The 72,089-nt window shown below is 28.2% G+C and overlaps 2 protein-coding genes and 1 long non-coding RNA gene across 3 annotated transcripts; 2 read left to right on the forward strand and 1 right to left on the reverse strand.

Moving 5' to 3' along the window:
• The first annotated feature begins 4,034 nt into the window (after positions 1–4,034).
• LOC136082829 (uncharacterized) lies at positions 4,035–5,723 on the forward strand. Its single transcript, XR_010639750.1, has 2 exons — positions 4,035–4,713; positions 5,517–5,723. It is a non-coding gene; the product is annotated as an uncharacterized LOC136082829 (long non-coding RNA).
• A 7,992-nt stretch (positions 5,724–13,715) lies between these two features.
• Positions 13,716–40,748, forward strand: LOC136082271 (uncharacterized). Its single transcript, XM_065800945.1, has 4 exons — positions 13,716–13,875; positions 32,157–32,448; positions 38,869–39,206; positions 40,553–40,748. The coding sequence occupies exons 1-4, from the start codon at positions 13,815–13,817 to the stop codon at positions 40,558–40,560; spliced, it is 699 nt and encodes a 232-aa protein (XP_065657017.1). The 5' UTR covers positions 13,716–13,814; the 3' UTR covers positions 40,561–40,748.
• A 17,275-nt stretch (positions 40,749–58,023) lies between these two features.
• On the reverse strand, positions 58,024–59,361 carry LOC136082540 (uncharacterized). The gene has a single exon (XM_065801950.1). It carries the CDS (start codon positions 59,359–59,361, stop codon positions 58,024–58,026), a length of 1,338 nt encoding a protein of 445 aa, XP_065658022.1.
• Positions 59,362–72,089: the final 12,728 nt, after the last annotated feature.

The raw sequence follows: 72,089 nt of genomic DNA on the forward strand, positions 1-72,089 counted from the left end.
TAAAAACTTTTAAAAAAGGTGATTAATTTGCTCACAATATGTTGTGGCTCTATTTGGTATTTAAGTTTGGTTCGATCTTTAACCATGCTTTTAATTTATTTAAAAAATTTAGTTTTTTTATGTATAACTTTCCAAAACGAAAAACAAGTATTTAATATAAATTTTTATTGTCGATGTTTTTTAGTTTGTTGACTTTTTGGAAATCAAATTCAAAAGCAAAGTTTATTTACTTTGCTTTTGAATTTAATTGATCATTTTTGGTTTTCTAAAACATGCTCTATGATTGACAGACAATTTTGTGATAAATATTATTTCTTTAGATGCTATTGTTGGTAACAAAATTGGCTATGATGCAAGTAGCATCGAGGGTACCATTGGCAACATATTAAAACGAGCCAAAAAATAATTTTTTTGCTAGATTGTGTTTATATTGTCAAAAATATTTCTCTTTTTATTTTTTTGTAATGATTTGTTTCATTACTGGGATTTAATTATTTATGAAGTAACCTAATTACTATCCTAATGAGGATTGCCACTCGAGTTGAATCCCAAAAACATGTGCATATTAAATTTAGGTTTTGTGGGAAAAAAACCTTATTTCTTATGCAAAGACTCCAGTTTTTATAGTTGCTAGGAATAGAGTATGAAAATGTGCTGAATAAAATTAAACCCTGAATGAACGGACAAAATTTAGATGTTCAAAAGCGTCTATTGTAGACCTTCGAACGGGCTGTTTTAGACGTCTTTGAACGTACTTTATAGGTCCAAAATTGACGGACGAAAGTCGTTGCATTTGGTACGTCCGACGGACGCCCACGGACGTCTGTTTTGGACGTATTATGGACGTCCGTGTGTCTATTGGGATGCTAGTTAAATTGTTTTTTTTTAAGTCAAGAACCAATCAAGTTTGATTTAACCTAATTTTCTCACTAAGTAATTAAAATTAACCATTCTAACCAACCATTTGAAATATTCTGTAGTGTATTAAAACTTACCTGCGCTCAGTTGACTTTATTTGAATTCAGAATATTATCAACAGAACAAGGTGACTCAAGAGCATGAAATCCCAATCCATGTTTTACCGGCCGACTAGCTGAAGTCCAGTTAGGGTCACTAACTATTTACTTATTATTTAACTAATTACTTTCTTACAAACAATGTTGAGAGCAAAGAGTTTCTAGTTATTAAGGTAGTTATTACTTTAAGGATTACATTTGAGTTACTTAAAGTTACAACGTTTAGAACCAGCAAAGCAAGCAATACCAGAATAAGGTAACATTGAAATAAATTTTCGTTGTTGGTTTGTGTAAGTACTCACCTAATTGAACAGAATCTTTTTTTAAAATCGTTTAAATTTTTTGCCTTGTTATTTAAAGTTAAAGTTTTCAAATTTAACCGCTTTAAATTAAAAATTAAAATAAATTACATTATAAAATTTTTAAATATAAATTTATATAATAATTAAAAATATTAAAGTTATTTACATTTAGGAGATTTTACAAAAATTATAATAAAAGCTACTTTTTTGAACTCATTCACATTTCCTTGTACATACGATATTACATTACGTACATACAATAAAGTATAAACAGTTCGGTATCCTAATGGACGTTATCGGTTTTGAAAGGCTTTCAGTTTTGCAGGAGTTTGCTTTTCTACTAAATTTTTGTTAATATTTCAGTCCCACGTTTACCAATAATTCTTTATTGGTATTTATATTTATATTTATATTTGTATTTATAAGACAATAATTCTTTTATATATTCTTTTATTTCCTCCACAAAAAAAAACAACAACTGAGATTTGACCTTAAAGTTTCATTGCTTTGTTTGCTTTATGCAATTCCTCCTGAGCAAAGTTTTTTTTATATACAAGTAACTTTTTTATAATCTCAATATGATTCAATTATTATATTGTGGTTTGCGGTGAGTTTGTACTTTTCACTTTCAATTTTTTATATAAATTTTGGTTATATACATACATACATAGATTTCAAAAGTCATTCCATTTTCATTTCTTTAAGAATATTTCAAATTAAAAACCATGCAACTTTGTATTTTTTTCTTTATCTTTTTTTCTCTTTTCTTTATCCATTTATTTTCCTTTTTTATTATGGCTTTTAAAATATATATAAATACATTGCAATAGTAACTCACTTTTAAGTCGAGCCAGTAGTAACTCACTTTTGTCTTGTCTTAACTCTTGCACATCTCATAGTCAATAATAATTTTAAGGAAAGAAAATGTTTATAAAAAAATTGTTATATCCCAGTCGGCATATCTAGTATTGTAATTACTCGGAGTATTGATCACGTATAACATACCGCCGTTGATACCAGAAAAATACGCATTGAGCTTTAAGTTTTGAATTCGAGTTCAATACCACTTATTTATCAAAAATACGTATTATTTAATATTTGATCAAAATCGGATAAGATATCGTACGTACGATATCGTATCCGATTTTGATAAAATATCAACATATAACGGAATAACGAAAATCTTTGCCTTAAAGCGCATGCTTAAACTGAAATTGTGAAAGCAAATTTTAAATTAAAAAGTTTTCTCTTAAGAAATTTAGAAAAAGTTTGTCTGGAATCAAAAGGAATAGTCAGGAATACATGAAAAGTTGTATGAAGAGATATCGTTCTGCTAAAGCAGTATCGCATATCTCCAATACAGTTACAGTACTTTTTTGTACTAAAAAAGTTACTAAAACTTTATCATAAAAATATTTATTACTACTTTAAAAGTAGTAATAATAAAATAATAATATAAAATAATAAAATAAGCAAGGTATGAAATGATAGGATTTGTAATATATTTGAATTATATTAATTTAGGACTTCATAAAACTAAATAAATTTAAAAGTAACTTTTAAATTTATTTATAAATTTAAAAGTTACTTTTTATAAATTATGTTCAAAGTTAAAAAGTTTTTGATAAATATATGTGTGTGGTAATATGTGTTATATAATTGTTTTATAAATGTGTCATTAAAATAGTATAAAATGTATCTATTGTGTATATAAATATTATACGAGGTGTTTATATATGTTATATAAAGTTAAATAAATGTATTGTGTTTTATAGTTATTATATATGTTAATATTATGTTGTTTCCATGTTTTCAAACTTGGCAAACGTGTTGAGCAAGATTTTGCATAAAGTTTTTATTTACGTTACTAATGTTGTTACATTTGGCTTACCTTTATGTTGGTGTCTATTGTTAAAAGTTATAAGTGGTTTTATTATTGAAACTTGCTGCTTTTAATCATTCACTAAAAGCCACTCAAGAAAAATTATTTTGCCGTATATACATTTTGTTTATATCTCAATTTGAATTTTTAGAACCATGAAGTACCAACATGATTTGTTTTCTAAAAGCTAACATGAAATAACAATATTTAACAACTACTACTCTCTTATTATGACATCTTATCTCTATCAGATATATTGATTTTCGATTCATATTTGATGTTTTTCTTTGTATTTACTTATCCATTACATTTTTTCATTTCAGATTTATCATATAATGGATTTATGCGATATAAAAGAACAAATGTATGTAAATTTTTAGTGAAGTGTTTTTTAGTTACTTCACACGGTGTAACTGATACTGGTTTGAGTAAGTTTACTATTTTGTTTTATTTTATATTGGATTTATTTTATATTTGATATATATTATATTAGATATATATTTTGTGTATTTAAAACTGACTGTAGTTTGTTGACACGAAAGTTTATAAACTTAAATCTGCCTATATTTCAGTATATTTATATGTATATATATATATATATATATATATATATATATATATATATATATATATATATATATATATATATATATATATATATATATATATAATTACTTTAGAGTAAAATATACTGACTGACATAGCTTCAATTTTTTATACAAGATTGTGCATTTATTATTTTTGTTCATTAAGGTAAAAATAATATTGTGCATTTTAGATTCTTTGTTAAATTAAAAATAATTAATGTAAATAAATATTGTTTAATATTTTTGATAAACAACTTATGTATATAAACATATAAAAAGATATGGATTTCAATAAATCTTAAGTTTAAATAAAGTCTTTGATTAGAAAAGATCACAATTTGTAAGATTCTTTTCCGTTCATTTATTCAATTGTAACAATAGTAAGATTACTGGTAATACGTTAAATGATAACAGTGAAATTGAAATAGATAGTATTAGGCTCAACGAAGTTATTAATGTAAAATACTAATAGGCAACTTGAAAATAGTTGTCAAATGAAAAAAATAGATCTAGGCAGGATGAAATTAATCATTGTTGATATGTAAGAAATGCAACTCGGCGTGCAGAAAACTTACTTGACTGAATTCCGTGTCAAGCAGTGTTAATGTCTGTTAATTTGATTTTACTTTAGACACTTCAGAACAAAGCAAAGTATGAGTTTAGCTATTTATAGTAACAATTAACACTTTTAAATCTAAATATTTTTTTTATTTTTTATAATTTCTATCATAATTATGTTCTTTTTTTTCATTTTTTTTAGTTTGTCTTCCCTTTGTCATCTTTTGATTAGTTAGCTAACTGTTGAAACATGGTTTTAATTTTGTAAATTTAGTATGATGTGAAATTTACTCTATTAATCATTAGTCAACAGTTATAGAGAAGCTGGAGCTTAATTAAGAAATGCTGGAAATTAGCTTTTAATCAAGGTAAAAATAATTTTGTTTACTGGTAACATAATAAAACCAGTTACTACTATTTATTCCGTGCTTTTTTACATTTGTTAACATGCTGCTTTGGAAACACTTTCTTTCTCTCTCTTTCTCTCTTAGATGAAAGGGAGATAAAACTTATGTTTTTAATGAGCTCTTATGTATTTCTTAATACCACAAATGATAATGACCATTTATAAGAAATATTTTACGAGTTGCTTGCTATTTTATGATATAGTTGTTCAAATTGTTTAACTATAATTGTCCCTTGATTGTTCAAATATTGTAATAAATAAAATCATTTTAGTCCAAGTATTTAAGTTAATAAAATATCTTGATAAGTTGTGGTGTTATTTGCCAGCGTTCCTATAGTAACAATGTATACATTGTGTTGTCTAGCCTTTTTATAATCTTTTTTAATTATTCTGTAGCCAGAATATATGAACCTGTCATTTCGAAAAGGACATAAGTCCAAAACTTTTAGCAGTTAGTTTATAAGTTTGAATTAAAAATTTCTGTATGATTTTTGTGTTTTTTATAAAAAATAAAAAATACATAAGTTATATACGTTCTTTATTTATCTACTTCTATGTTTAATTTCTTTAGCAACCTAGACATTATTTTAATAAAAATCATATTTTTGTTGATTTTGAAAAGTTTTAGTAAATGGACTTGTGCCCTTTTCGAAATGACAGGTTCATAAATTTTCTGTTATTATTATCCTAATTCTACTAACAATAAAATGCAAATAGTACTTTTGTAATTAAAAATTGTAATTTTTTTTTCATGTCTTTTTTTAGGTATTTGCAGGCTTTACTTGACTTTCCTTTTCTGGTACTTGTGTTGTGACAGATTTTAAAAAGAACTCAACTGATGTTAATGCGGTCTTTATGTCGTTACCTATAAGCAATGACGTTGCTGATACGGAGTCAAAGTTAAAATATTTATAGATAAATTTGTATTTAAAATTTTTTATATCAATTATTGATAATATATCAAGTTATTAATGTGTTTTTATTGTTATTAATGATTTAATAACTCATAACCCGTATTACGGGTTGCTTACTGCTAGTCATTATCATTATGTTATGAATTTATATTAGTTAATAAAATTGTATTGAATATTCTCTGGTTATCGTGTTTTATACGTGTTTAAATCCGAGTTTGATACTCAGTAAGCGTCGTGTTGTATACCTGTCTTTATACGCGTCTGATGTCTATTTTAATGCGCGTTTAATACGATAAAATGGCTAACATATATTCGAAAATAATGCGTATTCTGGAAAGTTTTAGATGCACATGTGATACCAGGAAAATATCGTATTGGATGTTCTCGGGTTATCGTGTTTTATACATGTTTACAAGAGTTTCAAATGCGAGTCTGATACTCAGGAGGCGTTGTATTGTATACCTGTCTTTATACACATCTAATGCGTGTTTCTAATGCGTATTCGACACGATAAAATGGCTAACATACATACCACATCGATACCTATTTAAACGAGTTTCTAATGCGCATTTACAACTAAATTTGCCGACTGGGATATCTGTATTGATGAACTATTTTTTTACAACAATAAAAAGAAATTGATAATGCTATGAAGATTAATTGAGTAATTTGTTATTATATACTAACTCAACTTCAGCATTAGCAAAATCCTTATCATTCTTATCACTGTTCGTTTCCAAGCAATAGGAGAATCTATTTAGCATTCCTTTTCGCAGATTTATAAACTTCATTCTCCCTTTAGAGTGGGTTTAAAATAAGAAGATGCGAGAGCATCTTTGTTTTATTATCTGTATAAATTCTGTGCTTATTTCTGAATTAACTTAACGGGGATTCTATGGTGCCTTGAATTCTCTTGCAGCCATACGATTTCGTATAAGTTTACTTTTAGCTATCTGTTTAAAAGAGATTTCATCTACAGCTGTTATTCTACATATTATTTTCTTCAGAGTTGTTTTACGAATGCTAAATTTGTTTAATCATTAATACCACTCAATCAACATTTTTCTAGTTGACGAGGTTTGAATGGGGATGATGTGAAACAGGTACTTTTAACGTGGGATTCTCACCTTTGAAATTCATGGACACCTTTTAGATGCTAGAAAACACGGTAAAATTTTAGTAAGAGAAAGTACAATTTAAACTTTATGTTGGTATGTCCATAAATTATCGAAAAGATTAGTCCAGATTTGGGACAAAAATTCTCAATAATAAATTCTAATTACCAATATAAATTGCTAAGCAATATAATTTTCTTTGTTATTTTAATTTGCAATTCACCCTTATTAAATATGTTTACAAATAAAAAATACAAAACAACAACAAAAAATTAAAATCAAGCTAGAATAAAATTTAGTTATTAAAATTTTTATTGTCAGGTCAGGCGTATGACCATCATGAACACCCTGCTACGGGTAACATATAATTTAGTGCAACCAGCTCCATGTACTGCTGCTCTGTAGGATTTGATTTCTAAGCAAAGACAAGAAGAAGTGTACTTCCTGTTATCAATACTATCCAATATAGGTCGTGTTTATAGTGGTATCTACTTTTGTTTTGTAAACTCGTAATTTACTATCTACGATTGTGTTCTCTACCTTTAGCGCGGTATTTTTTTACCCGTATGTTACTATATGTATGTTTGTATTCGTTTTGAATTTACGGTGTATCGTTAGCTCAGTTACCATCTATTGACTATAACTATATAACATACGTTCCCCCTAATTTTTAGTATTCTTCTAATTGTAATGTTTGTCCTGACCAAAGTTTGGCTCAGTTCCTAGTGGGTTTATTAAAACTTTCCATTGATGAGCTTCATTAAGCTTTTAACACGCTTCAATCTTGATGATGTTAGTGCAAATGTTGTGAAAGCAGTCTTTAGTATTATAGAATTACTACTTTTCATTATCTTTCCTGATCGATAAATGACTTCAAATAAACTAACTTTATCAATAGTTTCCTGCTTTTCAAAGCACTTGAGCCTTTATTGTACAGTAGAATATACAATTAACTTGAAAATAATATTATTTTAAGTCATAAACAAACAGTCTTATAAAAAATTATTGCACTGAGCATGCAATAGTTGATTTGACTCACAGCATTTTGAAAGAATTTGTTGACAACAACTATGAACTGTCCGTTTTTGTACATTTATCGAAGGCATTCAACACTGCCGATCATAAAATCATTTTCTATATTTTGCAAAACTACGGAGTTTTGAACTTGAATTTAAAATGGCTTCAGAATCGTAAACAAAGTGTTACGTACGACGTAACTAGTACGCAGTAAAAATTTTTTAGTTGTGATGTCCCGCAATGCTAAATAATTGGCCTTTTGCTATTTCTAATATATATAAATAATATCCATTTATTATCCAAATTCCCAAATTTTATTCTTTTTGCAGTTGATAATAACGTTTTCTTTTCTGCAAACTACTAAAAATTTATTTTTTTCTACCGTTATCACTGAGCTAATAAATCTCAACGACTGGTTTAAAGCTAATAATCTTTTCTTAAATAATGAAAAAAAAAAGATTTTGTTCACAAAATCTTTAAAATCTGATATTTTACCCCTTAAACTTCCTAATTTAATTACAAATAACATTAAAAAAAAAGTTCATTGAATGAAAAATTTTAGTTATATGATTTGACAACACTTTAGGGGAAAAATCGTATCAAACTAATGGAATAAAAATCTCCTCAACTCTGAGAATCATATTCAAAAACAGGGATCTTTTAAAAAACAAAAAATATTTTTCATTTATCCATGACTATATTAGTTATTCAATAAAATCATTCATCTTCATTAAAAAAGTTTATAGCACCAAAAAAAAAAAGCGAGTGAGACAGATATAAATACACCAAGCCTATACTAAAAGAAACTAATGCTTCAAATGAATACAAACTAAAAGTTTATCAAAAGTTATTGTTTATGTTTTAACTCCATAATAGTAAGATTCCATCCTATTTTAGGCTACATTTCTTTTTAATTAATCACAGGTACTTTGCTCAACATTCCATTGACGATTAAATACAATATAAACTTAAAACTTTTTAAACTTAAAAATTTGTTTATTTGTGCTTATTATCTTGACTTTTAGTTAACATATAATTTTATAGTAGTTTCTTTTAATTATTACTTTTAACTTTTTGCTTAAATTTGTAAAATGAGTAATCTCCACAAATGATGTCTTCTTTTTACCCTTTTTTTTTTGTTGTTGTATGTTAAACTCTTAAATATGTAAGAACTAATTTTATACAGATATATTTTATAAATTTAAACGTGTAAATAAAGTAAAGTATTTCTTTATCAAAGAAGCAAGATGATAAGATGAATCGTCTTCTACTTGCTCCAGTCAAAATTTACAAAATATACCATTTTTACAAGAACATTGTAAAATTATTTTTTCATTGATAAAATATATGTATTGAATTAAACTAAATTGAAAACAGAACCAATGGCAGGATTTTTTTTAAATCGGCTCTTGAATCTAATGGTTATACTCTTCTAGCCATTGCAGTTAAACTGATTTACCTCTTGTAAGACATATGAATCACTTCAGTTTCTGTTGCTAAAGGAGTTTCTCAATTATAATCTTCCTCAAATTGTGGTATAAACATTCTTGTCATTGTCTTAAGAAAGTGTTCTCCAAAACTTAATGGCTTTCTATAAAGCTTGATAAACTGATCTTTTCCATAAACTTTCTGCATAAGTTGTGTCTGGGAAATAGTTTGAGGTTATTAAATCATTTCTTCCTTTGGAAGTTTATTAAAATCATCCTTGAAGACCAACACTCTTTTTAATTTCCAGTAACCTCTGAGGTACCTCAAGGTTCTATGCTTGGTTATGCATTGCTTTTTTAGCTCAATTAATTATCTTTTTATTTCTATTAATGATCTTTTTATCTCTATTAATAATCTTCTTGACAATCTTAATTTATAGTAACCTATTTGCTGATGACTCAACTTTATACTTTATACTAAACAAAAGGTTTTCACGTTTAGATTACTTATAACAGAAAGCCAATCTTGAACATGATCTCTCTTTTGTAACAGCTTGGTTTAAAAACGCATTGTAAACGTATTTGGACCTGCTTTACCGGACAAGTCTCCTAACCTTTTTTTTTTATATTCAATACAATTATGGTTGCTCTTATATTTTTCTTATAACTTATACTATTACGGTCGCTTCTCAAACGAACTACTATATCTTGTTCCATCAACCAAAGTTATTGTAGCTTGACTTGTCGTTCGGTAAATTCGAACCTTTTTCTATTTCTGTGTTTTCCTAACTCATATAACCTTCAACTTTTCAAGCATTGTGTCAACCGTTTTGTTTTTTGCTAATTAACACTATTCTTTGTTTTTTAGTAACTCCTAACTTTAAAGTGGTTGCTTGCACAACAAAAAAGTGGTTGCTTGCTGTCGGAAGCAAATTAGTTTATAAAATAATAAATAAATAAAAAAAGAAGTATTCAGAATAAAAATAAAATTCATAAACATCAAAAGAAAGAAAGGAAAAAAATGTTAAATTTTATTCAATAGTTACGTTTTACTCATTAGCGCATCTCCTCCCAAACATCAGGGTTAAAAAGCACATGATGTTGCACCCACATTAAAATAAAAAATTGGATCTAAGATTGTGGTTTAAAGGAGATTGGATCTGAACAAAGTTATTATAGGGTTCCGTGTTTTCAAGGTGATCTTGATTATGTAAATCATTTTTTTTGTTCAATCGGGAAACGCACTGTGAAAATTCTTTTTATGCTGGCAACAAAATCGCTAATAATTCAATGGTATACTCATCAAATATAGCCTTAAGTTGCTCACATATTCTGTCGGTTGTGTGAGCTCTTTTAAAGAGGTTACAGGCAAAGAGATTGGAACTGAGCTGTGACTTATCTTTATTCTTCTCCAAAGTGTGTACATTGATACCAATGAATCCTTTCATCTTTTGGTCTGACCAATGAATATTGTGAATTAAGTATGATCTGTACCACTTAATTAAGTTTTCATGATCTAGAGTATACTAAAGATATGTTAACAATATTAGCTAATATTAAAATTTAAAATAGAGTATACTAAAGGTACTCTATTTTAAATGTTAATATTCTGCGACACACAGGGTTGTACTTACATTCAACAACTTACATAGTAGTTGATAAAGTAATTGTTGATAAAGTAAGTTGATAAAGAAATAGTAACTAAAAGTTAAATAAGTGAAAAAAGTTCTGATTTTTCACAATAGAGAGAGCAATTTATATCAAGGTCTTATTGTGTTACTTTGTCGATAGCTTTCTGCTTTACATGGTACTTGTTGTAATAGCCAACACAGTTTTACATAAAATGAGTGGTTTCAGGCCGTTGAGGTTTATTTTAGATGCTTTTGTTTCCATGGAAATTGCAAAAAATAGAGGATGTATACAAATTAAGCTTTACATAATGGCAGGTGTTTACCAACTTACTTTTTTCTAAATGTTTATAAAGTTCATATCTATAATGTGCTAGCATTTTAGACAAATTTCAAAAAGTTCTCCCTGGCACTCAACCATTATCATACATTAACTAAAGTTAAATTACAAACATTTTGTGCAAGTTTTAAGTGTCAATTAAATTTGGTAGTCGTTTAGATTCGTCCTTAATTATAGTTTCTCATGTTTTACATGTTGCAATCTTTTATTTGCTGTACTCATTGTAGTATTTATCCTTAAAAACAATTATTTTTAGTATCACCTTAATCTTACTTAAGTCACAACTTAATCAATTTTTAAGTACAAATAATATCTTAGTTAAACACAACGCAAATCAGTCTATTGTCGTTAAAGCGAAAAGCATTAGAGCAAAAACAATATTTGTTTAATAAAACGCTAATTAATAATAAAAAGTTAAATAAAGACAATATTATTTAGATTGATAATGACAGTTTCATTTAATGCAATTTTTTTTAAAACAATTGCCGCTTTGTAAATCTCAGTATGTACTTGGTGTAAGTTATCCTTAACTTTGCTTTGCTACATTAACAATAGCGGTACCTTAAAGCGAAAAGTTTAAACGCAAAAGTGACGCAAAAAGAATTTTTTTCTAAATTCTTATTTATCGTTGCGCTAACTTACTTTTGTCTTTGCTTTTTTAAAGTTTGCATTTTCGTCATATCGCTTTTGAAAATTTCACAAAAATGTACCGCTGTTGATATTGCAAAGCAACGCTAACGATAACAGAGGCTGGGGATATTATCTTATTTACATAGCGGAAGATATTTAAAAACTTTCCTTTAATAAAATGGTTTAAGAGTTTAAATACGAGACTTGTGACCTAATTAGAGCTTCAACTCATTTGCATTTAAGTTGAATTCTAACTTTTCTTATATATTGTTAAGTCAAAAAAGTTTTTTAAATTTCAGCAGATAAAATGACACAACGCCCACTGAAAAATGGGCTGGTGACAGCTACCAAAGTTTATTACTATAAGGATAGGGATTTGTTCACGATGATTGCTGGCTAAAGAGGCTAGCAACTTGCAATAACTCGTACAGATAAAGATTTTCATACACTATTACATATAATTTATAATTTGTTAAAATTTCAGTGTATATACTATGTTATCAATAATTATATATACATCCTTTCTTACTTACTATAGTCTCAAACGCTTTTATATAACTACATTACTCAACACGCGTCATTATATAAAAACGCCAGATTTCTATATATAGCGCCTAAAATTTTTTCATATTTTGCTCATTGGTTGCTTATGCTCGCTAGGATGTATATGCATATATCGCTATAGCGATAGGTAGCTATTGCAAGCTAGTAGTTATCGCAAGTAGTATCAAGGTGTATTGCAAGTAGTGTCGCAATTAGTATCGCAAGTATCGCTAGTAGCTACCGCAAGCTAGTAGTTATATAATTGTTGTCATGTAGTACTTAACAACATCAATACGATATGTAGCCATCAACTAGCTGTAGATTTGTTGTTATGTTGTCGTTAGCTACATACCATATGTGGCTACCCAGTCAACATTCTATAGCGGAATTATAGAGGACCTATATAAGTATTTTGAGCAAATCGCTGTAGTTTTGCTCATCAGTTACTAAGCAGACCATTATTGGCAGCCGCTAAAAGTGATTAGCCTATGACTACCTACTTTTAGCATGTTGGAAAGTTATCGGCTGGCCATTTATAGCGGCTGCCACTAATGTTTAACCAAAAAACCGATGAGCAAAACTCCAAAAGACCGCTAAAAAATTCCTATTTAGATCCACAGCAAATCACTATAACAATGTTTGCTGGGTATTGATATATCGAAATTATATCGCTCGCTACAATGCTACGATATGTGGAAATCAACTAGCTTTAGATTTGTTGTTAATTTTTAACTTGCTAGTATGCAGCTAAAAATATATCAGAGTAATATCGATAGTTAATCAAGTAATATCGATAGTTACAATGCTGCAATATCCAGATAGCAACATGTAAAAGAATCGCACTATTTAAACTTTTAAATATACAACTTGTAAGTTAAAAAATGTTTTTCCTGTCTTGAAACAAAATTTTTATTAGATTATTAATAATGCTATTATTATTAATTTTAATTTGTACAACTCAAATAAACTAGCTGTAAGAAAAAAACACTGTAATTATAAAAGAATAAAAATTTATAAGTTAGAAATGGAAACGACAAAATTGCAAATACAAAACCCATTGCTAATTTAGCAAAATGTAATGTGTTAAAATCGGACCACCTAATCTTTCTCAGGCTGAAGATGTTTCCTAAAATGGTTCTCCACCAATTTTTACCATAATTTTGTTTGTTTAGTTCATAGTTCATAGTTACTGATAATTTATTTTTGCTTCTACGATTTTTTAAATGTTATAAAGTTTTCCAAGCAAAAAACAGAAAGAAAAAAATAAATAAAAAATGAATGATGTTGTTTAATGAATCATGCTGTTTTAATAACCTCAACTTTCAATAATTTTTTGTTGTACAGTCAAACAAACAAGAGGCATTTAATATTTGCATTGTAACAGATTTTTACTTTTTCTTAATTAAAAGGTGACGGTCACAAAACTCTAAAAAAAAAAAAAAAATTAAGATGCTTGGTGGAATTTTACTAGGATTGGCTATGATTTATGCGTCGCAAGCATATAATCAAGGTAATAAATTTTTATTAACAATTTATATTGCTGCAGTTTATTGAAATCTACAAAGAATGAGTAAACTTCGATAAATTAAATTAATATTTAAATTAGGGGAAGGTTGCGTAAAATGAGCAGGTTCCTAAGATGGTATAACCTCTTTTACGGGTAGATTAATAATTTTTTCGCGAATTTTTTTGGTTAAAGATATTCATACAAGTTCGATGGTGTTATTTATTTTAATTTCTTGGTTGTATAGTAAATATTCTTTAACTGTTTTACCGTTAAAAAAATATACCATCCTCGTTATAACTTTTTATTATTCAATATTTTGTAACTACGTCAGAACGATACAAGATCATCAAAAGTTTATTACACCCTCAACATTTTATGCTTATCTACTGCTAATTCCGTAGGTTATATGAGATAATACATAAGCTGTTGTCATGCTATTTAAATTATGATAGTACTTGATGAAGTCGCTTAAGATGAAACGTTTTTAGACGCTCAAGATGAGATGCAGCTTTTTATTAAGAAAAGCGCTTATTTTAAAGTTATTCTCCGCGGAGCTTTATTTTGGTATTTCAAGAGCGAAAGTTTTTTAAAAAAAGTTAAAGATACTATTTTTCAAAAAATAGTATCGTTAACTTTTTTAGCGAAAGGTAAGATTTATTATTGCTTTTTTTTTTATGGTTGAGATAATTACTTTTTTATTAAGTATAGTCCTTGAAGATACAATTTTTTTTTGTTTGATTATATTTTTGTTATTTTGAGTTTTTTTGAGTTCCATTAAAAAAAGCTCATTTCAGAAATTGGTTTCCTAAGATGAGATGAATAGGTTTGTTGAAAATAACGCAATTTTTGGTATAAAGATTTTTTTCAAATAAACTATTCATTTATATTCTTTAGGAAGAAAGATTAAGTTACAAAAATCTGCGGAAATAAACATAAATTTTTTAATCCAGGTTCGAAACGAGCCTTGGACATGTAGTCGCGTCACGGTAAGGAAGGAGGCGTAAACTCCTGGTTAAATGCACTTCCGCGGTGCTCTGTGACAAGACCGTAGGGTCTTCTTGGGCACCTAAATAAAAAAAATAAAAAAAAAAAAATAAAAAAATAATATTTCGGGTGCAAAAAGAAATACACTGTTAGCATGCTCAACATTCGCAACTTTCCCCTACTCATTAATTTATTCATTTGAATCTTTTTTAAAAATGATTTGTTTTTTTATAATAAAAAAAAAACTCGTTTAACTTTTTTCTCATTAAGAATCTTTTTCTTAAAAAATGAATTTATTTTGTATAATTATATTTAGTTAGTTTTTTTTTGTATAATTAAGTTCAACACTGTTCCAAAAAAAGGCTTCCCACCCAAATCTTCTGACCCAGAGAAACCCTCTTGAGGGATGATAGTATGTACCTAGATGATAAAAAAAATATTAAACTCAAAATCAATGATTGGCGTCCGAGAGAGAAAATTGCATTTAAAGTTTATGCTATAAATGAAAAGTTTCAAAGAATATAAAATCAAATGTATTAAAAAAAATTTCTGTATTAAGTCAAAGTAACTCTACATACATAAAAAACAATGCAATTAAATTCACTGTCAACAAAAAAAACGAAAAATTTTTTAAAATTTTTTTTCTGGAGTTAAGCAAACAAAGCCTTCGGAGTTTTGTAGCGCAACACAAACCTAAAAGTCGCGTAAAATTCTGGGAAAAATCATGTATATGTTTGTTTACATTTGTGTTTTTTAGATTTATGTTTATTTAAAACAAAAAACATAGTTTTTCATGACAAAATGCCTAATAGGGCAAAGACTCATGAAGAAACCCGAAAATGTATCTGCTTTCTTTGTTTTAAAAAGGCTTCTAGAGCATTGACTGACGATATGAAACACAGAACACAGGTTATTTTACAGAAACAGATTGATTTTAAAGACCCAAGAGTCCCTCTTGGTGTATGTGAGGCCTGTAGATCATCACTTAGAAGATGTCATGAAGGTCAAAAGGTCACTTTGTCAGAACTTCACAACTTTAGTTCAATCAGTCTAAAAACACTGACCAGAACTTCAACATGTGATTGCAAGATTTGCTCAACTGCAAGACTATCTGGAAAAAGTAAGCCTAATTTTCTTGAAAACTCATCCAACCCAGGACCAGCCAAGGTTACAAAAGCTCAAAATACTGTAGAGAAAAGATGTGGAAAATGCTTTTCAGTCATTGGCCGAGGATTTGCTCATGAACTTGGTTGAAGTCACATTAAAGGACAGACTTGCTGCTGAAACAGTTGCAGTGTCACTCATTTCTTCATCTGAAGCATCTCCACATGGAGTAATTCGTCTCAAACAAGCACAAGGAGGCAGTCCATTTCCAGTCCTTCAAGGTAAATAATGTCTTTAATGTGATTAAGAAATATAATTGGTTTGTATAATAGTTGAGAACCTTGACAACATTTTGTAATTTATTTGCAGGTTCATTACGATCCAAATGCCTCTTTCCAGAAAAAGAAGTCCTTGGTGCTGAAGACTTAGCAAAATTACCAATGAACACTGGTCTTTCTAACTCTGGAGTGCAGAAACTGGTTTAACCTTGTCACAAACCCGCATTGTAAAAAAAAATTTTGCAACTAACTTTCAGTCTTTTGGGCGACAACTTGCATCTGAATTTACTCACACTGAGGTTCTGTTTTCATCAGAAAGCAAATCAACAGAACCAAAAATAGTTGCATATTCCATTTGTGCAAAGTCTCTTCTAGAAAAAAATCTACTCAAAAGAAACATTTCTTAAAACCTGAAAGTGGCTATAGATGGGGGAAGAGGTTTTCTCAAAGTCAGTTTGGGTGTTATTGATTTGCAACAAACCCCACAATATGTCACTAGAAGACTTCTGACTCATCAAACTGCAAAAGATTCCAGTGTCAAAATGCAGCTTTAACTTGCTGTTTGTGAGGAACTTCCAGAAACCTATGAGAATGTGAACAGTCTTAGAACTCGTCCAAGTGCACTAAATAAGTTTTTTTTGTCTTGTGACATAAAACTTGCAAACAATATTTGTCGAATTCAGTCACATACTAGTTCACACCCTTGTACATGGTGTGACATTGATGCAAAGAATCTTGCAAGCTGTGGAACTCCTCGAATCTTTGGTTCTGTCATGAAAAACTTTGAAGCTTTCATTGCCTCTGGGGGTGATAGCAAAAAAATAAAAAGGTTTAACAACACTATTCATTCTCCAATTATCATTCTTCCTGATGATTCTATCCTTATTGACCTTATCCCTCCAATAGAGCTCCATCTGCTATTAGGAGTTGTGAACCATCTTCTTAATTCACCCAAAAGACTCTTGGACTTATGTTGACAAGTGGCTTTCTGCACTAAACATTCAAATTAAGCCATACCATGGTGGTCAGTTGACTGGACTAGAATGCAGAAAGATCCTGAAAAAAATTGACTTGCTTCAACAGCTAGCTGAAAGAGAGTATGCATTTCAAGTTTGTAGAGTCATGCTGTTGTAGAGTCATGCTTTGGCGATGAACTTGACAAAGACTATTCTGAAAAGTCAAACTTTCAAGTAATCCTACATTGCTCTCAATGGGCCATCTGTAACACCGAAAGTTCACACAGTCTTTTACCACATTTAACATTTCATCAACAGAGGGAAATACTCTCTAGGCATCTTCAGTGAACAAGGGACAGAGGCACTACATCATGAGTTTAAGCTCCATTGGCATAGATGCAATCGCTTTCCTGGTGATTCTCAATATGCAGAGCACGTGACCAACTGTCTGGTTGATCTTAACAGCAAGCACATGTGAAGAATGAAAACTTAGAATTAAATTCAGAATTGTGATCAATTTTTAAGCTTGTCAAAGAAATAAAAGTAGTATTTTCTCATCTTAATTTTAGAATTTTATCCCCTTTTCAATCTTTTGTAATTTTTTGATAAGTTTATGTTAGAAAATATATTTTTGAATAATAAAAATTAATAAATTCCTTTCATAGGTCCTTCAAATTTTAGGCATAAATTTAAAATGCAATTTTCTCTCTCGAACGCCAATCAGTGATTTTGAGATAAATATTTTTTTGATCCTCTAGGTACATACTATTATCCCTCTTACTATCAACACATCATGCAGTAACTGATTTAGCCAGCCATATTCTGGATGGGTTTACTTAAAAAAGTTGAACTCTCGGCTTGTTCATTGACTTGTCAAAAGCCTTTGACAGTGTTGATCATAAAATTCTCTTGTACAAAGTAGAAACATATGGAGTAATATATAGCAACTTAAAATTGGCTTAAAAATAGAAAACAAGGAGTATCTTATGATTCAATGTGTAAAAAGTTAGAAACAATAAGCTGCGGAGTTTCTCAAGAGTTTATTCTTGGACCCTCACTATTTCTGGTTTACGTAAATGATATTTACCTATCTTCAAACATGCTTAATTTTTTTTTTTTTTGCTGATGACACTAATCTTTTTTAGAACCCATTCCAATATAAAAACAGTTTTTTTTAAAGTAAATTGTGAGCTGGAAAACCTAAATGACTAGTTTAAATCAAACAAACACTCTTTGAATATCAGTAAAACTAAGTACATTTTATTTCATCATCTAAATCCGATGACTTACCTTTGCAACTTCCTCAGCTAATAATAAATAACAATATAGTAAACAGAGTTTCATCACTTAAAATCTTAGGAATAATACTTGATGAACATCTTAATTGGAAAAATCATATTACGCTAATTGAAAACAAAATTTCTAGAACTATAGGCATTATGCATAAAACAAAACACCTACTAAGTAAAAAATGTTTAATAGATTTATACTACTCTTTTGTTCAAAGTTACATAAGCAATTGTAATATTACTTGATAAAGTACTTGCCGTTCAGCATTAAAAAATATATATATTAAGCAAAAACAAGCCAGTAGAATTATATGTAATGTGCACAAATACCCCCACTCCAAGCAGTTACTCCGGGAAATAAAAGCTCTTAATGTCTATGAGTTAAACGTGTTCCAAAACTTGTTATTCATGTTTAAATATCAAAATGACATGCTTCCAAAATCCTTTAATAACCGATTTCTAAAAATTAATCATAAATACTTAACGAGGTGCTCTATCCATAATTTTAATTTATCTAAGTCAACTCTTAAAACATCTGGTTACTCAATTTCATGTAGAGGGCCTCGTCTGTGGAACATAGTTCTTAATGAAAATATGAAAAGTATAACTTCAATAAATTGTTTTAAAAATATAGAATCAGAGTGGTGTAAGTCAATGTAAGTAAACGTTTCATTTTGAGATTTTTATGATATGAATTTTAAGGTTTTTACTGAAGAGAAAAAACTTTTACTGTTGATAAAAACCCTGCAAACAAAAAAAAACAAAAAAACAGTTGTCTGTTTATTTACATAAACTTACACCTTGCACCAGTCTCAAATTTAACAGAATGATGCTTTGTAATCATAAGTATTGACTTAACTCTTTTTTTTTCTTTTTGACTTACAACGTGCTAATTCTCACCAGCTCATTAATACGGTTAAAAAACGCAAGAAGTATATCAAATTAAAGTACACATAAATTAATAACAACTTCATACATAATACATAGATTTGCAGAAAAATCGAAGTTATTTAAACTTACCACATTTAACATTTCATCAACAGAAGTCCATTAGTTACAAAGGCAATCAACAAGTCCATTAGCTGGATATAATGTAAAGTTTGTACGAGTAGTCCAAGCAATATTCCATGAATTTCACCAATTCATGAAAGTGATTGTTTATATGGCAGCAGGGGCCCATTCATAGACTCTAAGACTGCCTGTAGTACCCATTACAGTAAAGCGTTATACTACCTGTTTCAGTGCTATATCATATATACAATCATATATAAAAAAATTATGACCATGAAAAATTTGTAACCCCCCTAAACTTTGATCACTGAGAAGTAATGCAATGAAATTTAAAATTTATCAATGAAAATAGATTTAATTAAGAACAGCAAAAAAAAAATTTTTTATCAACATGTTGCTCTCACGTTTGTGGCAGGGGCAAATATTTTTGGGCTTTTTTGTTTTCAGGCTCCAATCATTGCAATGTTTTGCAAAGTATCCATATTTGACATTAGTATAAACATATAAATAATTGGAGTTTGCATTATGTCTGGTTAAGTTAGCTATCAAACATCAAAAAATGCTGGATCTGACACTGGGACACACACACACATATATAATTGAAGGGCTCAGTGGAAAAAGTACTTAAGTGTATTTTGAGAGTTTTGAGAAAAAGCAGGTCAAAGTTTTTAAATTGAAGCTGAAATACCTTTTATTCATTTTAATCAACTGTAACATTTTTTTTATATCCAGCACACACTGCTACATATCTAAACCAAGTTTTATACTTGTTTTGTAAAAAAATAATGATTTTGTGATAAATAAGATGTTTTGCACTTAAGTACTTTTTGCCCTAAATTTTTATTTTCAACTTAATTTTTAAATTTACCAGCAATGTTTTGCACCAATAAATGTTTTTGTCAATCTATAATAATCCCCTTCTCACACCCTGTTTATTTATAATTCAAGCAGCTGTTAGTATGATGTTTAATTAATAGGTAGATAATATTTCTGTTGCCAGTGTTAAGTTCATCAGTGATCATCTGCCTATTAGTGTAGGTTACATAAGATGGAACAATCTACTGATACTTGTTATAGTTGCTATTTGAATAATACCTACTGGAAAATCATTTTATTAAAAGACTGCTTTTAAGGTAAACATCTAATGGCAAATAGTAATATTCTTTAACAATAAACACACTTTTTTGACAAGATTCTGTTTATGATTATATCAAAATGTTTATTTCCATTCAAATTTTAAACAAAAAAGTATAAACACAAAGTGAATTTACACTATTGGTCAACAAAAATAGTAAAACAAATGTGATGTGATAATTATTTACAATCTTGATGGTAACACTATTTACCATAATAATTATCTATACAAATTTAAATTAAATTAATGCCCTATTCAAAATCATCAGCTTGCTCATCCTCTTCTGGAGACATTTCTATAGGTTTGAGGGAAGTGTAAAAAGTTACACTCTCTGGAAGATGGACATGCGACAAAAGTGACATAATATCATTAAATTTTGCTTTTTTTATTGGAAGAAAACCGTTGAATGCCAAAGGGCAATCTTTAACTACCGATTTTAAGGTGCTCAGTAATTTTCCCCTTTTTAATAAATTTAAAGTGGAAGTGAGGGGGCCAGTCATTGAGCTTCTGCCTACAGGGTTCTTCAGTCTTTCAAATAAAATCCCTCTGAGACTGGCAATACCCTCTGTCGCTTTAATTACTTTATCCAGGCTAGATTTAAAATCTTTAACCCTTAAAAAAGGTCTACTGTCCATTTCCAAATTGTCAGTAAATGTATTTTCGACATACACAATTTTCCATGAACTATTAATGCTTGATTTGGCAATAAGATTTAGCAGGTCAGAAGGCTTATGAAACTTATCTGTTTTTAATTTTTTTATTCAATCCTGCCAAAGTCTCTGTCACATGGCATTCTGCTGTGACCAGGAATAGGGTACTTAATAACAACTTTACTGAGTTTAGTATTACATAAATTTTGCAAAAAAGCAACAATGTATCGGTTCTTGTTTTGTGAAAAACAATTATCTGAGAAAATGACCAGTTTCCTTATCGACTCTGGCAATTCATCTATATAGTGTTCCAGACATAAAAGAACCTCATTGGGTCCTTTGTGAGCAAAGTTTTCGGCATAAATATACATCGAAACATTTCCAGAGCAAACATCATGAATGCCAAGGTTATCCACAGCCAGCTGTCTTTTGTAGTATTCCTGACCAATCCCAGTAACAGGTAGAAGCAGGTTCTTTTGAAAATCCATAGCTATGACTTGAGTATCATCAGTAGAAAGAGCAAGATGCTTGTCCTCTCTTATCTGCTCGTAGAAGGCATCTCCTTTTCTTTTGTGAACTTCATGTTCAGTTCTCAGTTTTAACACCAAATCATTATTTCTGTTGACAGTGGCAGATTTAATATCAGCATTAAATTTTTCACATGTGTCACACACATCTGTGCGTGGAAACCCTAAACTAATATTAAATTCATAGTTGAAAATATCTCTGTAGATCCATTTTTTGGCGATAGTTTTCATGTCTGGGTGTTGTTCCAAAAATCAACCTAAACATCTCAGAAATGTTAAGGTCAGAGGTTAGGTAGATCCTTTTTCTATTGTCTGCTCGAGAATAGTGGCTTTCTCTTGCAGGAAATGAAGAAATATGTTGACGGATTGCTTGGCGAATCTCATCATTAAGTTTTTTGTGATGGCCATGCTTTCCTCTTAAGTCTTGTAGGGGTTCTTCAAAGTCAAGGACTTTTTTTATCACGCGTGACTCCTTAATACCGTGCAGAGCACAAAAAGCATTTTTGCACACAGGTATAGGAGAGCCAGTTTCTTTTATTGTGTAGCTGTAGCTGCAACGGAGTGTTTAGGGGACTGCCTGACTCTGTTTTCACCTAATAGTGTTTTCTTCTTTTACAGAAATGCAACCCCTTAAATAAATGGTTTGTTTCTCATGTTCGGCAAGCCCATTAAATTCTTTTAAAATATTACTCTTTTCTTCATCGTTAAACTTCTCAAGGCATTTGCACCTGCAGTCCACATAGTGCTGGCTCCTTTCATCAACATCCTTTCCCACGTGGTTTTTGTGCGCATCGCCTGCAAATATAAAGTTTACATTTTACATTAGGCTACAACATAAAATGAGTGAGGTGAAGAGGGCGTAATACTAATAGTATAGATAGGCTAATACTAAATCTAGTAAGTAGATCTATAAACTATAAATTAAAAAAAAATCAAACTAAGATAGGGCCTACTATTTAAAAATACAACTGAGAACTGTTTAATTCAATAGAAATAAATAGCTAAGGCTAATATACGTATAATTTAAAACAGACTAGATCTAGATTTTACATAATATTAATAATAAAGTCCTCAAATCGCCGAAATTCTGCAGTGATAATAGTACTTATTACAGTCTGTACAGCATGGAAGCCGAAATTATAGCATCATGTCTCATGGCATGACTTAAAGTAAAGTGATTTTTTTTTTTAAATAAAAGTTAGTATACATAGCTATCTTTAATTTCATTATTTTGATTACTCAATAAACAACATACCTGAAGCTTTGGAAGGCTTTATTGCAGTCTTTGACCATTTATTTGGTGTAGATTTTCTTTTTTTCCCAGTTTTGTTTTCACTTTTCTCAACTACGGTGTCAGCCATTGTTGTTGAAAGTAACAGGAAGGGTGTGACTCTTTGGTGAATTCTTATTGGCTGGCAGTAATTTTGTGATTGGTTGGTAACAGTTAAGAACTTTTTTCCCGAAAGATCAGCACTTAAGAACTTTTTATTCAAAATTTTACTAAAACAGCTGATGTATAGTATTCGATTTAAGCTACTTCGATACTTTTTCCATGGCCCAAATTTACAGGGATGGTTTAGGGGAGTTAATCAAATAATATACCGGTCTTAACTCATTTTTGAATATTAAAAAAATGTAACTTAAGTACTTTTTCCACTGAGCCCTTCAATTATATAAATAATTATTGATGACGTCAATGGTATAGCATCATCATACCAATGCAATATAGTTATATAAATATATGTTTAGATATATATATACATATATTTATATATATATATATATATATATATATATATATATATATATATATATATATATATATATATATATATATATATATGTATATGCATATATTTATAAAACAATATTAAATTAATGTGATAATGCTATACCATTGACTTCATCGATAATTATTTTAACATTATTTTATGTTTGTAAATCGCTATTTTTTGGATGTTTACTTTATATACTTTATTTAATTTAATCAGTTTAACAAATGGGTTGTGCATAAATTACGTCACGCAATTTTTGATGGTTTTTAAATATATTTTTAAGTCAACATGACAAAATGTCTAAATTTACGCAACAAACTTGTAATAACTATATTATTATTATTTTTATTGATGATATAACCTTTAAATAGTTACTGATGATATACTTATCTTTTAATTTATAAACTATAAAATCTCCTCATGGTTGATATATTTCAAAATCTTCGATTATTTAAATTTGTGAAATAGTTGTTGCAATATATATAAATATACATATATACATACATATATATACATACATATATATATATATAAATATATATATATAAATATATATATATATACATATATATATATATATATATATATATATATATATATATATATATATATATATATATATATATATATATATATATATATATATATATTTTAGATAAAATTTTAGATAAAACAATAGAATTCGGAAAATCCCATTTAGAAATTACTGAGGACACTATCCGTATAGTTAAGCACTGCAGAAAAAACTTACTCTATTTTGATAAGGAAACGTGGAAGAAAAAAACCACGCACGAATGCTTTGATGTAACAATGGGAAGTTACGACGGAGCAGAAATTTGCAAATTTGTAGGTTTATATATTTTAAATACCCTAGCTAAAATAATCCAAATTAATCAATTAGGTCTTTATCGCGACGACGGTTTAATAATAATGCTTAAAAAATCAGGGCCACAACTCGATAAAATTAGAAAAGATATTATTAAAGTTTTTAAAAATATTGGCTTCCTAATTGAAATAAATATAAATTTAAAAATAGTGAATTTTCTTGATGTCACATTTGACCTCTCAGAAAGTTCCTATAAGCCCTACAAAAAACCTAATGACGAATTATTGTATATTAATGTAAATTCGAACCATCCCCCTCAAATTCTAAAACAAATTCCGATTTCAATTAACAATAGGCTAAACCAAAACTCTTCTAATGAAAATATTTTTAACTCCTCTAAACGCGTTTATGAAGATGCCCTTAAAAAAAGTGGCTTTCAAAATTTCGAGCTAAAATTTGAAAAGAAAATTGCAAAAAAGCGTAATAGAAATAGAAACATAATTTGATTCAACCCCCCGTACAGCAAAAATGTTTCAACAAATATAGGTAAAATTTTTCTAAAATTAATAGACAAACATTTTCCTCCCTCTAATAAATTACATAAGATTTTTAACAGAAATACCATTAAAGTAAGTTATAGTTGTACAAAAAATTTAGAAAGAATTATAAAAGGCCACAAGAAAGAATTATAAAAGAATTAGAAAGAATTATAAAAGGCCACAATTACGCGTTAATTAATAAAAATGAACATATAAAAGAAAAAAACACTGATTATTGTAATTGTAAACAAAAAATAGATTGCCCTCTAAATGGAAAATGCCTTTCGAAAAATGTAATTTACAAGTGCATTGTTTCCTCACAAAACAACCCTGATAAACAATATATTGGCTTAACCGAGGGGGAATGGAAAAAACGTTATGCCAACCACAAACAATCGTTTAAACACAAAAAATATTCAAAAGAGACTATGCTGTCAAAATATATTTGGGATTTAAAATAAGAAAAAAATAAAAAATTTAATTTACAATGGTCTATTCTAAAATCTGCCCCTGCCTATAATAACATGTAACAACAAAAAATGTAAGCTATGTTTGCAAGAAAAATTTGAAATAATTACTCATTTAAATCAAGAAAATTTATTAAATAAAAAATCTGAATTAATTTCTAAATGTAGGCACGAAAATAAATACCTCTTAAACAATTATAAAAACAAATGACCAAATTAAACTATCCCCATTCCAAAGAAAATTATTTCATAATTACTTTCTGTAACTTCCCGTTAACAAAAAAATATAGTAATTAAAAATTTTTTATAATAATTTATAACTTCCTGTAAAATATTTTTTTCTATAAATTGAATTTTTTTTGAAATTTAGTAACTCTTCCTGATGACCCAGCAATGGTGAAACTTCAAGTCGAAGATAAAAGTTAGATAAGTGTTTTTTACTAATTATATATATATATATATATATATATATATATATATATATATATATATATATATATATATATATATATATATATATATATATATATATATATATATATATATATATATATATATATACAGTATCGGACAAAACGAGTGCAACAAAATAATGCTAATTTAGTTTCTTTATATAAAAGTGCTGCATTTTTTCAATTTAGAGAAATAACTATGTACCTGTTTAGAGACAAAGTTCTTCAAGTTTTATTCATCACAAAGTTCATTATTTGTACACGAAAATTAATAAATTAATCAAAAGTATTAAAAAAAGTTGATTTCCTTTTGGACAAAACAAGTGCAACTCGACAAAATGTTGACCAAGCTGTATTTCGCTATCAATATTTCGAACCCTTTGTTGTTGATCACAGCCTTGCATCTTTGAGGCATAGATTTGATCAGGTGATCAATGAAACTTTGTGGAATCGCTGCCCAGGTCTTTTGGATTTGTTCAAACATTTGATCCTTATTACGAACACCTTCACGATTAATTCTGCGGTTGACGATCTCCCACAGGTTCTCGATAGGGTTGAGATCCGGAGATTGAGGCGGCCAATCCATCACCGATAGGTGGTTGTCTTGAAACCACTGCTTGACTACTTTTGCAGTGTGTTTCGGATTGTTGTCTTGCTGAAAAACCCATTTTATTGGCATATTCCATTCAGCATGAGGTAACATAACATCTTTCAGGATATTTTTATACATGAAACGGTCCATTATTCCATCGTTTCGATGTATTGGACCTCGACCGTTAGCAGAAAAACACCCCCAGACCATTACATTGCCTCCACCATGCTTCACGGTCGTATGGCAGTAACAAAAATCGTGGCTTTTTCCGGCCGGTCGACGTACAGGGCAAATGTCATCGCTCCCAATGATGTTGAACTTCGATTCATCACTGAACAGGACAGTTCGCCATATTTGCACATTCCAGTCAATATAAGATGTAGCAAACAGGAGTCTTTTCTTCTGGTTTGTTCGTAAAATCAGCGGTTTCTTTGAAGGGCGTCAAGAAAACAAACCGGCTTCAACAGCACGTCGTCTGATTGTTCGGTCCGATACAGGCAGCTCTAATTGCTTTTGTATCTCAACTGATGATATCCAGGAATCTTTCTTGACGGATCTGACGATCATAGAATCCTCTCTAGAAGTGGTGGAACGCGGTCTTCCACCTTTGTTTTCTGCTGCCAACTTCCCCGTAGAACAATATTTGAAACATAGTCGTGATACGGTCCTTTTTTTCACGCGATATTTATCACAAATACATTTTTGTGACATTCCACTTACGTAATCGCCAATAATTTTCTTTCTTAGTTCCAATCCAAGACTGTCGGGAGCCATTTTTGCACTTGAAGTCATAAAAATAATAAAAACAAATAATCACGCTTCTCAAGGCTTACAGTGTTACATTTACCTTGTGATGATACAATAATGCTCTGTGGAACACAACGTCTTGGTTGGATTTGGACTGTATTGATGTAATGAAACACTTGTTGTATTTCACTTCTTGTATTGATGTTCTTTGATAAAACGCTTTGATAAAACTCACTTCGATAAACTGCCTTGATAATACTGACTGATTGACTTCCATATACTGACTGAGTTACATGTCGATTTACATGTCTCTTCTATAGTAAAATGAACCTGTGTGAACCTGTTCTGGAAGATTCTAGATGCTTCTTTTCGATGCTTCTGGAAGCTTCTGGATGCGTCTGGATGCTTCTGAATGTTTCTGAATATTTCTGGAAACTTCTGGAAACTTCTGCATGCTTCTGAAAAATTCTGGAAACTTCTGGATGCTTCCTTTAATTATTAAAAAACTTCCGCGACGTTGACACGGGCCAGACTTAAGAAAATGAAACAAACCAAAAAAGTTGCACTTGTTTTGTCCGCTGCAAAATAGCACTTGCAACAAAATTCTGCCTGTGTGCTGTCACCTGTCAGCTGATTGCTCATGTCATGGCATGCTATGACTCCAGACTCCTGAACTGTTTGCTGTGGTAGTACTTTCGTTTCGTTTTGAAGACATGTAAAATTAGGAACACTTTTCAGCATTTTTCGATATTGGTTGCAAATGTTTTGTCCAATACTGTATATATATATATGCTTTTAATAGTTAAAATAATTTACTTTTGCTATTAAATCAATAATTTTTTTATTTCTATAACTTGGCTCTATTAAAAGATTGAAGTGGTGTTGCATCACTAATATCTTTTTCGAGTTTTTTTTTTATCTGTATATTTATTTTGCTTAAAAGCATCAAAATATATGCTAGTATATGATTAGTGATTAGTTAATAGTTAATGATTCCTGAAAAGTTTTTTAGTTCAAGTTGGAAATAATGATTACTTTTGAAAAACCATATTTGATTGAAATTTCACGTCACGTCGATGATTTCACGTCATCTTTATAGTAATTTTTTTTTTCGACTGAATTGTAAACGTAATCGTTACCATAACGATGTGAGAATCAAAGTAATGTAGTAGGGGCTTCGGAACCCGGAGAAGAATTTTTTGCTTTCTGAAATTTTATGCTTAACAGTAAAACATAAAATTTCAGGAAAAAACAGTAAAAAGTAAAATTTACTTCAAGTGCACATAATTTTATTTGTTATAACATTGTCTACTACAGTGGTGGCCAAATTATTAGACTAGGTTACAAAACCGAGATTATTTTCGAATGTACCTACCTTGGCATAAATTAGTTATTAAATTAATGTATATACAGTTACTGGATGTATAGCCCATTGTTGCCCAAGTGATAATAAGTGCAATTTATTTTTATTTTCGCTCAAGATCCATTTTATTGAAAATTTTAACTGTAAATTGAATATTAAAATTTGGTCACCTGCTATCTGTTAGAGGTCAGTATTTTCTTATTTGTTTAATGTTTATGAGCAGAAATTAAGGAAAATGTACATTAATAAGAGTTGTTTGACATTACATAAAGATCAATCTTTTATTTATTTTTATTTTCTACATTAACAACGAAGAAACATGTTTAATTAATAAAGCATTTTTTGTCCTTTTAATATATAGGAAAAGCTGCTGACTTGTCACCGACAAAATTGGCCAGAGTTGAGATTTATCTACGAGAGACATCACTCACGCAAAAGGAGATTGCTAAAAATGTTGGAATAAGTCAGAAATCGGTATCGAGAATAAAGAAGAAGATGCAGACTTGTGAAAAATTACGATGCAGCCGTGTTGGCAATTGTGGCAAAAAAAAATCATTGTCTGTGCAAGACAACAGGCACCTCATCAAGTGCTGTATAAGAAACCGTAAAGCAACAAGCAAGATGTTGCAGAAAGAATTACAAAAAAGTAATGTACATGTGAGTAATGTAGGTGTGTTTCAGTGATGATTCATCCTTTTACATCATGGATGAAAAAGCAGCCTATGTAAGTAGGAAAACCGGTGAAGAATTTCATCCTGACTGTGTTGCAGAGACAGTAAAGCACCCAACGTATGTCATGGTCTGATCAGTTATCTCTATTGATGGGCCTGGAAGACTGTATATTGTTGAAGGCACCATGAATCAAGTTCAATACAAGAAGATGCTCGAGACAAAACTGCTGCCTCAACTTGGCGAATGATGTCGACAGACACCGTTCACTTTTATGCAAGATCGAGCACCTTGTCACACTGCGATGACAGTCAAGAAATACTTAGCTGAAAACCACATTAAGCTTCTGCAGTGGCCAGATAATTCACCTGACATGAACACCATTGAGAACCTGTAGGAGATTGTCAAAGGAAGAGTAGGAGGGATGAAACCAAAAAACAAGATGGAACTGACCGAGGCTTTGATCAATGTATGGCATCATGACGATATTCATGGGATGCCTTGAACGGTCCAGGCACTGCCTAAAAATAAGGGAAACCATACAAAATATTACCTGACATGTTTCAACTATTCGAACTTTCATTACCATTGTAATTTATTTTATTTTCTATTGTTACTTTTTGCATTTTTATTGTAATTTTAACTTAGTCTTATAAATGCGAATTTTAAGTCATCTTGGCATTTGAATATCAAGTCCTAATTTTGCATTGTATTTAATTATTTTTATACTTAAACGGTTTAATTTTGTGCTTTTTTACAATAAAATATTGCGCTTCTTAACTTTTCTAATTTTTTGTAATGTTTTGAAGTAAAAATGTTGCATTATTTATGAATAAATTTCACAAATGCATCAAAAATTGCATTTAGTCTAATAATTTGGCCACCACTGTACTTACAACTTTTTTAAAGTTTTCTTTTTAAGTTTTTACTTAACAGATGCATCATAGTGTGCATACATGGACTGATATACCCATATATAAACTGATATAGCCGAAGGCGAAGCGAAGTATACATGGATCAACTGCTACAACCATAGGCTCAATGGAGCGTGCATACATTTGATTGAGAGTTAGGATTTGGGCAGACATTCATTTAATTAAAAAGTATCTTTATTTTGCATTACTAGTAGATATTATATTCAAATAGTTTCTTATATTGTTTACGCTGCCGGCATCTATTTTCGAAATTATTTGCCCTCACTGCCAGCAATTACCGCTTCCAGTTTTTAATATAGTTTATTCTGTGGCAGTTCTTATCTATTTTTAGCCTATATTCTGAAATATATTGACTGTTAATCATATAATGACTGTCTATGCCATTAAGTTATGCTATTAGTAACGCAAAGCCTTTGAATGATATGATAAATTTGATAAAGGTTCAATTGAATTGCGTAGAAAAGCAATACTATTATCCCGTAGTAAACCGATGTTATTATTCCGGATAATTCTAAATATAGCTAAGGAAGATTTTAATTATTATAAACTCTTTGAACTGCGTAGAGAAGCAGTTTTATTATTCCAGAAGTAAGACCAAAGAAATAGTTTAATGGCCAGTTGAGATGAGAAAAAAATAGCGAAGCTGTAAAGAAAAGGCGCGTAAACTACTTAGAAACGTTAAATGATGGCCAACTGACGGCAAACAACCTAAAAGAGTCAGGAATTGTAAAAAGAGGAGTATTTAAAGTAAGTATAACATTAAACTTGGAAAGAAAAATAAGCTGATGTAAGCTGATTACTAATGTTACTAATGGTGATTAATAATGGTGTCTCCATAAAAATACTAATCTTGGGCAGACGTTAACTGCATCCAGCTACTTGTCTTGTAGGAGACCTCCTAGAAAAAGACTTTAGAAGTTAGAAGAATAATTCTGCAGCATTTTTTCAATTTTAGCCGGTGTTATGTAAACCTGTGTTACACTGTTTTGTACCAAAGATGATAAGTTTTGGATCTACTTGACTCTACTCATGATTTTTTTTCTTGTGCCTTTTTTTAAAGTGGCTATGCAACACAAAAGCAAAGCTTCTTGAACTTGTGTGAAAGCTATTAAAGAGACTAATTCCACCAACAACTGTAAAATATAAGAGAATAAGCAGTAACCTGTTTTGCTTGGATAATGTCTCTGTTATTGCTTTTTGTGTGCATTATCACATGAGGCAACTGCATAGATCATTGCTTGGAGTGCCATGGTACCTTTGCTTGGGTTTTCATGCTCAATTTATGATTGAGTCTATTTCTTTTTAACTTGAATCATAACTATAATAATCATAAATATTAATCACAAAAAATCCGCAATTTAATGGTTATGAACTCTCTTCCGTCTTTATGTTTTCTTGTATCACAGAATCTTCAACTTTTGCAGTCTTGTTTTAACTTTTTCCTTTATACTTAATACTATTCTATGTTTTTTAGTAACTTCCAATTTAAATTTTTGTTGCTTGTAGCCTTGTTGGGTGTGAACTTGTTAAGAAAAAACAAGAACTGCTCAATAGTTTTACTTTAAAAAGGCTAACTTTAGTAGATCTGTTTTTCTTAATTAAATAAATAACTTTTCATTAAATAAAATAAAATAATTGAATTAAGTAATGTTCAATGCGATTAAGTAATATTAACTAACTTTAACTACTTCAGTAAACTCATGTAAAACACTATATAATTCATGCACTTAATATTTTATTTGATTAACATAACTATTGTAATTTAAGTTACTAAATCTTATAGTAAAGAGATATTGAATCTCTAAATATAACTTCTAAAAATATTGAACCTTTATATTTTTCTTTTTAAAATATTGAAATCTCTATTAGTAATTTTTGAACAAAAAAAAGAGTTGTTATTTAAACAATAATTAAACTCTTATTTAAAAAAAAGTTTTCAACATCTTCTCAGAGATTTAAATAAAACTTAAACAACTTCTTTTCAGATTTAAATGAAGGAAATCCTTTAACGGAGATATCAGCGTACTTTAATGATGCAAATAAAACAGATTTTCTGTTTTTAGTGGATGTTAGCCACACTTCAAAAACATATTTAGATCAACTTCTTAATCTAGCAGTATCAGCATCGTCTTGCTTTCAGTTGCTTAAGTTGAATGATAACAGGGTAGCAGTCATGGCTTATTCAAGTATGAAGACTTCTTTAGTACAAACATTTGATCAGTGCATCAACAGAACCTGTTTAGAAAATATGAAGAAACGTGTTCAGTCACTTGATGGGTAAGTTTTAATAACAAATCATATTGAAAAAAATCTTTCCTTACAATTATTCTAGATAATGAATTTGTTTAAACCATTTTGACCAATAGGCTAAAGCTTTAAATATTTTTTTTTTAAAACATTTTCTTTTTAAACTTTGCAACTTTTATTTTTAAAAACAAGCAAATAATATAAAGGAACAAAAAGCAAACAATAGTTTTATTTTATTATTTTATTTTCATTTTTTTAATTTAAGTGCTCCAACGAATCCCAAAAGTCAAATCTTCACAGAGAACAGGGGAATAGCATTGAATCAGGTAGTTCAGGCGTCTTTCCCTATCAGAAATGCATATATGGCTAGAGTCAATTTCAAATCATAGACCTCCTGTTCTGAAGCCAGAAATCTAATCACTACACCATGACAGCTTATATGAAATCATTTCAATTATCAAATCATATTGTGTAATTTTGCATTTTTTATTCAGGGCGGCTTTTTTGAAATGTTTTTGTACAGCCATGATGCACTGGTTAAAATTCTGTGTCAGAACCAAAAGGTTTGAGGATCAACGCCGGCTCTAGTCCAATAAGAAACATTGGTAAGGAAAGAGTTGTGAATTTTCTATTAAAATGCTTCTCCACAGTGCTGTGTGATAAGACCCTTCAGTCTTTTTTTATAACTGAAAAAAAAGAACTGTTTAAGAAAGATAGGTTTTAGTTATATCAAATTAAAATGATTAGCAACTTATGTCACAAAGCCTTAAGTTCATTAAATTTTCCCAAAAATTAGGGTTGGCATTGTTCTGATTTTTCCGAGAATAACCATTAAAAATGTAGAACTCATTAAAAAAGTGTAATTAGTTTAACGCCGCGCTTTCTTACAAAAACATTATATTACATAATATAAATATTTACAATCATTTAAAAGTTTTAGTATGATAGACGATATGAAGCGTCACTAAAACTCAGCTCTTTATGAACCTGCAATGTTATTATCGACTCTACGAAGTCATTAAAAATATTATATTTCAAGTTTTACAATGTTCAATAAAGCAGGGCATTTTTTCCAACAATTTAAAAATAGCCAGAGTTTCACCGATATTTAAAGGGGGTGATGCAACCAATGTTTCAAATTATTGCCTAATTTAATTTTGCTTGCTTTTTCTAAAAGTTTAGAGAGAATTTTATATAATGTAATTTTTAATCAATTATCTTCAAATAATATACTGTATCAAAATCAATACGGATTTAAAAAAAGTAATTCAACCGAAAAAGCTATACTTTCAATTACCCGCAATATTGCTGAATCTTTCAAAAAATCTCAATATACGTTGGTTGTTTTCATCGATTTATCAAAAGCCTTTGATACAATTGACCACAAAGTCCTATATAAAAAGTAGAGTATTATGGAATTAAAGGAAATATTTTAATGATACTTAAAAGTTATTTAAGCAATTGTAAACAGTTTTTTTACATTAATGCAACTGTCTTTTCCAATTTAATATATATATTATGTGGGGTCTCTTAAAGCTCTATACTAGGATCTCTTATCTTTTTAATTTACATTAATGATCTTCCTAAAGCCTCAAATTTAATGACGGTCATGTTTGCCGATGATACTAATCTTTTTTTTTTATCTCATAACAACATAACAACATTATTCCAAAATATAAACATTGAATTAAAAAAAGTTTTTGACTAGTTTAAAATGAATAAGCTGTCCACTGTCCCAATTTTTTCACATAGTAGGTCTGAAAGGTGTTACTTTTCTCAACTCAAATCTGTTAAAATAAAAATGTTTGAACGGGGGTTTTTGAAAAAAAAAGTATTTTCCTTTTTTAAGAATTTCTCAGTAAAAAGCACAAAAAATAACATGAATTGCTATCTATGCTGTCTTTAATATTTCATAAATGTTTAGATATAATAGAAGAATTTAAATATCAATAATAAAAAACATTAATTTATAATTAAAGCTAGTAATTCTATAACAGTATTGTTCATATTTTGATAATAAATGAAAAATCTCAAAATATGAAATGTCATTAGTGAATATTTGTGCATAATATTACAGATATATAACAATGTTTTGTACATTACATCAAGTCTGCAGAGCTATCGACTATTTAAAAAAAACCATACATCTTAATTATGTTTTGGAATAATTTGGATGATACTGCCCGATTTTTCTTTGGTTCCAAAATTGCTTGAAATCCTGGTGTACTGCTTCCAACGCCTGCTCCGTCCAATAACCAAGGCCTAAATATTTTTTTATATAATTTAATTTAAAGATTTTTTAAATTTGTTTTAATATAAAATAAAGTTTTCGCAAAAATATAGTCCATATTTAACTAATTATTCAATATTATTTAATAGATATTTCCTGTAAAAAATACTTACCAAATAAGCCCCCTTTAAGGTCAATAAACTCTACAATATGTTGCTCAACAATATGAACTTTAACTGTTACACTGGCTCCTAAGTTTCTGTAGTCATCTGAGAATTTTTTGATTTCATTTTTGTAAGTTTTACACAATGTTTTCCCAAAACATCCTTCTATAACCTTTTTGAAAGATATTAGCGCCTTTATATATGTGGCCCCATGAATACCAAGACCATGTGTACAAAAAAATCTATTTAAAATATCAACTTTTTTTTAAAATATATTCGAAGCATTTCCTTCAAGTCTGTGTTGTCCTTGATACGATACTCTGCCAAGATTAATGGACTTAAGATAGGCTGACATGAAGTTAAAACCATCTTCTTTGTTCTTAAACATATTTTTTTCAATTTCGGAAATAATTTTGTCAACAATACCAAGTAGAATATGTAGTCCAGGAATGTTTATTATCTCAACAATTTTTTTGTCAGGATCTCCTGTAACAAGAGGAGGATGAATGCTATTTTAAAATTTTTTGGCCTGACTAAGTTTAGAACCATTTTCTAACCATTTTTGGTGCCATTGATGCAAAGAACTGATTGTGTTTGGCTTGGCTTTAGGCAACAAAGGTATCTCAGTTTTGCAGAATGGACACGGGTGTTTAGAAGATGCACATTGCTTTCCAAACATTTGTAGTTGAACTTTAATATCTTCTGACAATGAGTAGTCTAAAGATCCTATATTAAGCTTTTCAATAAGCATTCTTAAGTTTACATAACTTTCATCCATGTGAGGTACAATTGCTAGAATAAAGGTTTTAAAAATACTGGAATCTTTAAATTCTTTTTTTTCATAGCCTTCTGAATATTTTATTCTCTTTTGAGGAGTTTCCTGATCTCTTTCATCAGGCTTGTATGTTATAGAGGCAGTACACTTTAAAAAGCCTTGTCCACCATCTATTCCCACTTTAATATCAGTCTCATTTGGTAGTAGTTTTCTGCGGTTCATTACCATAGATATCAGTTTCTCTACATCATTGCAAATTACCCCAGAAACCTCTTGTTCAATAAACTATAAAATTATTGTTTGATTAAATCAATAAAATTAATAATCAATGTATAACCATTCATAAAATATTAGACTACCTCATGTGAATTTCCAACTTTATCTTTTGTGAAAACATTTAAAAGTTCAGAACTGAATAAAGGAACTAGTCATGAGTTTTCTGTAACTCTTGCAGCTCTGTAGTTGCTTGCAACAGAGTTTCTATCTCCGGTCTCGTACCTAAGAAACTTAGCAATCTCTAACATTTTGTTGTCGCTAAAAATAATTTTTGAGTTATTTGATTTGCTATAACTTTAAATCTAATTTATAGGTTTATAAATCATAAAATAAAAACTATATGTTAAATTCTTGCCTAACATGAATTTTATTTTGCAGCATTTTCAATTTTTCTAAACCAAAGTGTGGCTTCTTAATTTCAGTATTGGTAAAATAAACCAGACATTTATTCCGGCCATAAGTTTTTAGCTTGATTTTATTGTCACTTTTACCAGCCATATGTTTTAGAGTAGAGGATATAACTCTTTTTAAAAAAAATTTTACAAAATATATGACAATTATTTAGTTTTCTATTAAAATAAATTAAAAATTGTTTTCTTTTTAATTAATATATATAATAAAAATAATAAAATTATAATTAATATTATTATGAAATTATTACACCTTTAGTTTTAGGTGAAGCAGCCTGTAATAAATTTTTCTTTCTCTGTGTTTTATTGCATGGATGACGCAAACCTTTTCCTGTTTCTTTAAAGCAGAACATACAGATCGGCCTGACTTTCTGGTGGTCTCTTTCCAAATTTATTTCTAGTTCTTTATTAACTTGCATGAAACTTGGCACTAAGTGAGTCTTATTTTATTTACTATTAATAGTTTCGCGACCTTTTTTACATATAAAGCATTGGCATCTGGCTCCTTTCATAACTCTTGTGTTCAAGCCTAAAGATAAATCTTTATAACTACTATACTGTGTTTTACTAGGTTACAGTAATGTATAAGTTATCTGAGATTAAATACATTAATTTTTTAAACTTTTATATTAATTACTTTTGTATTTTGGTAGAAAACTAAATGGTTTGTATCTGGGATCTTTTTCCTCTAGTCCAATGAGTTTTCTTCTGCATGACGGACATAATTTTTAGGCAGATTATTATTTCCAAAATTATATTCTTTCCAGCAATGATTTTTTATGATACTTTCATAATCTATACTCATTTTACAATACTCTCTTGGTTTGATAAGCCTAAATTGTGGGCTTCCTTTCTTTTCTTTACAAAGACACAGAAGACACACTAGTTTTATGAAATCATTGTGTTCTTTTGGTTTCATTTTTTAAAATATAAATAAATAAAAAAATTCATAAAAAGGAAAATACCTTTTTTTTCAAAAACCCCCGTTCAAATACTTTAATTTTAACAGATTTGAGTTGAGAAAAGTAACACCTTTCAGACCTACCATGTGAAAAAATTGGGTACAAAAATTTTTTTTTGAGCATGCTCAGGCCCACTGTGTGTCACTAAATGTTGAGAAAACTAAATGGATACTTTTCATCAACTTTCAAAAAAAAGCTACTGCCTCTTGTCATGGCTTTTTATTGACAAAATTCAAACAAAAATGAAAACTAACTATTAACTTTTTAGGAATCTAAGTTGATGAAAGCCATAGTTGGAAGTATCGCATTGAGCTACAAAGTTGCTCGAAATATAGGAGTTATGTACAAAGCTAGAAATGCTTTAAATAAACACCGTTTAACACAATTCTATTTCTCTTAATTGATTGCCATATAAATTATGCAAATATTGCCTGGGGTAATACCAATAAATCTAAACTGCTATCTCTTTATCGTCAGCAGAAGCATGTTGCTTGTCTTATCAAATATAAAGATCGATTTGCTCATGCCAAACCATTATTATTTCAAATAAAAATTTTTAATATTTATCAGCTGAATATTTTTAATATACTTTGTTTAATGTACAAATGTAAAACCTACGCATCCTGTTTCTTTTCATAATCTATATACCTTAAAAAATAAAAATAAATATAACTTAAGAAATGATAATCTAATTCGGCAAGCTTTTTTTCTAACTAATTTTGGAAAGTCATGTATTTTATTTCGCGGAGCTTTTCACTGGAACAAAATAGTTTTGAAAATAGTTTTGATTTTTCACATGAATTGAGTTATCTTTTATTCAAGAAAAAAACTAAAAGAAATTGTTTTATCTTTTGAAGATATATTTATATTTAAATTCTTCTGAAAATGAATATGAAGCTTATTTAGGAATATATGGTAATTTTTAACTTATAAGGTAATTTATAATAGTATATCTGATCCACATTTTATGTGTTTATGAAAACAGTACTTTTTAAAATATTTTTGTACTTATATATAAAAGTATCAAAAATTTCTTTATATCTATTTTATTTATATATTCTTACGAAACTTATGCTCTCGCTAATCATTGCTACGACATTGTTTTGTTCTTTTATTTTATATTTCATGTTAGTTTAATGTACTAAATATTCACGAACGGTTCTCGATGATGAGACCTGAAGATCCTCCGCAAGTCTCCACGTTCTTTTTTTGTCCTTATTTTTGTACCTGCATATTTTGTTATATTTTTTTATTGTATAACGAATTTTATCTTAACTATCTTATTCTATAAATTTATTAAATATTTAAGAAAAGGACAAAATAAAAAAAAAAGTCTTCAACTTTCCCCCCTCTTCCTTCAACCCCCAATGTTTCCTAGCAAAAAAAGTGTTTGTTAAGTAATTGAATTGTTAAAAAATTGGTTAGAATGAAGTAAACATATTTATAAAACAAATAGCGTTTTATAAACTATTGAGGGGTTCTTGTTTCTTTTTGAGGTTAGTAGAATGTTTAGGCGACAAGCAGTTTTCAAAAATAACCGTCAAACCAAGTAATTTTAAATAAATAATGTTATCTAATAACTTATTACTTTTTGGTCAACACTTAATATTTGAATATTTTCATTTATTTGTAGAGCAACATTCAATAAGAGTATTGACAGACCTTTGGACGAGGGTAGGAAATACTTGGAAGAAAACGTTAGTGTCGATAGAAAGAAAGTAATATTTCTTCTTTCTTCTGTTTTGGAGAAAAAAGAAATTAGTCTATCGAAAAATGTAATTGAAAACATATTGAAAAAAGATATAAATCTGATCATTGTCAGCGTTGGCGAGACGAATGAGGAATCTGGAAAAATAATGAAAACGCTAAATGACGTTGGTAAAAATGCTGCAAAAAATACGTTTTTTTATTTGTTTCTAGCTAACGATTGGGGAAATATATCTGAAACACTGGATACGGCCATTTATTTATGTAAGTAATTTTTTTAATAAGAAAAAAGCAAGCATTTCATTTTAGACAAATAAATTCTTCAAATCTCAACCTGATTTGGGGAATTTATAATACAATATGTATTAAAAGAAGTGCTTTTTATTTAAAAACAACAAACATTTTAAAGTATTGATACGTGGTACAATAATACCAATGTTAATCAGTGTTTAAACGAGACTGTGTTTTAAACAAGACTTTATTTTAAACAATACTATGCTTTTTTTTTCATATTAAAATTAGCAATATCATCGTATACACCAAACATAAACTGATCAAGAAACAATATTTAAAAAAGTTAAAAATGTATTTTGTTTTTAAGCAAATTTTAAAGATGAACCTAATTATTATGTAGAGATGTCACTGGTACTTGGCATGTAGAAATGCCGTTGTCCTCTTTTTTTCTCGCAGAAAAATGCAATGTAAACTTTAATTTTGGTAAGTTAGCGCCGTTCTCTCCTACGAAAAAAAGCGGACAACTGCAACCCTATTCATACCATCTATTATCATTTGAGGTGAAAAACTATGTTTTAAAAACGCAACTTCAATGTGTTGAAATAAGCAGCAATGTCAGTATTTGCAATTTATTTTTATTTCTAGCTTATTTATTGGTCTTTCAGGACCTTTATACCGTGCATTTGTCCAATATATGCTCAAATAAATCTATAAATTAGCTGTTTGCATATAATAAAACTAATTTTATGTTTAGGGTGCACATGTAATGTTATGGTGTGAGCGTAAATGTAACTTTATGTTGTGGACGTTAATGTCATGCTATGTTGTGCGCGTAAATTTAATTAATAAGCATTAAAAAGACTTAAAGAGGCAATAATTATATATCAAGTAGAATATTTTCAGACTTTTGGGTTAAAGTAGTTGCTTTTTTTTTTTTTATGAAATGAATTTGATACATTCGACATGTTCATAGTGTTAGCAAGATCAATTAACAAATGTTTTTATCAATCATTTATGGTTGATTAAGATCATCCAAATATGGTTAATCTTAACCAACCCTAATTGTGACTTTAAAACCGAACATTGCTGTTAGTACAAATCACCGTAAAAGCGGGTCAAGTAAATGTGGCTTAACTCCGACAATAAAAGCTTAACAATAACTTTAATATATTAATAGGTCGAAAAATCATTTTTACTTTAATACATTTGTGTTGGAGATCATTTTTTAGTTTTTTAATTTTAAATTACACAAGCTGCAATCAAAATCAGTAAAACTGAAACTTTTAATTATTTATCATCTACATATTTATTATATAAACTTGAAGGTTGTTTTTATAAATAAACCATTTTAGTAAATAGTAATTATTTTACTTTAGTTTGCTGAAGAATCACTCAGGAAAAATGCCAAAAAGAATTTGATTTCTGACGTTTCAAAAAGCATCTATTGAAAGAATGATTAAAACACGACGCAGTAATCAAGTTAAATCCAAAAATAAGTGCAAAACTCTCAGAAAAAGTGAAACATATGCTTTTGTAAAGCAGCATTATCTTATAAATTTGATTTTTATAAAATTCTAGTTTTTTTTAATGTTGATCTTAACGTTGCTCCAACATTGCTCCAACATTGCTCAGTAAATTTGCTCTATGTTTTACGTAACACTGTTCCACCCCTTAAAATAAAATAAAGCAAAAAATTAAAAAAAAAGGTGGTTCTTTGATGGTATTGGGGTGTTTTATATAAAGTTTTTTTTTCTAAAACAGCCTCAAATTATATAAAATTAGAAAGATTTACCAAAAAAAATGCCTCTTAAATTTTCTTCTTCCTGAAGTAAAATATGAGTCTGTATGGAATAAGCAAAAGTGTTCCTAAAAATAAAAATTGCTAATGCAGTGTTGACCGTATTATTTTATCTCCTCTGTCAAATACTAATATTATTAATTTCAAATGACTAGGTTTTACAAATGAAACTTGTTTAAGAAGAAGTCTCAGTGTTGGCGCTTCAAACTCTTTATCTTAGTGTTGCACTTCTTTTGAGGCAATTGTTGTGGGATGTAAGTGATCAGGTTTCTTTCTTCTTCTGAGACAATTGTTGTGGGATGTAAGTGATCAGGTTATAACTTTTTATTCTGCTTAAGGTTTTGTGAAAGAAGTTTCTCTCTAAAATTGGTAACAAATTAACCGATAATTTTGAGTTATACACCGATAAGAATGATTTCTGTAGCATTCATAATGTATATTGGAACTAGCGAAGTGAAAAAAAATTTGCTGTTTTCCTACTTGTTGGTTCGTTGTAAATATACCCTATTTGTGTTTGCTACACCCCTTGATGACATCATGCCCTAACTTTAAAAAACGTGATAGTTTTGCCACATTGTCTGTTAAGCTAAGTCCCTGCACCAGTGTTCCGGACGTTTAATCAAGCAGGCATTGTTTTTATTTTGGCCATGTTACCAGTAAAGGTCACAAAAACCACGATTTTGCACGATAATAGTTCTTTATAGCTTCAAAAACTTTGTAATAATTTAAATGCCTAATTGTGAATTCCACAAACAACCATTAGTGATGCTTTTAATTTTCTACAGTCATGTTTTGGTGTTAGATTGTTGGTAATTTTTTTTTCTGCACTTTTACAATGTTTATTTGCAAACCTTCTTAAAATTTGCTGCTCTCTGATTTTTGAATAGTCTGATTAACGATATAGGACATCATCTTTATTTACAACTTTAACTTGTATTGAAGGTGCATAAGCAATCCCATCAGCTTCCATTCCATTTGTTGATAAAATTTGATAGAAATTATAAAAATTTTTTCACGGGCAAGATGGAAGTGGGTGTGTGGGCCCCACGTGACACCTACTCGCGCCGGCCCTGCTTACTGGGTGGTATCGCTACTTCAAATCCACACTCCAAAAATTGTCTTTTGCTAATTTCATTCTCCGTTGCAAATTTTTAATTTTTATTTCTGAAAAAGTTAGTGAAGTTTAAGTAAAGTGTAAGTTTTTAAAATATTAGAATTAATTTAAATGGTTTCGTTGGTAAAATATTTTGCTGTGGAAAGCGTATTTTTGCGTGCAGTACAGATGCGTAAAGTAGATAGGGTAGAGCTAAATTAGGTATATTTTTATACTAAAACCAATGAAGTTAAGTTATTTAATTAAATCATTCTTTGTCATCGACGGTATAAGTCTGTTAAAATAGTTAGTATAGTTGCAACCATTGGACACGTGATAAATGTGATAAATAGAATCTCAAGATTTGAGGTTCCAATTATGTTTGGAAGATAAAAATTTAGCAAAGCTAATAACGTTTCTAACTTACCTTCATTCAAATTTTGTTAAACCATTATTAACACTAATTACAAGTGTTAATAATGAATTACAATGTGTTAATAAAGTGTTTACAACACTAATTACAAGTGATGATCCAAAAAAGTTCATAAAAGTTTTAGAATATGACCCTCTAGTTTTACAAAAACAAATCAACCACACTGTGTTATTATTGGTATTTTGTCTATTGCTAAGAGACAGCACCAATACTTTTACGTTTGAGTCTTGTCAGAAGTCTGAACCCTATCCCACAAAAAAGCCTGAAACAACTGGGCCGCCTTGTTTTAATGTCAGGAAATCAAAAATAACTCGCTTGTTGGCATCTACAAATTATCTATGACAGAACACATATCAACAACATTTTGTATCATTAGCTAGCATCACCTTCATTTAAGAGCTGATGTTGATGACATGTGTTCTGTAAAAAAAAAAAAGACAAGAAAAGAAAAAGATAAACCATGGGCTACATGAGAGGTAAAATCAGTAGTAAAAAAAACGTTAAATTATGGTCCAATTAAATTGCTACATGCACTCAACGTTCAGGAGTATGGTATAGAATAATTTTTTAAGGATTGTCAAAAAATAAAGCTGTGTGTTGCAGCAAAATATATCCACGCATTTATAAAAATTAATCTACCAGAAATCTGTATCTACCGGTAATAATCCGGATTTGTGAAAAAAATTGCACTAGTTTTAAAGATGGTAGTAAGCTTCAACGTCAAATTACAGACCAAATTTACTGACACATGATCTTATAATGAAATTTTTCCCAACATAAAGTTTAACAACCAATGCTCAACACGGTTTTGTACCTAAGCGAGGATGTGTTAAATTTTCTGAAAGCACACTATTACAAAATATGCACCTAGGTTTCTCCACCAATGTGATTTATACAGATTTTACCAAGACAATTGATAAATCCCCTAATAGATTTTGTCTCACAAACTGCAATATTATTACATAAATGTTAGGAAATTGAAAGACACCATAATACATCATATTAAAGTTTATGCTGATGACTGTAAAAATATCGGAGTCATCAAGTTGCTTTAAATGCCATCTTCCTTCAAATTGACGTAGATAACACTGCTCACTGGTCACACAAGTGGCTAATGCTTTTTAACATCAATAACTGTAGAGTAATGCATGTTGGACGTATTAACAATAATTCAAAACACTCATACACAATCACACAGTAAGATAAAACCCACCGTGCACTTAAAGAATCTATAATTGAACAAGACCTCAGTATCATAGTTTTAAATAATTTAAAGATTAAACACCACATAAAAACTGCAATTTCAATTGCAAATTATTTGGTTACTCGTCTTAAAAAAGCTTTTCATAGCCGCAATCTAGCTATATTGCTTGAATATGGAAAATTTTGTACCTTGCATACATTTGCCTACACGAAGAGTATACAGTCCAGGTTGGGTTTTGTTATCTAAAAAAAAATTTGCAATCATAGAGAAAGTTCAAAGACGTATGACTAAAACCATATCATAGGAGAAACATCTACAAAACTTACATCCTTAGAAGAATACAGGACATGGGGTGAACTAATGCAACAATTTAAATTTGCCCACCACATTGATAAAGTCACTTTCATTTTGCTCTGACTTTATCAAATTTAACATCAAAACACAATCAATCAATAATCAAAGTTTACCTCAACTAGTCAAAGGATGCATTGATGCGAAAACAAAACTATTTTAACTTATTGTCTTGTTTACAGCTTACCTGTGCCAAGGTAGAAAAGACAAAATATTAACTAGAAAGTTAAAAAGTAATGTTTCTATATTCTTCAATATTAACTTGATAAGAAACGGATAATATTAATATATTGTAGTTATACTTATAATTTTGAAATAAAGTTTAATAATACCTAGATATGCCTTAGATAATTTTTAGTTGCATGCACATTTATTTTAGGTAAAAAATGCAAAATTTATTAGTTTTTTATTTACCAAAATGGCTTAAAAACCTACGTTTAAAAAGAATTGAACTTTTGCCAGATTTTTTTCTCTTTAATCCAATGCTCTCATCAAAGTATTCTAGAAAGAATTAGCATTCATGTCATAGAGAGTGATGACGTAGAATATACTATATAGAATATACTATATAGAATATACTATATAGAATATACTAAATAGAATATACTATATAGAATATACTATAGAGAGTGATGATGTAGAATATACTGTATAGAATATACTATATAGACGTAGAATATACTATATAGAATATATATAGTGTTTAACAAGTAAATTCGCGCAAAATCTTTACTAAATTTAATCTAATGAATAACTCATCCGTTTACGAAGATATTATATTGCTAGTGGGAGAAGAATTAGTTTTGTTTACAACATACCAGATAATTATAAAATCGTGAGTAATTAAGCATCGAATAATTAAGTTAAGTTACAAACCATATGATTATATATATAAAGTATAGAAAACCATCTAATAATTAGAAATTAAAGTTTGAAATAATTTTTAAATCCTGGAGCAATACAATATGCAATAGTTTAATACAGCAATATAAGGTAAATGATTGGTTTAGGGCAAATAAATAGTAATAAAATGTTATAAAAATAAAGTATACATACAAACTTTCATACAAACTATTTCATCAACTAAATGATCCCTTAAGTTACCAAGTTTAATTGTAAATCATAAAAAAATTAAACTATTAAATTTTTAGGAACACTTGTCGACAAACATATAATTTGGTTTCCCCGTATTAAATATGCACAATCAAAAGTTAGTAGATAGATTGGTCTTACATTGATGTAACATGTTCATCCTTACGTGTACACACTTAGGCTAAAATTAATATACGTTTTTTTAATTCATTTTTTGGTTAATAATGCTAATATTAAATGGGCTAGCTAATATTACATGGGCAACATTATGCTAATATTACATGGGCTAGTTTAAATTACATGCGCAACAACCTAAAAAACATAAAAATATACTTAGTGTGCAAAAAAATGGATTTAGAATTATTTCAGGAAAAAAGAAGAGCGCTTACTGAACCCCTAATGAGAGTTATAAATAATGATAAATGTTTATAAAATAAATATTTACCAACACCTGATTTTCATATAAATATATAAACAACCTTACTCACAGAGGCGTTTTTACAGGAAGGGGGTGGTACTCCCTCCCCCCCTCCTTACAGTGGGTCAGAATGGCCAATTTTGATACAAAATTAATAGTGCTACATTCACTATATTTGGCATGAGTACCAATATAAGGTTTGAGCATCTTATGAATGCGTTATTTTTTGCAGCACTATGATGAGTCAATTAAATCAGATATGCAGTATGGGCTTTGCCATCTACCATAGTAATTTCAATTTTATGATCAACATCAATAGACTTGCTATTAAGTAGGATATAGCTTGTTTTAGTTAGCTGTTTGATTTCATTTTTTAATGTAAATTCCTCACTACGAAGAAGGTCTACAGTTTCCTCTTCAAATTTAAATCGCAAAGGCGGACAGTACAAAGTAGATTATGGTTTAGAATTTCTCCAAAGAATAATCTTTTTATCATTGATGATAGATGAGAGTTCTAAAGGCACAGAGGATGTAATAAACAGAAACTTCTCACTCTTCAGATTCCTAGTACACTCATCATCATTATAAGCTTGTTTTTAAATACTATGCCCACTTGAGTCATCAAAACCAGCTTTATATATTAGAGTTACTCTACTATACTCATTTGCATTTACAACACCAGTCTGTGTCTCCAAAAGCCTTGTTGTAGTGTGATCCAGTAGATCTTGAAGTGGAACACTAGCAGTAGAGTCAGTTACACAAATATTTTTAGTATAGCACCGAATTTTTGCCACTCTAACATTATCATATGCTGGGTAAAGATTGCATTCCGTTTCATCAGTTTTGTTTTTCATCAGTTAATAAGATGCCTTTATCAAATTACAATCTAAAATAAGGGCTAAAGCTTCATCAGTACACATATAAGATGGGAATATAGTATCCACTAACAAATTCTCTGCTAATTCAGCTTTTTTAGGCTCATTATTTTACACACAAATTTGAATTTAGTTGCAAATAATAGTTGGATAGCTGAGTATTGATCTATTTCAGCAACTTTTCTATACTTAGATCTCAAAGAGGACTCATCAAGATTTAAATTAGGCCTACCAAGAGGAGTGGTAGCAATTTTTGGAGTAGCAGGTGGAACATATGCAGAAGATATAAAGTCAGAATCACACCATTTTGCATACTTTTTCTCAAATACTGCAGCTTTGCGGCTAATATCATTCCAACGAGACTTCAAGTTCTTTAAGAATGCAATATATTTGTTTCTAATAATTTCAGAATCATCTAAGTCGAAATTGACAACTAATTGATCATAAATTGTTAGATATTGTATAGACATATTGTTGGATCTAATACAATTGTATATATAATGGTACTTAATTGTTATATTATTTATTCTAAAAATAGAAAAGTTATCTATATATGTATATACATATATATATATATATATATATATATGTATATATATATATATATATATATATATATATATATATATATATATATATATATATATATATATATATATATATATATATATATATATGTATATACATATATAGATAACTTTTCTATTTTTAGAATAAATATTATTATTATTAGAATAAATATTATTATTATTAGAAATAATGCAACAAAAATGGCAATTGATTGCCAATATATAGATTAAAACTACAATTCAAATTTGTAGTAACATAAATTACCTAACATTAAATGGCAAAACATATAAAAAAATATTTTTTTAAACTTTTTTAGGAAAGCGCTTGACCGCCTAAAATATTGTTCAGGGTGACAACTTAAGGTTAAAAATCTTTAATGAAGGTGCATTTTCTGATTAACAATTTTTATGTTTTTATGTAAATTATTATGTTAAGTTCATTGAATAGTAGTTTTTTATATAAAAATTGAATAAAAATACTTTTGACTTTTTGCACACCATCGCCCACAGTGATTCGGTACTTTTTAAGGATTTACTACCCCCTCTCCCCAAACCCAACCCTCATTTTATTTGTAAAGTCGCCTCTGCTCTGCTTACTCTATCTAATTTTATTAATATAAATTAATAAGAGGTTAAAAAATGATGAAAATTTATGGAATAAATAATAATCAATATTAATAATTCCTATAAATATAAAAATATACTCATCCAGCTAATTTTACTTATTAATTTGATAAAAATCTATACAAAAAGTATTTGTCAAGAACAAATTAATAGAATTTTTATAAATTATCCAAAAAATAAATATAGAGTATTCAATAACATTTCGATATAGTTATGGAATATAGTTCAGATTACAAATACAGCTAAGAATAATACATAAAGAATATAGTTATGGAATTATTTCAAAAAAGATGATGCAAGTATTACAAAGTTTCTAACAAAAAAATATGTTTCAAATTTAAGAGATAATAATTAAAAAGAATTTGTGAAATTTTTTAAACAAATTTACTTATTAAACTTAATAGGAACTACATTTTTTTTATTTATTAACTTTTAAATTTTAAATTATCTAGTATTTAAATGTGGAAAGTATTTTAGATTTGTTGAAATATTTATTCCTATATTCTTAATTAATATTATAATTGAAATTGTATACAACTTTCATTTTAATAATATTAGTACTTTTTTTTACCAGATTACTCATATGCTTTGAGAAACATTTTTAAATTCATATAAAATTCATTTAAAGTTTTGTCAGGATTTTATTTTATTAAAAGGAAAACTTTTAAAACTTTTTTTAATGACACAATTATAAACCCCAGTTTTTGACAAAAAGATGTCGAAACTCGGGATAACTGGGGTATTTATTTGGTCATTTTGGTCCTCATAGAAAAGACAGCCGATCTTAAATCTGATCTCTCTTCGGCGATTGTTTAGGAATGCAAACTTTTTTATTTACTGCTAACAGTTTTCGCACACGGTTGATACTCCTATATTGATGAATGGCAACAGCCTTAGTGATTCGTCTAACTTAAGTGTTCTTGAACTATTTCTCAATACTGATCTCTCATGGAAACCATATATACAATTTGCCGCAAAGTTAACATTTGATGACGTTTTGTCACTTTGATGTGCTCCATATAAATAAGCTGTGCTTTAGCTTCTAAATCTCCCTAACAAAGAAACTTACAAACTTTAACAAATAACTTTTTTTTTTAGCAATCAAAATACCAATAATGATAATTGATAATTTGAAAATGAAGTTCTACTGATGAAAATCGTTTACAGTTATTTGAAGTTAATTTAAGCTAAATAAATTAAGTTTTAAACCTAGATAAATCAGCGATTTAAACCTCGCAAGTGTTTTGGTAATCGAATGCACTCCAGTAGAAAAAAACTTGATTTACATTTGTAACTTTAATTAGAAGTTTTATATGTCATTTTGTTGTCTTTCTCATAGTTACTTTCTTTTTCATGTGACTCTCACACTAAACAGTATTTTAAGAGAAACAGATGTGACCAATATAAGCAAGAAGTAGTATAGGGCCGAAAATTAAATTTTGTGTATTTTTGCAACTACTATCCTAAAGTCTAATTAAAGTGTAACAGCATTTTGAAATAAATTAAACTAATATATTATAGGGTTAGGACCATTCGAATAATTATGAACGGCTGCTATGCACTGCCGTTCATAATTATTCGAGTCGTCGTACTTTTCAAAAATAAGATATATTTTTACTTACTATTGGGAGAGAAACTGTAAGCAAAGTCTACCTGAATTATATGTTATCTTGCTTTTTATTTGGTTTACAAAAAAATTAATATAAGTCTGATTAGATAAATTTCTACTTAACATTTATCCATTTTGTCGAAGTCAATTTTATGCCACTAACTAATAAGTTTTGTTTTCCACATCTTATGCATCATTTGGCATTAGTTTTTTAAATTAATTTTAATTCCTCCCATAAAAATCCGATAGTAGAGAAATCTTGTGATTGGGGAAGCTTAACCATTTTATGTAATATTCTATCGTTCTCAAACTCAGTCAAATAACTTAAACAAATTTTTTGAAAAATATGTTTTTGATTTAAGCTTCAAGTTCATTTTCTATTGAAAAAATGAATAGCTTCTCATTTACCCATCCTATTACCGAAGGTGAAATGTATAAGGTGAAGGGTGCATGCATAAAGTGTAGCATAAATTTTCCAGATGTACAAGTCAACTACTTTTTTCATTACTCCCTCTAGTTTCACAAAGTCACCTCTGGCATTCTAACTAAAACTGCCCCACACCTTAACACTACACTACTAATAGTGCAAAAACAAACATAAAAAATAGTTAAATAAAAAAAAGCATTTTTTTTAAAAAGCTAATGCTATTCGAATAATTATGAACGGTAGTGTATAACATATGATATGCCTCGCGGTTAGATGGCTACATAAACTGAAACTTTTTACTTCGTATTTAGTTTGATAATTGTTTTTTCATTTTCTGTGACCTTTAATTACACTATCATAGTAGAATTTTAATTTTGGCCGTCCTTGCATTCTCTTCAATGATTCATCGCCGAAATTAAATTTAAACTTTTAGATTTTTTTGGACATTTTGCAGCAGCATTTGCTTCGTATTTATGAGTGAATTTTTTTAGCGTCAACGAACATTTCACAGTCGGCATGAGACGTAAAAAAGACGTCTTTTAAACGTCTTTTTTAGGTCCCGTGCCCACTGGAATAATTGCACTTTTAAAATCATAGAATGTATTGTTTTTCTAAAATTATTATACTTTCAATGAAATCATACTTGTTACTTACAAACATCATATAATTAAAGCATAGGCATAACATTACTTAAAAGAAAAAATAACTAAAAATAAACAAAGTACATTAAGTTTCTTTTTTTAAATATAATTCAGTAAACTTCAAAAAAATTTTATTTGGCACCGGTTAGTCATTTAAATTCAAACCAGTTTAAAAGAAGATATCTACATGTGTTAACAAACGACGTAAATCTTTTTGCTTTCACCTATCTTCTTTAGTAGTTGGCGTAGTCTCCAAAATGTTTTTGAGATATTAATGTCAATTAGGAAGCAGAAATCATTGGTGGTTGTCTCCAGAAGAAATTTCGGAGGCAAAACAATTTCGAAGCCGCCTCCAAAGTCTTCTTTCTCCGTCTTATAAATTAGAGTCGGAAGTTTTGCTCCCCGCCGTTGAAATTAATGAAAAACATTTTCACGCTTGTTTTTAAGCAGTTTGTAAATCATTTAATAGCTAATGTAAAAGATTTGACACCAAATTTGCGTTTTATATGATTTATTGCTAAAAATTTGAGCATTTAATAAAAAATAGTAATTTTGTCAGAGTGGTTGTTATTCGAATAAATGTAAATAAAATTGAATAAAATTAAATTTTATTCAAATTTATTTACATTTATAAAATTTACAAAATAAAAAAAAAATTATTTTTATAACCAACAAACATTATTTTTAAAATCTCTATGAAAATACGCTTCTATCGAGACCCAGGATGACCTTCTTTTGAATAATTTTTTTCTGACAATACTAGGAATTTTACTCCAAATACTAAACATTTGAGCCCAAATATCTTTACAACTTGACTTGTTCGTGAAAATGAATTGCTTATTTAAAATCAAAATAAGAAATACTCAGCAAAAAATGTATTGTCTGCTTGACAAAAAAAAATTTTCTGTGTTTCTAGTTTCATATTTAAAACGAATTTCTAAAACATTGGAAATTTCATTTTTGGGCGAAAAAACCATTTTGACAAAAGTTTATGATAAATAAATTGTCAATTTATAATCATAATGTGATATTTTGTTGCCCATTCCTCATGCTAAAACTTTAATTTTACGACCATAACATTAAATTTTTGCTTAAGTCATAAAAGATTCCAAAAAAAAAAAAAATGAAAAATACAACATCCTTTAATATTTATTAGGATTTGATAAAACCAATTTTATTTGATGTCGGCTTGAATTCAATTTTTTCAATATTAAAAACTTTTAGTAACACTAAACTTGTTTTTAAGAAATATTTTTGCAACGTAATTGAAAATGAGTAAACGCGCTTTAGTTAAGCCAAATAATATTCTATGGATATTTTTTTACCTATATAAATTCAGGTGCAGCATGAGATTTTCACTACTAGGTTTTTACCTAATAATAAATTTTTACTCTCGAGTAGAAAAAATGTTGTTCACTTGTAAAAACCTTGTATTAAATTTTTACTGTCATGAGATTTTTACTCCCAACGTAAATTTGTATTTTACGACCACGTTGTATTTTGTCAATTCTAATTGACTCAATACACAAACTAATCACAAAAGAGATTTTTATAATCCGGTTGAAACAATCTTTAAATTCTTTAAAAGTGTTGACTAAATTTTTTTTTCGACTATTGATTTTTGTTTTTATGTTAAGATTTTTCTGTTTTAAATATAAAATTACTTGGAATAAAAATATTTATGCGTTTACTGCATAAATCTATTGTATTACCATTGCAGATTTTGTCGATGCATTCACAGTGTCTTTTTCTGACAAAGAAAACAATCTCTCTACTCTACCGATTGTAGCTGGTCCATTTGCACCTTCTACCGTATTCTCTCAACATGAATATTTAGATAAGTATTTTGAAAATTGTCGTGAATTTATGATTGTCGTCATTGTGGACTCGAATGATGGTAATCATAAATTGAAATCATGCAGTAATCCATGAAAGTTTCTTTTGTTTTTATTTTATTTATTTATTTTTAATTTAGATGCCCCAAGGAGTCCTTACACAGAGCAACGCGGATGAGCATTTAATTGGAAGTTGACGCCTCCTTCCTAACCGACGTCGCAAAACTTGCCCAGAGCCACCTCTGGGCAAGTTTTGCGACGTCGGTTTGAACCAAGGATCCTTTGTTTCTGAGGCAAGTGCGCTACCACTGCGCCACGGCTGCTATAAACCTTTTATACATCTAAAGAAATCTCTTTCTAGAGTTATAAATTCTCTTTCATAGATCATTTTTTCAACATTTGCAAAGTACTTGATCCTACGTTTGGCCTAGACAAAACGCAGCTTTGTCAAACCTTTCTCCTCTTCTAAGACGTTTTCCAATTTTTTCGTTTTTTTTGTTTTTGAGTTTCGTTTGTTTATTTCGCCATTTAATAATTTTTACAATTTAAAAGTTTATAAATAAAAACACTAACGGGGCAAGTGGAAGACATTATTTCCTATCACGGAACCCCAATCGTACGTATTTACAATAACCGCATAATATATTTATACTTTACAAACTGTTTATTGATAATTATAAATGTAAAAATAAATAACAATTAGTTTAAGAAATACTTCGAGAAAAATATTCATGTTAAGAGTAATAATCAAGTAAACAAGAAAAACTGAATGAAAGTAATAAAGAAAAACAAAAAATAAATTAATTAATTAAAGAGCACGTATTTACAAGAGCCACACTATATACGTATATTATACAAAGTATTTATTGAAAAATATGAATATAAAATATATAACAATTTGTAATAAAGTAATATTTAAATAAAGAACGAAAAATTAAAAATAAAAGAGTGCTTAATTTACAAAAAGCGTAATATTTATGTATATTTTAAAACCAATTTGAATTAAAATAAAATAAATAAAAATTCATTAATAGTATATTATTCATTAATAAAAAAGAATAATATTCAAAAACTCAGTAAATGTTAAAATCCATAAGTAATAACACCTGTTTCGATTCATTTTTAAACTGTCGTATACTAACTTTTTTCGTATTTGCAATGTTAAGAAACTTTTTCCACATATAAGGTCCACGATATTGAATTGAATATGTGATTTGTTTTGAATTATATTTAGGGACAATGTAGTCATTATCTGAAAATTGTGTCAGGTATTCATGCACTACTTTTTCAAAATAAGACTAAAATATTTTAGGAAATAGTCCCATTTTTATTTTATACATGAACATTAAAAGTTGATGTAAGTTGATTTTATAAAAGTTTAATGCGCCTAGTATACGCAGAAGAGGCTCGCATGGTACAATTTTATCAGCTCCAAATAATAATCTGCACGCATGTTTTTGTTTACTGTACAATTTTTTTAATTTTGTTTAATTTATTTTAAAACTTTTAATTTTGCACGGTTTATAAATTAAAAAAATGCAGAGCACTTTCGCCTGGCTGCAGTCTGAGTGGACGAATCACATTTTTTCAGAAACAAAAGCATTAGGAGTAGAAATCAAGTCTGCTTTAAAGGCAATGACGGCTGAACTTTTTTCAATCAATATTCCAAAACAATTCCGTCGAGACAAGTTTTGATTTGCAGAAATTTTTTAAATCACGAAACAATCTGCGTTGACCTTCTATTTTCTTAATGCTACAGAGCTTAGTCAGCTAAAACTCATAAAGACCGATAAAAGAAATCACTTAGCAGATAAAAAAAATTTCGAGTCTGTTGCAAATGAAACTTAAGGTTAAAGAAAAAAATTCCACTGATCACGACTGAATTGGCCTAGAACTTTTTAAAAAGTGTTTTGAAAGTCAAATCAAGTGCTAGGGTATAATCTTTAATGATTTTTACGCGTTTTTAAGAGATTGCTTTATGTTTAAACTTTTACCCCAGAAATATTTGAAATATTTTATAATTTGAGTTAGGTATTATATTCTACTTTTAGGATGTATATTTTGTTTTAAAATTAAAATTTTTTTCTGTGTTTCCGAAAAAATAGTAAGATTTTTGGCATGATTTTAAGCAAAGAGTTTTATTTTATTTTTTGTAAAATTTTTTATTTTGATTTTTAGGATCTTATAATATGATAAACTTGAAATTCAGGTTAAATTAAGTGAAACTTTGTGATTTCCATTTTTTAAGTGTGGAAACAATGGTCTTTTAAATGGTTTTTAATATGGTTTAAGTTGAAACGGCTTTTATAATAGCATTATTTTAGGTCTGATGACGGTCTAAGCTATTCAGTTCAAAATATAACAAATAGATTAATACTCTCATTTGCCAATTAAATGGGGGAATCTTATAAAATGAGATCGTCAGAATTAAAAAAAAAGTAAACAATAAAAACAACAAACTTTTGACGATAAAATTTTATCAACATTTTGAATGGTTACAGCAAATAAAACTAATTTTAAATAAAGTTAATCAGAAGCAATTCTGAAATAAAGATGGTGTAGCTCCTAGGATGTCACTTTAGTCAGCCTCATGAGGTAGTATTACCATTTTTCCTAAAATTGTTGTTGATAAAAAGTTATACTTATTTATCAATTTTATATTTTAAAGTTTCACAGAATAAGTTAATATCAAATTAATCCATACATTTTTAAGATTTTGAAGTTTGTGAAACCTTTAGTATGGTTACACTTGCCACGCTTTGATACACATTGCAATGACGAAAAATACACGCTATCTAGGTCATACAGCTTACATTATCGTGGTCGCAGTGCATGTAGGGTAGAGCAGGGCATATAGGAACACTTAAGAAATAAATGCTAGTTGCAGATAAACCAATCATAGTTAACACTGTTTTTTATAAATTTTCTCATATCATTTCTCATCATCAAAAACTCATTGATATAAGAAAACGAAAAAATAAAAAGCAATATCTAAAAATAAACTACGACGACCAATGTAACAAAACTTTAGACTAGCAAAATTTTTAGATTTTGCAAACGGGGAAAACGGGGCAAATTTCACGCTCATGCACAAATTAGCAATAGTTCAAGATCGTTTGTCGTTGTATCGCTTAAGAAAATAGGCAAATTTTGCTTTTCGCAAACTTACGGATGCATTATGGTTCTTTTAATGCATTTTGGTATTTCATACATTAAACTTTTTTTACAATAATGAGACACAATAGTTTAAAATATTTTTTCGAATAAAAAATTTATTGTAAGATAAAAGGCTTCAGGTATAACTGTCCCGTTATGCCCCACTGTGCCGATATGCCATCTTTACCCTACTGCAGTCAATGTATTTACTGTATACATTGGCTCACGTAAACGAGGATAGGTGCAGTAAAGTAAATTTATATCGACGGGTGTATAATACAAATAATGCCTGAAGGCGGCTTATAGGTTGGAAACGTAAAAAAAGAAGCGTCGCTGAATCAATTAAAATTTTTTTAAACATAATACTTAATTTAAACCTTTTAAGAACGTTTCAAAAATTTAACCATTTTAGATTTTTAAAAGATAAGAAGCAGAAGCCACGGGAGTGTTTTTCACAACTTTGGGGAAAAAAAACTCCCTTGGACTAACGGCAATAGGGAGGTGGAAGCCAAATGATGTAATGATGACAATTTCTAGAAACTTTTTTTTTTTTTTTTTTTTTTTTTTAATTTTATTTTGCCGTATAATTTTGCCGTATATTTACAATGAGATAAACCGTTTACATATATAATAAATGGCCGGAGCATGAAGAAGACATACTGTCTTATCACCGAGCCCCGTTAACATTGAAGCCGTCAGTTAATATTACAATTTAAAAACTTTAAACATAAAAGTATATATATATATATATATATATATATATATATATATATATATATATATATATATATATATATATATATATATATATTTCTACAAAGATATTATAAAACTTATAATAAGATATTAAAATATTAAAGATATTAAAAAGCTTTTTAAACTAGCAAACAAAAACAAAAATTAACCTACTAATTACTCTTTAATATTATATTTAATATTCTAAACAATAGTCTGCTATTGTAAATGTATTTCTTATCTTATAAGTTTTGAATTTACAAACGATTTTTTTAAGTTTTATTATTTGAAATACTAATTACTAAAAATATTGTAAAATTTTATAATTTCAATTTTTATTAAAAAAAGTTATTGTAAATTCTTTTTGTAATATTAATACTTCTATATCATCTTATTTTACTAATCAGTTCTTAAATATAAATACTCTTTGAATTACTAAATATTTTAAACGTTATATATTTTATTTTTTGCATTTTGTTAAAACATTTTATTTGATGAATATGCATTTTTTTTTTTTTTTTGGGGGGGGGGGGGCTTAATGATAAGATGAATTTTGTCTTCTTCAAGCCCCAGTCATATAAATATTTGTTTTTATAAATTACGAGTGTAAATTATTTTCAATCGGCAAATACAATACTAAAAAAAAAAAAAAAAAAAAAAAAAAAAATAGCATAAGTTTTCAATAACAACAAATTTAAATGAAAAATAAAAGTCATAAGATCAAAAAAAAAATAAGTTATGACTTTTTCACAAAAAAAACAAACAAAAAAAAGTAGATGAAAACCTATTCAGTTTATATATATATTTTTATTATTTTATAATCAAATTTTAAAATAAATATTTTAGATCGAAATTTTTTCCTAATAAGAAACGTTTACATACTATTTTGAATTGTTCAAAAGATATGTTTTGAAGAATGTTATTTTTATTAATTTTTTAAAAAAATTCATTCCATAGAAATGCTCCACGATATTGAATTTGGAATGAACTGAGTTTGAAATAAAATCTTGGAACTACAAAATTATCATTTGAAAAATTTGTGGGGTACTTATGAGAAATTTTAGTAAAGTAAGAGTGAAATATATTAAGCGACAAACCATGTTTAGATTTAAACATGAACAGCATAACTTGATATATGTTAAGTTTATAAACATTGAGTGCATTAAGTTCCATTAAAAAAGGCTCTCCATGAGCAGTTCTCTTAACGCCAAAAATAATTTTGCATGCAATTTTTTGTTTACTATAAATTTTTTTAAGCTTTCCATAGTTGCTACTTACCCATGCAATATTGCAATAGGATAGATAACTATGGATAAATGAAAAATATATAATTTTTAAAGACTTGATATTAAGAAATGGTTTAACTCTATATAAAACAGAAATAGTTTTGGAAATTTTATTTTCAATAGATTTAATATGAGATTTCCATGATATATTTTCATCTAATATTATTCCCAGGAAGTTTACATTTGATTCTCTTTTAATTACTGAATTATTCATAAAGAGATTGGGTAATTTTAGAGGGAGGTGATCACTCTTACTAGGTTTATGAAACAACAAAAATTTAGTTTTCAGTACATTTAATGAAAGTTTATTACAAATAATCAAATCATTAACTTTTATTAGTTCTTCATTAAATATTTTAAAAAGATCTTTTATATTTTTATTTGAGTAAAAAAGATTAGAGTCGCCAGCAAACAAAACAAGATTTAAAGTCTTTGAAGCTAAATATAAATCGTTAATGTACAACAAGAATAATAGTGGTCCTAGGATGGATCCCTGGGGAACACCACAAGTTATAAATTTGTTTCCTGTTTCATTTTCTTTATACACTATGTATTGTTTCCTGTTTGACAGGTAATTTTTAAACCAGAGTAGGTTATTGTTTAATACTCCATAGAGTTCTAGTTTTTCTATAAGTATGTCATGGTCAACTGTGTCAAATGCTTTTGACAAATCAATAAAAACTCCTAGTGTATAACAATCATTATTGAACCCATCGGATATATAATTTATTAAATCGATTACTGCATGATCCGTTGAATGTTTTTTTTTTGAATCCAAATTGTTTGTTATACAGTATTTTGTTTTTGGTTAAATAGTTATTAAGCATATCATACATAGTACGTTCTAACAATTTTGAAAAGCATGGTAAGACAGAAATAGGTCTATAATTTGACATAATTGTGTTATCGCCAGTCTTAAAAATAGGTGATATTTTAGCAATTTTTAATTTCTCCGGTACAATACCGGATTGTATTGAAAGGTTAAAAATATGAAACAAAGATGGTTCTATGATATCGAAGATTGCTTTAACTACGTTCACGCTAATTTGATCAATGCCAGCGGATTTATTATTTTTCAGACTATTGTACGCATTGCGCACCTCAGTTATATTTAAACTAACTTCTTTGATAGATATATTGGTTGGTTTTATATAGGATTTAAAATTTGTGGTGTTTTTTGGGATTTTACTTGCTAAATTTGGGCCAACTTCAAGGAAATAGTCGTTGAGCTTTTCAACGATGGTTTCTTTATTACTGATCATTTCCCCATCAATTATGAGTTTTTGTGGCAAATTATTGCTAGAACATCTTTTTTTACCAATTATCTGGTTAATAGAACATCTTTTTTTAACAATCTGGTTTCCTTCTGTTTTTTTTAGCATCTTAGCATAATAATTTCTTTTAGAGTGTTTCTTTGTTTTTTCAAATAAACTTTTATAATTTTTGTAATTTATTTCATTTGTGAATGATTTATGTTTTAGATATTTTTCATAAAGTTTTTGTTTTCTCTTAAATGATTTAAGTAAACCTTTGGTCATCCAAGGGCTTAAAAGTGATTTTGAATTTATAACTATTTTTTTTAGTGGAAATGCCAAATCGTAATATTTACAAAACTGCGCCAAAAAAAGATCATACGCCTTATTTGCCTCTTGTGATTGTAATATAAGGTCCCAATCAATTTTTTCTGATAAGAGATTTCGAAAGTGCAACAAGGAGTTTTCATTGATCTGTCGCATTTGGATTGTAGATTTTAAAGCAGAATAATTATCAGTTATATTATTTGTAATTAAGAATATTGGGAAATGATCTGTTATGTCAGTTTTGATTATACCAGATTCTAGGAGGCAATTATAAATATTATTAGTAAATATATTATCCAGTAATGTTGATGAAGTGTTAGTTATTCTGATTGATTTGCTTATTGTTGGAATTATATCATGTTGAATTAAGGTATTTAAAAAATATTGAACATTTACATTTGAAGAATGATTTAACAAGTTTGTATTGTAACGTTCTATATTAAAAACAGGGAGCCTCATAAGCTCACTGATGTAATATTTGAGTGTGTGAGAACGAGTGTGTGAGAATGAGTAAAGCAGGCTAAGGAACTCAGGCAGACTAAGTAAGTTACGTAAGGTTAACTAAGGTTAAGTAAGTAAGTAAGTAAGATAACGGCGGCTTTAAAAAAAAAAGAAACAATATAAAAGTAACATAAACAAGTAGGCCTACTAAGAAAAAATAAAGACAGAATAAGTAGGTAAGACTGTAAGACTGTATATTTTTTATTATATCCTTAAAAATAAAAAGATGTATAAAAATACAAGTTAAAAAAATATACAAGTCTTTTTTTAAAAGTTTTACATTATGCGTTTAGACGACGTTGATTTTACAGATGTTAAACGAAATTTGTTTCCTAGAACAGCAATTTTGTTTCCTAGAGCAACAAAATTTGTTTCCTAGAGCAAAAAATCCTTTTTTTGATTATTATGATAAAAGTTCTTTTGACGAAAACGATTTAACTGATCCTAATATTAGTGGATTAAGATTTATTCGACGTAGAAGACGTAAAAGTAAATTAAAAAAGATAAAGCATCAAATTTGTAGAAAAGGACTCGTATGTTATAGAAGAACAAATACTTGTTATAAAAATAACAAATAAAATCGAGATTTAGGACGAGTGGGTAAACCGATATATCGATTTGTTTGGACTTCTGTTGATCATAAAAAACAAAGAAATCAAATTTTTAAAATATGAGAATAAGACATTATCGAAAACACGGTAAAAGATAAGTTTTTTTTACATAAAAAACAAACACCACATCCTAGAACTTATAACGCGTTAATTAGGAGAGGAAGAAAACGTTTGCTTAGAAAACGCGGTAAAGGTTTCCTTGGTAATTTTTTAAGAGGTATACCTGGTATCGCACCTTTTTCAAACTATTTTTTTAAAGGAATAAAAAACGAGTATAAAAAGACGATACATGTTAACGTTTATTTAAAAATGAGTTCACTACGGAGATGTAACAAGATTTATCGAAAAACTCACGTGAAGAAATATTGCTCGAAATGTTTTGCAAAAACATTTTTTGAACACGTTAACGAAAAATTAGATGATTATTTGCTGTTATTACGAGAAATGAAAAGATATGAAAGAAACAAAATAAAAAATTTGCGAACAGATACTAGCGAACGTGAAGAATATAATTATATTCGAATACAAGTCTAATTTTGATGTGAGCATATATATATATGTATATATATACATATATATATATATATATATATATATATATATATATATATATATATATATATATATATATATATATATATATATATATATATATATATATATGTATATATATGTATAAATATATGTGTGTATATATATATGTATATATATATATATATATACATACATATATATATATATATATATATATATATATATATATATATATACATATATATATACACACACACACATATACATATATATATATATATATATATATATATATATATATATATATATATATATATATATATATATATATATATATATATTTATATATATATATATATATATATATATATATATATATATATATATATATATATATATATATATATATATATATACTTTATGTAATTAAATGAATAAAAACAACTAAATATCGGGACTTAAAGTTTCATGCCCGAAGGCAATCATCAGCCGTGAATACAAACAAAAAAACGTCAAAAAACCGTTTAAAAAACTTAAAATTAAATATCGTAGAACGGATTCAGACGTGATAAACAAATCTGAGTAAAAACAAAACAAGAAGCCATTATAGTTTACTAGTCTCCTGTGTCAAATAAAGAGAGCAAGAATTTTTTTGAATGTCGACACTGAGATACAATTTCATTCTTTTTGTTTAGTAAATTTGTTCCACTATGTGATAAAACACGACAACCACGAGGTATACCGAAAAATTGAAGTAAACGGATCTTCAAACGGATTTGAAGAAGCTCTTAAAAAATCAGGACATAACCAAAAGCTTATCTACCAATCACAACAAATCCAAGCACAAAAAAAACATCGCAAACGAAATATAATTTGGTACAACCCTCTGTACAGTGTAAATGTCCAAACAAAAATAGGTAATCGTTTTCTGGCTCTTATAGATTTTCATTTTCCACCAGGTCACAAGCTTCATAAAATATTTAATCGAGATTCTATCAAGATTAGTTACAGCTGCATGCCTAACCTGAAATCAATAATCAACTCACACAATCATAAAATATTGTACAACAACAAGCAAATAGAAACCAAGCAATGTAACTGTGTAAATAAATCAATTTGTCCATTAAACAAACAGTGCTTGTTCAACAATATTGTTTACCAAGCTACAATTAAAAATGAAGGTAACAAAAAGTATGGAGTATGGAGTATGAGTATGAAGTATGGAGTATGGAGTATGGAGTATGGAGTATGGAATATGAGTATGGAGTATGGAGTATGAAGTATGGAGTATGAGTATGAAGTATGGAGCTTGAAAGATCGAAGCATAAAACCTATCTAGTAAACTGTAACGGCTTCTTGTTTTGTTTTTACTCAGATTTGTTTATCACGTCTGAATCCGATCTACGGTATTTAATTTTAAGTTTTTTAAACGGTTTTTTGACGTTTTTTTGTTTGTATTCACGGCTGATGATTGCCTTCGGGCATGAAACTTTAAGTCCCGCTATTTAGTTGTTTTTATTCATTTAATTACATAAAGTATATATATATATATATATATATATATATATATATATATATATATATATATATATATATATATATATATATATATATATATATATATATATATATATACATATATATATATATATATATATATATATATATATATATATATATATATATATATATATATATATATATATATATATATATATATATATAATTAGTAAAAAACACTTATCTAACTTTTATCTTCGACTTGAAGTTTCACCATTACTGGATCATCAGGAAGAGTTCTATAGGAACTCTTCCTGATGATCCAGCAATGGTGAAACTTCAAGTCGAAGATAAAAGTTTGATAAGTGTTTTTTACTAATTAATTATTGCTCTGTTCTTTAAGAACATTGAGCACTCTATTTGTAAAATACACTAACATAATTTACATATATATATATTTAGATATATATATATATATATATATATACATATATATATATATATATATATATATATATATATATATATATATATATATATATATATATATATATATATATATATATATATATATATATATATATATATATTTATATAATTAAGAAACATCAAACAATACGAATTCTCTTAATACAAACAATAATTTATTTTGAGAAATTTTCACTGGGTTATGGACACCATCATCATCAGCTCGTAAAATATTACAAAATTTTTTGAACGTTAAAAAACAGTTAAAGAAAAACATTTTTAACTGACGTCAGCAGTTGAATGGCTTCTTTTTTCGTTACGCAAGAACATAAAAAATGGAGTCCATAATTTAGTTTTGACCACTGATCTTAAAATATAACAAATTATATTTTGAGATCAGTGGTTTTGACAAATTGCCCATTATCGAGATTTATTCCGCCATTCGATGGGAAACATTGGTGCCTCTGTATTTCGAGTGCTTCTCGTACTTTACGGTCGAATTGTTTTATTTCAACTTTAAGAGTTTTAGTTTTCTCCCAATTTATTTTTTCAGAGCAAAACTTGCTATGTGTTGCAATAAATAGCCAGCCTGGTACATATTGCATATGTACCAGGCTGGCTATTTTGGGGCAATCTAGATTTGTTTTTACATTTTAATATTGTTCTTAAATTAGGATTTGATTTAAAAACTACTCTATAGCCAACTTTTCAAACGTTTTCCTTAACTTTGGTGATAGTGAAGGTATCCGTGGTAATGATACTGTTGGGAGAGCATTGTTCTCGGATTGAATTCTATTGTTCTTTACGGACCATTTTTTCCTAATTTGATTTGCAATACTTTTTAGTTGGCTTTCAGTGTATCCATTTTCATTAAAAACCTAAATAAGAAAGTTTATCTCATTTTTTAAATGTGTAACACTGCATATGTAGTATGCCCTGTGAACATAACCTTTGAATATTGCGCATAAAATTTTGGGTTAATGATTCGAGTGCGGTTTTATTTGAATATTTGTAATGGCTTCTTTTCTGAAGACTTTAAACTCATACTTACCTTTCCGAACTCATACTTTACCTACGTTTCCGAAAAAGAACTAATTATTTAAAAGTTATTTGAAAATGTTCCTTAATATTTGTCGTAACAATAAATAATTCTTTTAGAGGCATGCATAATGTTTTCAATTAAATAACTAATTATTTGCTTTAATTAACCCCAAAATTTTATGCGCAATATTCAAAGGTTAAAAGGTTAGGCTCAAAAACACCTTCAATAAGAAATTGATTTTCTAATAGACATATTTGTTGAAAATGGCCACGACAAGAACATTCTAAATAATATTACTATAGACTATTTAAAAAACTGTTCAAAAAACATCACATGTCAACCATTTGATAACCCAACCCTTTATAAAACTACCTTGGATACCAATTGTTGGTCCAAAACTTCGTAAAGAATTTCGAAAACAAAACATAAAGGTTATTTTCACATCAACTCCCAATTTAAAAAATATTTTTTGCAACAATAAAACTAAACACCACTAAACACAAACCCTGGCGTATACCAGCTAAAATGTTCATGCGGTTCGATATACATTGGTGAAACTAAAAAGAAGGTAATATTGAGATGTATTGAACACCAGAAAAACAGCTTAAAAGAAAAATGGTCCAGTTCGGGTGCTACTGGACATTTCAAAACATGCCATGGTAAGTTTTGATTGGTTGCACCCCAAAACATTATCTGTAGCCCCAGAATATCGAACTCGGAAAATCAGAGAGTCACTCGAAATAAGCAAAGCTAGGGTTCGACAGGAGTTGAGAAATGGTGATGTGGTTCTCAATCGGAATGACTGTGATAACGTGACAACTAAAACCTGGGGACCATTTTTTAATAAAATCTGCTGACGTCAGTTATTTGAGAAAATTTTTTGTATTATATTTTGGCTTTTTAGTGTTATCTTTTTAACGGTTTCTTTTTACTATTACAATTTCTTTGTAACTATTTTATTTATTATACCTGATGACGCTGATCACGATAGATCAGCGAAATATCAAAATAATTATATATTATTAAAAAATATATATGTATTTTAAAAAAAGTTTATACGCAGCCGTTTTTATTGAATTCTACTCATATTTTAACGTATAACAAGAAAATGATTTTCAAAGATTATATATATATATATATATATATATATATATATATATATATATATATATATATATATATATATATATATATATATATATATATATATATATATATATATATATATGTATAGATGTGTATATATATATATATATATATATGTATATATATATATATATATACATATATATATATATATATATATATATATATAGATAGATGTATATATATATATATATATATATATATATATATATATATATATATATATATATATATATATATATATATATATATATATATATATATGTATATATATATATATATATATGCATATATGTATATATATAAGCTTATATATATATATATATATATATATATATATATATATATATATATATTTATATATATATATATATATATATATATATATTATATATATATATATATATATATATATATATATATATATATATATATATATATATACATATATGTATATATGTATATATATAAGTGGAATTCAGAGTTAATAATGCCACCTGGCCTTAAGTGAACGTTTTGCCGAAAGCAATAAAATAAAACTTTTTTTTTTACCTATATTTCAAAACTTTTATCTTTATGTTAAAAATACTGCTTCAACAATCAAATTTGTTTCACTTTTTTGGAGGAGTTTTATTTCTCATTAAAATCAGTTTTATGGGAGCAACAATTAAAATGGCGATTGCTGCAACGCCCCAAATAATTGCACCAACAAGCATCATTTTTGGCATTATACCTGCAGAAAATGAAAAGTCTTTCTCGATATCTGGAATGCTAAACACTTTTAAATTCATTACCAAAAACGGCGGCATCATAACTACGCAAGTAATAATAAGCGAAACAAAACATCCGGTTACACAACGAGGCGCCACACAATGACAATCGCATTTTTCAGGGTCAGTTTGTCTAAAATATGATATAAAACCTTTGTAAAACACAATTGCGATAACCAATAAAAAGTTAATATTTAATGCTAAACTGCTCATAAATGTTATTTTTTCAAAGTCTTTTTCTGTGAGACAATTCTCATCTTTAAAGCATTGCCAACATCCAAGACCATCTTTTCCTCTTTTTACGGCATACAAGCCAACAATGCACGACATTATTCCCATATCACATGGAAACGAAGCTAAGTTAAATGTCATGTTCTGTACTTTATGCCAAGTTGTAGGCAAAGGACGTCCAATTGGGTCTAGTTCTTGATCAATGGAAAAAAGAGCAAGTCGTAAACTGACAAATGTTTTAACTAAAAAGTTGATGACGGCAAAACCGTAAAAACCCAATAATAAAAAAAAACTCATGTTAAAATTCATTAAGTTTGAATCTAAAACTTCGTCACTTATTGTTGTTTTCATGACGCAATAGCTAATTGTATTCGGTTTTGATGATTGTGCTTCTGAAATTGAATTGTTTGATTTGTTCTCTGTTGTGGTTGTTGTTTTTTGTAATTTATACTTTGAGTATATACTCAATGAACTCAACGCATCCATCACTGCAATATAATGAGCACCAAGCACAATTAAACGGAAGATAAATAACTTTAACCATCTTTTGAATAATATATCGTTTAAAACAAAGCCCATTAATGAAAGCAAACCGTTATCTATTTATTTTAAAATGTTTTTTTTTCAAAAAAGATTCTTTTTTACATAATGGAAACAAAACATTTATTTAAATATTTTTCAAAAAATTTAATTTATACTTTGAAACAAAAACAATTCAAGTATTCATGTATATTGAGTAAACTTTATATTCCTTAAATCAAAATTTGTCTATAGATATTAATATTTTAAGAACCATTCTCGGCTTGAAATAATCTCAGAAAATTTAATAGTAATTACGTAATTAAGTATATCACATAAGGTTATGTGATTACGTAATATCATATAATGTTACGTAATAAACCGCACGAAAGACAGTTAACCGTAACGCAGTAAAGTATTATGTTCCATATTTAAAAAAAAAATGTTTTGATTAACCAAGTAAAATATTTTTCAGATTTTACCATTTCTAAACCTTTTGCTTTTAAAAAAATGATGTACATTAAAATTTTTTTTAGCTAATTTTGTAATTATAAGATCAGTCCAAAGATTTATTAAATAATATTTATCTAATAGTTACGTGAAATAATTTTTATTTATTTAAAAATAATAAAAATTTATATATATATGTATATACATATATATATAAATTATTATAGAATGCATTTTAATGTTGTTTAAATATATATATATATATATATATATATATATATATATATATATATATATATATATATATATATATATATATATATATATATATATATATTGTATTCTTTAAGAACGCAGGGAAAGGCGTTCCGACACCTTTTTTTTTATATGTATGAATATTTTTTTATGCCAATTTTTTATTAATTAAATGATATACTTATTAAAGTTGGCTTACGGTAATTTGTATTGTATACTCATTTTACTCCACTATTCATGAAAAATTAATTGAAAATGTTCTAGAACTTTTAAATGACGACGACTGACGTTTAACCATGCAGCCTACATAATGTGTATATCTATGAAGAATAAATGTATGCAACTTTTCTTTGCAACTGTTTGCAACTGTAACTGCAATATCTATTTTAACGGTGCATACTTAGCAAAATCTGTAATCGTGGCACGGGTTTTTATGTCAGAGGAGGGGGTAGGGTTATTTTTTTTTTAATATCCTATATTATATTTACAAAAATTTAAATTATATTATGTAACAAAGTTCAAAAATAAAGGAGAAAGTTTATAAGAGAGAGAGGGGGGGGGGCAAACCTGCTGGTGATCTGCTGTGCAGACCAGAACAGCTATTTTTGAAGAAAAACTAATATAGAATTTAACCGATATTATTATATTACCTAAATTTCTTATAAGTAAAAATATAAGGTCTCCGCTTCGAGGGATATTTTTTTATTATTGATTGCTATGGATACCTCATCTTTTATAGCAACAAGCTTTTTGTTGTCATATTCAGTTTTATACAAAATTCATAAAATGCTCCGTATTTGCGCGAATGTTAAATATAACTGTGAATTTAATATATTACAGCAAACTTCATCTATAAATAAAGTATCGTAAACCAGTGGCTTAGGAAGGTCAAGAAAGTTAGGTGGGCTGAAAAAAAATAAGGGGGATAAACCAGCCAGAATTAGAATTAGAATGAAAAATGGGAGTTTTGGATGGGGGGGGACGATCATCCCCTTTGCCCCTGTTTCTACGCCAGTGTGGTAAACACTATATTACATTTATAGCAAAGATAAAACATCGTAATTATAAATTATTTATAAAACACTGCAATGTAGCTATACCAACACTAATTCAAATTAAAATAACAAAATTGTTCTAATAACTTAGATATCATGTTTAAAGCTTGACAATTTTAATAGTTGAATTGCTTCATGTGGAAGTTGAGTTTTATTAGTATTTGATACTGGTTTTCTCAAACTGTTAATATATGGATCAGATGAACATAGTAGTCGTCTTAGTATGTCTTCATTATTCTTCACTCTGGACATTTAACGACTAAAATGTTCACAACTTTTTTTTAAATGTTTGTTTGTTGCTTCTTGACTTTCTTCTGAGAACATGCCTATTGGAAGAGACATTCTTCTTATAACTGAATGACCATGAAAAATAATTTTATGAATACTTGCTGGCATGTAATATCATGGAAATAAATTTACATACGTGCGAGCAACTTGTAAACAACACTCTTAGAATTTATAAGCATCAACATCTAGACCACAGGATAATGCACATAGGATCACAAAGAAGTTGTCAAGAATAGTTTTTCGTAAACCAATTATGTTAGATACTTTTTCAGATTACCTAAAGAAACGACATTTCAAATTTGTAGGCAACATGTAAAAAGCATTCCATGCTCTTTATCCAGGCATGTAATGTTGGCATGCCATACTTAAGTTCATTTTGTAAATCGTTACTTTCTTTTTTGGCATGCATCAATGTTATTCATTTTGGATGGAGTTATTCCACACACTGGGCAACATTAAGCTGAATTTGATTTTTCAGACAGTGCATTAGCAACCTTTCCATCTATTATGGTTAATTCTTATATATGTTGCACCGATGAACCATTTGATAAGACTGTTGACTCAAGTTTTTGACTTTCAATGAACTGTTCCTCTGCTTTGATGACTTCATTTTTTTCTTTCACAAATTTAAATCTTATTGGTCCACAAAACATTGCTGAAGAAAGACGAGGATTAACCCAGATTACTTTTTTTTCTGTACCAATAAATCCACTAAACTCTAATGTAACAAAGCTGGTAATAAACAGGCCTCCTTCAATACTAAGATTGCGTACATTTTGATCTGGCGCAAGTTGCTTGTATATTGCCTGACCTGTTGCGTCATCAAAACCCACTTTTGATCTTAAAGTTAATCTTGATACGCAACTTCGTGAAAGAGCATTACTTTGTAAAGAGATCAATCTTAATGCATTATGATTTAAGAGACTCTGCATATTAACTGATGCTAAATAACTGCAATAACAAATATTTTTTTGACAAAATTTCGATTAAATAATTTGGTCAAATACTTTTATTGTTTGTAAAACCACAAAAAAATATATTTTCAATAGCAGATGTTTGCGACGGTATAGGTAACTTTAAAATTTATGAACTTGTTTTTTAAAGAATAAAATGCAATAGGTCTTAGCTTACGATTTTACAAAATAACAAGATAAAAATTTTTTTTTTCATATTTTGATCTTTAGATAGGTTTTTTGAAAATTTGGGTAATGTAAAAGAGAGATACATGCACAATGGCCCAGGTAGTGGACAAAACCGTTTTTTTTCAAGTGTGGCAATCAATAAAAAATAATAAATATAGAAACAATAAGAAATATAAGTACCAAATATACTGTACACAGTACAATTAAACGCTAGCATAAAATCCATATATCCATAGCAACCAAATAAAAAATACAACTTTCATAAGTATTATTGACTTCATATAAATACGCATAACAAGTATAGTGAAAATAGCATAAATAAAAACCTTCAACTCCCAAAAATAACTTGTTGCTATACAAAATAAGGTATCCATAGCAACCTAACAATAAAAAAAAAATACCTTCAAAAAAAGCCCAGACCTCATATTAGTTCTCGTGCCAAATTTGATGAATATAACACTAATAATAAATTAGTTATTAGTTTTGTCTCAAAATTTGCCATTCTGGCCCACTGTGCAGCGCTGTATTTCAGAATCTATTGTTTCTTAGTAAAAACTAAATTTGCTTGAGAAGAATTTACTTTAATTTATTTTCTTGTTTACTTCGTTCGTTTTTATGATGCCAAATTAATTTTTGTTAGAATATAAATTCCACAATCGTTTGTGTTTCTAAAAAATTCTATTGTTTTTGTTCAATGTTTGTTTGAATATCTCATGATGCCTTATAATGATTTTTTAGAAAAAAACAACCAGCTTCTTTTCAGTTGACACTCCAATCAACCAACTCTGTGAAGCAATAAAATTGCTTCAGATTTGGTAGATTCACCTGGATTATGAAATATCTGCAAAACGTCAATACGTGTTTTACTTTCTGGAACCAGTTTAATGTCTGACTCTGCATAGTCAATTAGTTGGTATAATAATGCAGCAACATGCATACAATAGCTCCCTAAATGAGCTTTTCAATTGCATTTGGAATAAAGTACTTCACCAATAGACTGCCACAAGTGCGTAAAAGCTTCGCGTTGTTGTTTTCGTTTCACAGACGTTGCAGTATTACACTTTGTAATAAACAAATTTATGGATGCTTTTACAAAATTTTTTATTTAAATAAGCGGTAGCCAAGAGTTTGATCATTTTTGGCTATTTTTTACAAGTATCTATATATATATATAGTCCCCTCAACAAGATAATCCTTCATGAAATGGTGAGTTATATTTGGCTAAAATAAATGTCTCTTGTTCAGGTTGAAATACTGTTATTTATAGATTACTCTTCATTGAAAGCAACAAGTTAATCATGTTTAAGTTCGCGAAAAGCTTTAGACGCCGGACAAACTTTAGAAAAGACACGAAAAGGTTTAGACGCCAGACAAGAGCTCGGAGAAAAACTAGCATCTGTTTTGGTTTCTAAATTAGCATCATACATTAGAACGCAAAAAAAAACTGCGTTTTTGCGTTTGGGTTCCGAAATAAAAACTCACGCGCAAACTCAAACACATTTATTGCGTTTACTTACGTAAACGTAAACGCAATATACGCAAATAACTGTTTTACGCACGCATTTAATACGCAATTTACGCATATAAATTGCGTTTACGAACGTAACTCAAACGCAATTTGCGCGTATAAATGCGTTTACAAACGTAACTGAAACGGAACGTACGCATATATATATATATATATATATATATATATATATATATATATATATATATATATATATATATATATATATATATATATATATATATATGTACATATATATATATATATATATATATATATATATATATATATATATATATATATATATATATGTACATATATATATATATATATATATATATATATATATATATATATATATATATATATATATATATATATATATTTCTATTTCCTTTGCCGTATTATAAAATTTACAATAAGAAAGATCGAACATAAATCGCTTATATATGTATGATATGTACTAAAATTACTTACTTTGACGCAGTCTTCTCCCCCTTCGTTCATTTATATACTATTATTTTAGATATTTACATATTCAAACAAATAAATGGTTTTAATCAAGTTATAACTTTTTAAAGGATTTTGTTAGTAAATTACTAGAAAAGTTAAAATTTTATATATAAAAATTTGAAACAATAGAATATAAAGAATTAAGTAATATTAATCTACCTAGGTCTCACAAATGCACAAGGAACTTGACTTTAGGAATATCTTACTCCACTAAAAGTTAAAAAAAAATAGTTGTGTTATTACTATTTGTGTGATTATGATAAAAAAATGTTTGTTTTGTGGGTAATTTATTCCACAATATTCAAAGTATAATAATGCGAAAATTCAATCAATAAAACTAGTTTATTTGTAATTAGCTAGTTTTGTAGATCTTTTTCCAGCCATGAGCAATTAATTCCTTTGAATAATTGTCCCATTGTATGTTTTTTCATTTTATATATAAAAAGGATCGCCTAAAACGAGCAATCAACCACAGAAGTACAATGTGATTGATCAGCGCGTACGCAAGAAACTAAAAAATAATTGCAAATAGACTAAAAATGTTCTACCTTTGATTATTAACGAAAATCAAACGGCATGTGTCCCGCGTAGAACCATATAATACAATTTATCCTTCACCAGAGATATTATAAGAATATCCAACAAAAACCAACTT

This window comes from Hydra vulgaris, chromosome 07 (genome assembly GCF_038396675.1).
Source record: "Hydra vulgaris chromosome 07, alternate assembly HydraT2T_AEP".
Lineage (NCBI taxonomy): Eukaryota > Metazoa > Cnidaria > Hydrozoa > Anthoathecata > Hydridae > Hydra > Hydra vulgaris.

What these genes read in the sequence shown, in the direction of transcription:
- LOC136082271 (XM_065800945.1), top strand. Translation starts at nt 13,815, where the DNA reads ATGCTTGGTGGAATTTTACTAGGATTGGCTATGATTTATGCGTCGCAA. An exon ending in GTCGCAAGCATATAATCAAG is followed by an intron (nt 13,876 to 32,156) that starts GTAATAAATTTT and finishes ACTTCTTTTCAG; the next exon opens with ATTTAAATGAAGGAAATCCT. An exon ending in CGTGTTCAGTCACTTGATGG is followed by an intron (nt 32,449 to 38,868) that starts GTAAGTTTTAAT and finishes ATTTATTTGTAG; the next exon opens with AGCAACATTCAATAAGAGTA.
- LOC136082540 (XM_065801950.1), bottom strand. Translation starts at nt 59,361, where the DNA reads ATGAGGCTCCCTGTTTTTAATATAGAACGTTACAATACAAACTTGTTA.